General features: G+C 46.7%; 5 non-coding genes across 5 annotated transcripts; 3 read left to right on the plus strand and 2 right to left on the minus strand.

Annotated features, from left to right (window-relative positions):
- Nucleotides 1–10,240: 10,240 nt before the first annotated feature.
- Nucleotides 10,241–10,313, minus strand: TRNAV-AAC (transfer RNA valine (anticodon AAC)). The gene has a single exon. It is a non-coding gene; the product is annotated as a tRNA-Val (tRNA).
- Nucleotides 10,314–11,578: 1,265 nt separating this feature from the next.
- TRNAE-CUC (transfer RNA glutamic acid (anticodon CUC)) lies at nt 11,579–11,650 on the plus strand. Its single transcript has one exon. It is a non-coding gene; the product is annotated as a tRNA-Glu (tRNA).
- An 8,716-nt stretch (nt 11,651–20,366) lies between these two features.
- TRNAE-CUC (transfer RNA glutamic acid (anticodon CUC)) lies at nt 20,367–20,438 on the plus strand. The gene has a single exon. It is a non-coding gene; the product is annotated as a tRNA-Glu (tRNA).
- Nucleotides 20,439–27,946: 7,508 nt separating this feature from the next.
- TRNAV-AAC (transfer RNA valine (anticodon AAC)) lies at nt 27,947–28,019 on the minus strand. The gene has a single exon. It is a non-coding gene; the product is annotated as a tRNA-Val (tRNA).
- A 1,056-nt stretch (nt 28,020–29,075) lies between these two features.
- On the plus strand, nt 29,076–29,147 carry TRNAE-CUC (transfer RNA glutamic acid (anticodon CUC)). The gene has a single exon. It is a non-coding gene; the product is annotated as a tRNA-Glu (tRNA).
- Nucleotides 29,148–72,089: the final 42,942 nt, after the last annotated feature.

Consider the following 72,089-nt stretch of genomic DNA (forward strand, 5'->3'; position numbering starts at 1 on the left):
CACCGCCGCGGCCCGGGTTCGATTCCCGGTCAGGGAAGCGTGACTTTTTGGTGTTTTTTTTAACATATAATTTTATGTTGAATTACACTGCTTACTTTATGATGAGCCCAATATTCGAGGCATGCATTAATGGTTCACATTTAACGGTCTTAGTGACATAGTTGTTTTTATTAATCTTTTTGATTTCTGTTGACGCCCCCTCCCCCCACTGAATGGGTTATTGGAAGCCCTGGGCACTCGCTTACATAAGTTCTAAGGTGTTAATCTAAAGCATGGGTACTCACAAACTTTCTCTCGGGGCCAAATTTACAGTGTGGTTTCTGGCTGAGGGCCGCACCGGTGGGGGCGGGGCCAGTGGGGGAGGGGGCGGGGCTAGAGCAAACAAAATATGACCATGAGGTTGAACACAGGCCCCTGCAGCGGACGCCTTCATCCACTGAGCCACCAGACCCGGTATGCACACATATCTATCTATCTATCTATCTATCTATCTATCTATCTATCTATCTATCTATCTATCTATCTATCTATCTATCTATCTATCTATCTATCTATCTATCTATCTCTCTCTGTTTCCCTCCCTCTCTCTCGCTCCGTCTCCCTCCCTCTCTCTATCTCTCTCTCCCTCCCTCCATCACTCTGTTTGTCTCCCTTTCTCTCTGTCTCCCTCCCTCTCTGTCTCCCTCACTCTGTCTCACTCATTCTGTGTCTCCCTCTCGCTCCCTTTGTCTCACTCACTGTTCGTCTCCCTTTCTCTCTGTCTCCCTCCCTCTCTGTCTCCCTCTCATTCCATTTCCCTACCTCTCTCTCTCTCCCTCTCGCTCCCTCTGTCTCACTCACTGTTTGTCTCCCTTTCGCTCTGTCCCCTCCCTCTCTCTCTCCGTCTCCCTCCCTCCCTCTGTCTCCCTCCCTCCCTATCCCTCCCTCTGTCTCCGTCTCCCTCCCTCTGTCTCCGTCTCCCTCCCTCTGTCTCTGTCTCCCTCTGTCTCCCTCTGTCTCCCTCCCTCTGTCTCCCTCCCTCCCTCTGTCTCCCTCCCTCCCTTTGTCCCCCCTCTGTCTCCCTGCCTCTCTCTCCCTCTCATTCCGTTTCCCTACCTCTCTCTCTCCCTCTCGCTCCCTCTGTCTCACTCACTGTTTGTCTCCCTTTCGCTCTGTCCCCTCCCTCTCTCTCTCCGTCTCCCTCCCTCCCTCTGTCTCCCTCCCTCCCTATCCCTCCCTCTGTCTCCGTCTCCCTCCCTCTGTCCTCGTCTCCCTCCCTCTGTCTCTGTCTCCCTCTGTCTCCCTCCCTCTGTCTCCCTCCCTCCCTCTGTCTCCCTCCCTCCCTTTGTCCTCCCTCTGTCTCCCTGCCTCTCTCTCCCTCACTCTCTCTGTCTCCCTCTCTCCCTCCCTTCCTCTCCATCTCCCTCCCTCTCTCTCCCTCCCTCTGTCTCACTCACTGTTTGTCTCCCTTTCTTTCTGTCCCCCTCCCTCTCTCCCTCTCCCTCCCTCTCTCTATTGCTCTCCCTCCCTCTGTCTCCCTCCCCCTGTCTCCCTCCCTCTGTCTCCCTCCCTCCTCTGTTCTCCCTCTGTCTCCCTCCCTCTGTCTCCCTCTCTCTCTCTCCCTCTATCTGTCTTCCCCCCTTTCCCTGTCTTCCTACTCTCCCTGTCTTCCTCCTCTCCCTGTCTTCCTCCTCTCCCTCCCTCTTCCTCCCTCTGTCGCACTCTGTCTTCCTCCCGCTGTCACCTCACCCCCTGCTCTCACTCCCTGCTGCCCTCCATCACCTCACCCTGCTGTCCCCTGTCACCTCACCCGCGCTGAGACTGCTTCCAGGGAACGCACACGGCCGCCTCACCCAAGTACTTCACAGGTCTTTTAAAGACCATTCACTTGTTAATGAGACTTTGTTGTATTTCATCTCTTCTTAGCGCCCCTGCATCTCCTCTCAATCAGAGGGGAGATGCAGGGGCGCTAAGAAGAGGTGAAATACAACAAAGCCTCATTAACAAGTAAATGGCCTTTAAAAGAATCGCCCGGCCTCACAGCTCCGTGCTGCTGTAAACGGCGGTGTTCGCTGACAAGCACAGGGCACAGGCACTATGTCTGCAAGGCCCGCGGGCCGCCAGGGAAGGCTTGCCGGGCCGCTGGAGGCCCGCGGGCCGTATTATGAGTACCCGTGATCTAAAGCAATACTCAAACTTCAGCAATACATCAAGTATATATAGAAATTAAAAATATAACAAATCAAAAGAGAGGGGCCCCGTACCACAAAAGGGGTGGAGCACCAGCAGACAAAGGTCAAATAAACAATTCCCCTTTTGGAACAGCAGAGTTCATCAACATATTCACACCTTTGTACAATCAGTCACCAGGACAAGACACCAAAAATCATCCCCAGAGCAAACTATATGTGAAAAATTCAATTTGTTTTTATTATTAAAAATAATTAGTCATATATGATCACACAGAAATTCATAATATACACAATAAAAACGGTTAACAATTATTTAAAAACAATACAAAGTGTAATACCTTTACATGAACAACAGTACACATACATTAGTGCCTAACAAAGGGAGACTCGGTTAGAAACACTTTTTGTTCTCTTATCAACAGGAGTAAGGAGACATATGATCATGATCTGCTATTTTCCTAGTTGATTGTATCAACATTCAAGTAATTCGGAACTTAGGAGTCACAACAATCTATACTCTCCCTCCTACGATTGCGTCGACGCGTTTCGGTGGAAATCTGAAGATAAGCGACCACCTTCTTCAGGACAAGTAATAATATTCTCCCACGTCGTCAGAAAACAGTCTAAATTGAATAACAAAGTATACATATTAAGACACTTCTTCTTGCAGTGGTAAATTAGACACAGAACAGTAAATTCGAGACTTAAATTGTATCCAAGTAATCGATCCTATAAACATCCACTACTAAATTTCTTGGGTATATGTAGATGACATATTGTCAAACACAGGGATGAATAAAGACAATAATGGCATAGTGTTATTCTCCTGGTGATCATCCATACAAATATTCATGCACACAATACACAAGAGTAGTTATACACTCGTCCTGGTTGTAGAAGAGTCACATCGAACTTCATTCATGTACCTTATACACACGAGATGTTTAAACGAAGTCTTATGAAGGGATCCTATCCTCCTCCTTGTACCTCATCCAGATTACTCAAAGGAGTCGAATAACGGTCAGTAAGCCCAATAGTCTAAAAAATAATAATTTCGGGCATTAGAGTTGCCTCAAGGCTAGAATGAATTCTCTAATCTGATTTTTACGACACCACAAAAGGTTACCTGATATCGTCTTGTGTGACAGTATTCCTTTGATGCCAGTCTAGGTATTTGATAGATAATTAATCTAAAAAAAACAGAGATTCTACTTCATATTGTTCTGTAGTAAAATTCTTTAATTCTTAATGTTTCTCAAGAGGACTCAAACTCAATCATATATAGGAATTACCTTAGAGGATTTGATGAATCGAAAACCTCATAATAATTTGAATATAGACGAAGTGGGTGGGAGATTCTGTTCTTCCCTCACAGTTTAAAACACGGTGGATACACTCCTATAGCCTGAGGACAAAACAAATATTTTGTATGTATTTTACAACCAACTAATCGTATTTGGTCAGACATAATGTTCAAGACCATAAAGAAGCCCAACAGCACAAAATACATTGGTTAAACTTGTATGATCTAAAAACAAGTATGATCTAAAGACAAAATTATTTACATATTTGCCGACCCCTCATTACGGGTCAGCCTCAATATTAGAGACCAATTTCTCCGCAAAAAGTATAGCAATCTTGTACTCTTGCGAAATTAGTCAAGTGCGTTAGGTCACCTATGTGGAACCCTGTGAGAAATCACAGTCAGTCACATTGCTGTCTAAACCCTAACGAAACCAGAACTTGGAACTCTAAATTCAGAGCCCAAGACACATTTATTTTTTTTAAAAAGTACTATAATAAAGTGCCTCTGTCCACTCAACAAGTTGCAGAGCAAACGTGATTAGAAACGAACGAACAATCCCCGTCTGCCTCACCGTGAAAAAGCGCGTACGCGTCATAAAATATTGTCCGGGTCCCACTAGCTCGACTTCATGGGACCGAAAGACTCATCTTTTATACTTGGTATACGCAAGTTGATTAAGATCAGCTGTAGTTAGGATTGCCAAATGAAGCCTAGACCGCTCCAAAGTACGGCGGCCATGATGGATGCCCATGAGCATTCGAGTATTAAGCACCATATAGTTATGAGTAAAGACAGCCAGCACGGCGGCCATCTTGAACTGCCGGTCCGTTCAGATTAATATGCATCCTAGTTAAATAACAATGTAAATAGATACCGGTCAGCATGTATTGCTATAGGAATTTGTTTATCATTTAAAGGCACGTACTGGGACAAGAAAAAACTCGACCCGGAAAGAACATTTTTTGTTTATTAATTGAACATTAAATTGTCCCCCGTGCATCAAAACAGCCTATTCCATATAGAAATGTACTAAACACGCAGATGTGGAAGCGAAGCGATAACTTCTCACACAGTACTCAAACTTCAGCAATACATCAAGTATATATAGAAATGAAGAAATATTTTTGCTAACCCACAAACATAAATCGAAATTCTAATGAGACGGTTGGCGTTTTTCAACGGGTGCTTTTACTTTTCAGAGATAAACCCATAAAGTGGGCTCTCCCATCTCTCTTCATCTTTTAAGCTCCTAAGGCAGCCTCTGTAATTCCCTCAGAACAGACAGTGCTTCTGTGAGACCAACACCCGCCACATCCCTCTGAGCTCTACTTGAGCTGCTCAAACTTCATTTTTGGCCTCCGATTTAAAATCCCTCCACAATTTTGATTTACTATGTGTATGTAATTTATGAATCTACTAATATTTTTTAAATTTTCTGCAGTCACTGACCCACTGAGTAGGCATTGCAACCCCCTCCCCCCCCCTGGGGGTCGCGGACCACTGGTTAGCAATCTCTGACAAGTCTTATTTGTTGACTTTATGAAGTTGCGGTGTATTTTAGGAATCTAATATATTCATGTTATTGTTAGGCCCGGGCAGAATTATAACTCCGCCAGCAGAAGTGGCAGAATTGAGTAACTCCGTGTTATAGTTGTGACGCGGAACTCCTGCCAAATTCTGCCAATCGGCACTTGGCGGAATTATTCTGCTGTTTGAGCCTTGTGATGTTCACCGGAACATCGCAAGGCTTGGCAATGCACGCTTGCAAGCGCGAGTGAGATTTGCCAACCCCTTGCGTGATGTCTGGTTTCCATGGAGCCTTCCAGTGCCATCTTCTACAACTGGCAGTCAGGACTCCTTCTCGAGTCGATTTTCTACTCAAGAAGAAGCTAAATCAACTTGAAAATACTTTTTTGATTGGATTTTCTACTCAAACGGACGTTTTAGGTAGTTTTTCCTTTACTTTGTTATTGAACAGGAAAAGCCACAGGGACTCCAACATCCCCTTCCTGTCCATCAGGCTCCTCCCAGTGCTTTGTCCATCTCCTGGTCAGTATTCCTCTGGATTTCGAGGTGAAAGCATCACTCTCTTTGTTTGCAATTCCTGCTGCATATATCATTGGATTTTAAGGACTTTGGGCCTGATTTAGATCTCGGAGGACAGGTTACTCCGTCACAGCGGTGATGGATATCTCACCCTCTAAAATATAAATCCTGTACATCCTATTGTATTTCTAAATCCGGTCCTTTGTTTTTGTGACATCACAACAAGTAAGTTAATAAACTTCTGGATAAGGGTGTTTTTTTGATAGAGGGCATGCACCAGTATATATTGTACCTTTCAGGAATTTTTCTAATTTGATTGTGGTTGTGGTGGTTGGTCTGGAGTTGCAGAAGGGGCCTATTTTTTTGCATTCAAATTTTCAGCTTTTATGAGGGAAAAGGGTTGCACAATTAAGTACCTTTGTTCCATGTGTGTGAAATTTGCACTATTCATTCATTTGGCCATGTGGCTTAGTCTATCCATGGGCCATTCAGCCAGTACTCGTGGGCATTGAGTGACGAAGCAACTGTTTCTGTGGTATTTGTTGTTTTGCTACATCTATGATTTAGGAATGGTATTTGAATTAGGCCCGGGCGGAATTTTAATTCTGCTTGCGGAGTTGACAGAATTCGGGTAACTCGCTCTACCCAGTAATGTGGAGTTCCTGCTAAATATTGATACCCAGCGACTAGAGCGGCTGACTCCAAAGCGCGGGACTCACGGTTGGTTCCCTAATGCCAGCGGCAGCTCAGCTCAGCATCAGGTGACTCTAGGCTATAGGTCACTTAATCTCCCCTATGGCCCCCAGCACCTTGAAACCTTAAGGGGCAATATTTTTGCGCTTTGCAAATATGGATTATTAGAAATATGGATTATAGTTCTTGCTAAATACCGCTATCTGGGGTGTGGTGGAATTATAAACTCATTGGTGCTCTTGAGACTTGTATGGATGCGTGCTTGCATGCGCAAGCGAGATTTGCCGGCCACTAGCGAGAGAGATTTGCTGGGCGCTAACGTGACTTTCAGCTACCACAGTTACCTTCTGGCGCCATTTTTATGATTCAGATAAGCACGAGTGGCTGCTTCTGATGCAGATTCTCTACCCGAAAAGCAGCTAAGTCAACTAGAAAATAGCTTTTCGATTGAAAATTCTACTTGCATGAACCGTTCACTTTGTTTTTTAGTTTGCAAAGCATTTTTTTTATTTTCCTTTTTTTTCAACAGGAAGGAAGTTTTCCAAAAGCTCCAACGTCCTCTTCCTCTCCAGAAGGTTTCTACCAGTGCTTTGTCCATCTTCTGGTCACTTTTGGATTTCAAAGTGAAAGGTTCGCTTTCTTTGTCTGAAATTACTACTGCATATACATACTATTGGATTTCAAGGACTTTGTTTTTGTGACATCACAAGAAAAGGCAGAGGATAAATATAACAAGAAATTGGCCTACATGGGTTGGGCGATGCCGTTCGGGTCTCATTTGTCTGAAAAAACAAAAAATAGAATTTGGAAGCATGGCGCAAAAGGTGCACAGGTTTTTTTCAGGTGGGGCAGGTAACCGCCCTCTGGGGGTTTTCTGGTTGGCGGTACATTGGAGGGGTGGTGAGTCACATACAGCAGATCCACCCCTTGCGGGGGTGGGAAGGTGCACAGGTGGTTTATGGTGTGCGCGGGATGCAATGAGCAACAGAAGGAACTTCAAGGGAGGATGATTGGAGGGCAAATGAAGGAGAGATTGGAGATATGGAATGAGGTCAGCGAGTGAAATGGCGAGGAGTGAGGCTTATGAGATGGTGAGTTGAAATGGCGTGGGAGAACGAATTTGTACCGGTTGTCAGGAGTGTGTCACGGCTGTGTGTACCGATGCATGTGGAGCCTGTGATGTCTCTGAGTGTATGTACGGCTGTTTGCACCACTGCCTTTAGAGGCTGTATTGAGTGTGAGCGTGCGCATGTCCGTTTGCACAAGTTCCTGTAGAGTCTCTGATGTCTGTCAGTGTGCGCAGGTTGTTTGTACCACTGTCTGTAGTGCCTCTAATGCCTCTGGGAGTGTGCGCGCAGCTGTTCATATAACTGCCTGTAGAGCCTGTAATGTTTGTCAATCTGTGCACGGCTGTTTGTACCACTGCCTGTAGAGCCAGTAATGTCTGTGTATGTTGATAGCCAGGGCTTTAAGTGGGCCGGGTCTCACCGGTGCTGAACACTGGCGGTTGTTTTAAAGTGGGCCTCGAAACGGGTCTCTATCTGGCTCTGTTTTCTGCCCTGACACAGGCGGTCCGGTTTTTCCGGACATTGATGTGCACAGCACACACTGCTCACTTCTCACTAGAGGAGAAGTTACTGCGTGACGTCATGCCAGGTGAGCGTTCTGGGGGAAGGGAAATCCTTTAAAGAGAGTCATCTTCTCTCTGGATTTCCCTTCTCTTGTTGAAACTCAGGAGCAGCAACATCGTCGTGGTGTCACCAGGGCTTTAGGTGGAAGCTTTTTCAATAATATATACAAGCCGTAGTTGCTGCTCATTTATCTTATGCAACTAACAACCATTGACAAAGCTAATAATACTGACTTGTGGGTATGATTTTACTTGTTGTATCACATATCTGGATGCAAAGACCAAAACAGCAAAATACAAGTTGGGCAGCACACTATGCGAAGCACAGATTTTTAGCTTAGGTGTTTTTAAGCCACACCCTTAATCACATTGGCCACGCCCCTTTAAGAGACCCCCTAGCTTTTTTCATCCCACTTAAAGCCCTGTTCATAGCTCTTTGTGCCCCTTGTCCTGTGTCAGTGTGCTGTAAACAGGTGCCCGCACGCGTATGTGTGCCAGAGAAGAGTCGTGTTCGTTCTGTTAATCTGTCGCGGTGCAGGAAGGTTGCACATTTGAGTCATGGCACCTTTAATGCCATCTGGGTCAGAAGTCACCTGGTCTGTGTTATCTCTGAGCGGATTCCCACACACTGTACTTTGATTTACTTCAATGACGTCACCATCGCGTCACATTTAAGTGTTTCAGCTTCTAGCTACATGGTAGCTGGTTTGTGAAACAGACTGGCTGGGCGCCAAGGACTCTTAAAGTAAGATTCCAGGCGCGGGCTTCAGTGGGGCTGGAGTGTGCAATGTTTTTTTGTGATATTGAAATCTCACTTGGTTCAAAGCTAAGAAGCGATTTTGAAATAACGTGCCCATAGAAACACTGTGCACATGATCAGGGAGGCTAGTGGTCATTCAATCGTGCAGAAGCCCAGATAGCTCAGTCGGTAGAGCATCAGACTTTTAATCTGAGGGTCTAGGGTTCAAGTCCCTGTTCGGGCGGGTAATATTTTTATCTGATATTCAGCAGATTTGAAATGGAGGTTTTTTTCAAATTTATTTTGCCTTTTACTCTTTTATTTCGATCGCTCTAACTTTTCCTCTGTTGTCATCCGGGTTTATTTTTTTCAAACCAGTAACGACTCTACCAGTTATAGAAGTTTCCACTTTGAATCAATCGATGTTTTCTGCCTACGCGGCCAACTGTGATTATGGTCTCACAGATTGAAAACGAACCCCAAAGCCCTCTGACCACAAGCAAACTTCTAATTTATTCCAAATCACACCTCCTGCCAGGGCTGCGAGGTGACCGAGTCGAGCTTCGCTACCAGTTTATGTTTTATTATCCTTACTACGCTTGTCTGCTCGCGTCTCGGTGAAACCCCTGATTTACTGTTTGCAACAATGTATCGAGTAGGTTTCCACAATGGAGGGGAGAATTGTTTTCCATATATTTAAAGGGATGTCAAATCTGACCCCACTTTTTATTTTCATAACTTTGAATTTTTTGCCACAACTTGTTATTTGTGAGACAGATGCTGATGAATGAATTGAGAGAAAAACTGTGGAATGTGTAATTTGCTGAAAGCGAACTTAGAGCCAAAAGGTAAAAGGTGATGCGCCCTCACGGGTCTTATATTTACCACCAAAAGTGTTTCTTAAAAAACACATGCAACGGGCCAATCTCACACTCTCTTAACTCATTCCGTGTCTGTGCTTCTCACCCTCACTCTCTTAACTCACTCCCAGGGCCTGAGTCTCTCACTCTCTCTTAACTCACTCCCAGTGCCTGCGTCTCTCGCACTCTCTTAACTCACACCCAGTGTCCGAGTCTCTCACTCTCTCACACTCTCTTAACTCACACCCAGTGTCCGAGTCTCTCACACTCTCTTAACTCACTCCTGGTGCCCGAGTCTCTCACTCTCTCACACTCTCTTAACTCACACCCAGTGTCCGAGTCTCTCACACTCTCTTAACTCACTCCTGGTGCCCGAGTCTCTCACTCTCTCACACTCTCTTAACTCACACCCAGTGTCCGAGTCTCTCACTCTCTCTTAACTCACTCCTGGTGCCCGAGTCTCTCACTCTCTCTTAACTCACTCCTGGTGCCTGAGTCTCCCTCTATGCTCAGTCTGGCCATTTCGTGCCTGTGTTTGTGTAAACATTTCTGTCTGCCTGTGTCAGTGCCTGCAGCAGGTGCAGTGCCTGTGAGTGATGGATGGCAGCGGCTGTGCTGCTGTCTGTCTGTAAAGGGACAGAAAGAGTCCGATGTCTGTCTTTGAAGCAGCTGAATGTATAAGGACATTGGAAAGGAAAGGGTGTTGAACATTGGCGCTGTTACGTTTTCAGCCCTAGATTGAATTCAAATAATAAAATAATTAACTGTTATTACTTTTTTAAAAGGGAAAAAAAGTGTTTCCGCCCGGTCTCGAACCGGGGACCTTTCGCGTGTTAGGCGAATGTGATAACCACTACACTACGGAAACTGAAGTGAAACTTCGTGGAGCACTGTCCCTTCAAATAGGCACAGCGCACTGAATAGACGTGCTGCTATGGAAGCTTTTCTAAAGATTTCTCACTGAATGCGTAGAACTCAAGGTTGCACAAGCATCTGTCCCTCACTGAATGCACTTCACCGTGGGCGGCACGAGTAAGAGATCGCTTACTCAATGCTCATTTCACTGATCACTGCACAGGTAAGCAGACTCTCACTGACTGCACGTCACTGAAAACATCAAAGCATGTGAGATCTCACTTGATGCTCATGCCGGAATCCTGCACAGCTAAAATATCCCTCAATGAATATGTGCGAGTGAAAGCTGCACAGCGTTGAGCTCTCTCACTGAATCCAGGTCACTGACCCTGAACGGCTGAGTGTTCTACATTCACATCTAATAGGAATCTCACTTAACACCAGTGACCGATGCACAGATAAGAGCTCCCCGTTCACACGTGTTCCTATCACTGAATGCAGATCACTGAACGCCGCACAGGGAGGTCTCTCTGCACAGCTAAGAGCTCTCACTGAATGCAGATCACTGAACGCTGTGCAGCTGAGGTCTCTGTTCACAGTTAAGAGCTCTCACAGCCGAGGTCTCTATTCATAGCTAAGAGCTTTCACTGAAGGTTGTTCACTGAACGCTGCGCAGCTGAGGTCTCTCTGCGCAGCTCAGAGCGCTCATTGAATGGAGATGCTTGGACTTTTCCCAGTCACCCAGGCCTCGGTCTCTTCTTCCAAGAGCCTCTTTGTTTTGTCTGTTTCCTTACGTTGTAGTCTGCAAAACAGTTTTTTTTCGCTGCTATATGAGACTTTCCTGTGTTTTGGGTTTTGTGTAAAAGCATTGGTGGGATGAATGTGAATATAAATAGCACCCACATCAGGCGCGTAACACCCATTGAACTCGCAGGGCTTCAGCCCCCCCCCACCCGTCGTGTGTGGCAGCCCGGGATGAGACACCTTCCCGGGCAAAAAAGCAGCCGCACCCGAGCACTTCACAGGTCTTTAAAAGACCATTTGTATGTTAATGAGGCCTCGCTGTTGTTTCACCCCTTCTAAGAGCCCCTGCAGCTCCACTCTGCCAATTGCTTAAAGTTCAGCCCCCCCCCCCCGAAATTTTTGCTCAGCCCCCCCCCGAAATTTGGCTCTAGTTGCGCCTCTGACCCACATCCAAAACGCACACACTCACAAACAGCGTCGCAAGTGCTACGTTGTTGCAGTCATAAGGCGCTGGAAATACCTATGCAGCCACGCTCCCTGGTGGTCTAGTGGTTAGGATTCGGCGCTCTCACCGCCGCGGCCCGGGTTCGATTCCCGGTCAGGGAAGTGTAGTTTTCATTCGTTATTTCACTTCTGTCCTATTGGTTGTGCTTTAGCGTTTTTTTTTACATATACTTTTATGTTGCATTACACTGCTTACTTTATGATGGGCCCAATATCCGAGGCATGCATTAATGGTTCACATTTTAACGATCTTAGTGACATAGTTGTTTTTATTAATATTTTTGATTTCTGTGGACGCCCCTCCCCCCACTGAATGGGTTATTGGAAGCCCTGGGCACTCACTTAAATAAGTTCTAAGGTGTTAATCTAAAGCAATACTCAAACTTCAGCAATACATCAAGTATATATAGAAATTAAGAAATATTTTTGTTAACCCACAAACATAAATCGAAATTCTAATGAGAAGGTTGGCGTTTTTCAACGGGTGCTTTTACTTTTCAGAGATAAACCCATAAAGTGGGCTCTCCCATCTCTCTTCATCTTTTAAGCTCCTAAGGCAGCCTCTGCAATTCCCTCAGAAGAGACAGTGCTTCTGTGAGGCCAACACCCGCCACATCACTCTGAGCGCTACTTGAGCTGCTCCAACTTCATTTTTGGCCTCGATTTAAAATCCCTCCACAATTTTGATTTACTATGTGTATGTAATTTATGAATCTACTAATATTTTTGAAATTTTCTGCAGTCACTGACCCACTGAGTAGGCATTGCAACCCCCTCCCCCCCCCGGGGGTCGCGGACCACTGGTTAGCAATCTCTGACAAGTCTTATTTGTTGACTTTATGAAGCTGCGGTGTATTTTAGGAATCTAATATATTCATGTTATTGTTAGGCCCGGGCAGAATTATAACCCCACCAGCAGAATTGGCGGAATTTAGTAACTCCGTGTTATAGTTGTGACGCGGAACTCCTGCCAAATTCTGCCAATCGGCACTTGGCGGAATTATTCTGCTGTTGGAGCCTTGTGATGTTCACCGGAACAACGCAAGGCTCGGCAATGCACGCTTGCGAGCGCGAGTGAGATTTGCCAACCCCTTGCGTGATTTCCAGTTTCCACGGAGCCTTCCAGTGCCATCTTCTAAAATTGGCAGTAAGGACTCCCTCTCAAGTCGATTTTCTACTCAAGAAGAAGCTAAATTAACTCGAAAAGACTTTTTGAATGGATTTTCTACTCAAACGGACGTTTTAGTTATTTTTTCCTTTACTTTGTTTTTCAACAGGAAAAGCCACAGCGACTCCAACATCTCCTTCCTGTCCAGAAGGCTCCTCCCAGTGCTTTGTCCATCTCCTGGTCACTTTCCTTTGGGTTTCGAGGTGAAAGGATCACTATCTTTGTTTGCATTTCCTGCTGCATAAATAATTGGATTTTAAGGCCTGATTGGGCCTGATTTAGATCTCGGCGGACGGGTTACTCCGTCACAGCGGTGATGGATATCCCACCCCCTAAAATATAAATCCTGTACATCCTATTGTATTTCTAAATCCGGTCCTTTGTTTTTGTGACATCACAACAAGTAAGTTAATAAACTTCTGGATAAGGGTGTTTTTTTGATAGAGGGCATGCACCAGTATATATTGTACCTTTCAGGAATTTTTCAAATTTGATTGTGGTTGTGATGGTTGGTCTGGAGTTGCAGAAGGGGCCTATTTTTTTGCATTACATTTTTCAGCTTTTATGAGGGAAAAGGGTTGCCCAGTTAAGTACCTTTGTTCCATGTGTGTGAAATGTGCACTATTCATTTATTTGGCCACGTGGCTTAGTCTATCCATGGGCCATTCAGCCAGTACTAGTGGGCATTGAGTGATGAAGCAACTGTTTCTGTGGTATTTGTTGTTTTGCTACATCTATGATTTAGGGATGGTATTTGAATTAGGCCCGGGCGGAATTTTAATTCTGCTTGCGGAGTTGACAGAATTCGGGTAACTCGCTCTACCCAGTAATGTGGAGTTCCTGCTAAATATTGATACCCAGCGACTAGAGCGGCTGACTCCAAAGCGCGGGACTCACGGTTGGTTCCCTAATGCCAGCGGCAGCTCAGCTCAGCATCATGTGACTCTAGGCTATAGGTCACTTAATCTCCCCTATGGCCCCCGGCACCTTGAAACCTTAAGGGGCAATATTTTTGCGCTTTGCAAATATGGATTATTAGAAATATGGATTATAGTTCCTGCTAAATACCGCTATCTGGGGTGTGGTGGAATTATAAACTCATTGGTGCGCCTAAGACTTGTATGGATGCGTGCTTGCATGCGCAAGCGAGATTTGCCGGCCACTAGCGAGAGAGATTTGCTTGGCGCTAACGTGACTTTCAGCTACCACAGTTACCTTCTGGCGCCATTTTTATGATGCAGGTAAGCAAGAGTGGCTGCTTCTGATGCAGATTCTCTACCCGAAAAGCAGCTAAGTCAACTAGAAAATAGCTTTTCGATTGAAAATTCTACTTGCATGAACTGTTCACTTTGTTTTTTAGTTTGCAAAGCTTTTTTTTTATTTTACTTTTTTTTCAACAGGAGGGAAGTTTTCCAAAACTCCAACTTCCTCTTCCTCTCCAGAAGGTTTCTCCCAGTGCTTTGTCCATCTCCTGGTCACTTTTGGATTTCAAAGTGAAAGGTTCACTTTCTTTGTGTGAAATTACTACTGCATATACATACTATTGGATTTCAAGGACTTTGTTTTTGTGACATCACAAGAAAAGGCAGAGGATAGATCTAACAAGAAATTGGTCTACATGGGTTGGGCGATGCCGTTCGGGTCTCATTTGTCTGAAAAACCAAAAAATAGAATTTGGAAGCATGACGCAAAAGGTGCACAGGTTTTTTTCAGGTGGGGCAGGTAACCGCCCTCTGGGGGTTTCCTGGTTGGCGGTACATTGGAGGGGTGGTGAGTCACATACAGCAGATCCACCCCTTGCGGGGGTGGGAAGGTGCACAGGTGGTTTATGGTGTGCGCGGGATGCAATGAGCAACAGAAGGAACTTCAAGGGAGGATGATTGGAGGGCAAATGAAGGAGAGATTGGAGATATGGAATGAGGTCAGCGAGTGAAATGGCTAGGAGTGAGGCTTATGAGATGGTGAGTTGAAATGGTGCGGAAGAATGAATTCGTACCGGTTGTCAGGAGTGTGTCACGGCTGTGTGTACCGATGCATGTGGAGCCTGTGATGTCTCTGAGTGTATGCATGGCTGTTTGCACCACTGCCTTTAGAGCCTGTATTGATTGTCAGCGTGCGCATGTCCGTTTGCACAAGTTCCTGTAGAGTCTCTGATGTCTGTCAGTGTGCGCAGGCTGTTTGTACCACTGTCTGTAGTGCCTCTAATGCCTCTGGGAGTGTGCGCGCAACTGTTCATATAACTGCCTGTAGAGTCGGTAATGTTTGTCAATCTGTGCACGGCTGTTTGTACCACTGCCTGTAGAGCCAGTAATGTCTGTGTATGTTGATAGCCAGGGCTTTAAGTGGGACGGGTTTCACCGGTGCTGGGCACCAGCAGTTTTTTTAGGTCGAGCCTAGAGCAGCGCATGCGCTGCATGCTCGACTTTAGTAAGGGGCTTTTCAAACTGCAACCTGCCGGCCACCAGCTTACGGTTCCGTGCACAAGCACGCGCGCCTCGCTCCACCTCTCCAATCATTGCTGCGCGCACATTCTTCGCGTGCTTAGCACGTCATCGCGGTCACTTTCGTTTTCACCTCGAGCGCGATGACGTGCTAAGCGCGCGATGGATGCGCGCGCAGCAATATCCCCTGAAAAGTAACATTTTAACAAGTGAATGTGCACTTGCGTGATAAACGTGTATCATGATCACGAGGAGTACTCCTAGATAGTGGCATCTTTTGCAGTTTGAAGCCTAAACTCTTGTGAATTTCTTGTAGTCATATATCTGGACTGAAACATGGTGATGATAGACCTTTGTTTGCACAAGTTTTTTTTTACGTGACTGTGTTTTTTAAATTTGTTTACATATTTACCATACCGATCTACATTTTTACCATACCGATCTTATGTGCGCATTTCTTAAAGAAAGGCAGGTGTATGTTAAGTGAGTCACACATTTGTACTGAATGTAATATCACTGGATTGCACGCTCAGGTCAGAACTCTGATAAATGTGCTCAAGGTTTCATCGTGGGCCATTGGGCATCGCTTCATACCACCCTAACCAGACAGCAGCAGACACGGCAGTTCCATCCCCGGCCAGCAGGTGTAGCTGTTCAATGACCAGCCAACAAGTGCCACTGTAAAAGCAACACTGCCTGCCAGCAGACGTCACTGTGAGAGCCAAAATTCCAGCTCCAGCCAGCTGGGTCACCATAAGAGGAGCACTCCTAGTCCCGAGCTGCAGGTATAGCAGTAAAAGCACCCGCTAGCTGTTGGGTGTCAGTGGCTGAGCAGCACTTCCAAACTTGCTCCAATGTTATTAGTATGAGAGAGAGACCCTTCTCTGGCCCCCAGGTGCCACTGCAGTGCAGCACTACTAGCCACTGCAAGCAGATGCTACTGGAAAGGCAGCACTTCCTGCTCAGGCCAGCAGGTGTCACTGTGTACAGGCCATACTCCCAGTCTTTGCCAGCCACTGCCTCAGGAGCCCTCCTGACAGCAGTAGCAGAGCTCCAAATTCCTTGCCACAAGTGAGTCGCTCGAAGGGCAGAGCTGCCATGGATTGTTAGTGGGTCTCGCATCCCTCTCCGGCAGGGACCACGGTAGAGCAGCACCACAAGCCAAGGCCAGCAAGTGTCATCGCAAGCGCGTCACTCCCAGCCCTAGCCAGTAGGTGTCAGCGCCTCAATTCGCCATCCCCTTATTAGTGAAGAAATTATAATTAGGAGTCAGAAAGCATGTGCAGGTCACACCTGTTTTAATGTTGCTTCTCTGGTATCCTTGGAGTATCACATGCAGTTTAAACATGCCTGCCTTATTCGTGAGGTATAAAACATGCAACAACATCCATAGCATTGGCATTGCCAATGGGTCTCGCTTTTGGGACCTTATAAGTATTTAGTTATGCAGCACAATATCCTTGGTGCAACAACATGAACTGTTGCATGGCTAAACACTTATAAGGTCCCAAAGGCGAGACCTATTGGCTATGCCAATGCTTGTTTAAAGTGGGCCTCGAAACGGGTCGCTATTGGGCTCAGTTTTGTGCCCGGGCACAGGCGGTCCGTTTTTTTCCCGACTGCAGTGACAGCAGGCACATTGATGTGCACTGCTCACTCCTCACTAGAGGAGAAGTGACGGCATGACGTCATGCCAGGTGAGCGTTCTGGGGGAAGGGAAATCCTTAAAAGAGAGTCATTTTCTCTCTGGATTTCCCTTCTCTTGTTGAAACTCAGGAGCAGCAACATCGTCGTGGTATCACCAGGGCTTTAGGTGGAAGCTTTTTCAATAATATATACAAGCCGTAGTTGCTGCTCATTTATCTTATGCAACTAACAACCATTGACAAAGCTAATAATACTGACTTGTTGTGGGTATGATTTTACTTGTTGTATCACATATCTGGATGCAATGACCAAAACAGCAAAATACCAGTTGGGCAGCACATTATGCTAAGCACAGATTTTTAGCTTAGGTGTTTTTAAGCCACGCCCTTAATCACATTGGCCACGCCCCTTTAAGAGACCCCCTAGTTTTTTCATCCCACTTAAAGCCCTGTTCATAGCTGTTTGTGCCCCTTGTCCTGTGTCAGTGTGCTGTAAACAGGTGCCCGCACGGGTATGTGTGCCAGAGAAGAGTCGTGATAGTTCTGTTAATCTGTCACGGTGCAGAAAGGTTGCACATTTGAGTCATGGCACCTTTAATGCCATCTGGGTCAGAAGTCACCTGGTCTGTGTTTTCTCAACTGATTCCCACACACTGTACTTTGACTTACTTCAAGACTTCACCATTGCGTCACATTTAAGTGTTTCAGCTTCTAGCTGCATGGTAGCTGGTTTGTGAAACAGACTGGCTGGGCGCCAAGGACTCTTAAAGTAAGATTCCAGGCGCGGGCTTCAGTGGAGCTGGAGTGTGCATGTTTATGTGTAATATTGAAATCTCACATGGCTCAAAGTTAAGAAGTGACTTTGAAATAACGTGCCCATAGGAACACTGTGCACATAATCAGGGAGACTGGTGGTCCAGGAGCATTTCAGAAGCCCGGATAGCTCAGTCGGTAGAGCATCAGACTTTTAATCTGAGGGTCTAGGGTTTAAGTCCCTATTCGGGCGGCATTTACCTTTTTTCTGTTATTCAGCAGATTTGAAATGGAGGTGTTTTTCAATTTTATTTTGCCTTTTACTCTTTTATTTCGATCGCTCTAACTTTTCCTCTGTTGTCATCCGGGTTTTTTAAAACCAGTAAAGACTCCACCTGTTATAGAAGTTTCCACTTTGAATCAATCGATATTTTCTGCCTACGCGGCCAACTGTGACGTCCAACTCTCTGCATTTGATACATTTATGGTCTCAGTGATTGAAAACGAACCCCAAAGCCCTCTGATCACAAACAAACTTCTAATTTATACCAAACCACACTTCCTGCCACTGCTGCAAGGTGACCGAGTCGAGCTTCGCTACCAGTTCATGTTTTATTATCCTTACTACGCTTGTCTGCTCGCGTCTCGGTGAAACCCGATTTACTGTTTGCAACAATGTATCGAGTAGGTTTCCACAAGGGAGGGGAGAATTGTTTTCCATATATTTAAAGGGATGTCAAATCTGACCCCACTTTTTATTTTCATAACTTTGAATTTTTTTACCACAACTTGTTATTTGTGAGACAGATGCTGATGAATGAATTGAGAGAAAAACTGTGGAATGTGTAATTTGCTGAAAGCGAATTTAGAGCCAAAAGGTAAAAGGTGATGCGCCGTCACGGGTCTTATATTTACCACCAAAAGTGTTTCTTAAAAAACACATGCAACGGGCCAATCTCACACTCTCTTAACTCACTCCCAGCACCCGAGTCTCTCACTCCCTCTTAACTCACTTCCAGTCAGTGCCCGTGTCTCTCACTCTCTCTTAACTCACTCCCAGTGCCCGAGTCTCTCACTCTCTCTTCGCTCCCAGTGCCCGAGTCTCTCACACTCTCTTAACTCACTCCCAGTGCCTGACTCTCACTCTCTCTTAACTCACTCCTGGTGTCCGAGTCTTTCACACTCTCTTAACTCACTCCTGGTGCCCGAGTCTCTCACTCTCTTACACTCTCTTAACTCACTCCTGGTGCCTGAGTCTCTCTCTCACTCTCTCACACTCTCTTAACTCACTCCTGGTGCCCGAGTCTCTCACTCTCTCACACTCTCTTAACTCACTCCTGGTGCCCGAGTCTCCCTCTATGCTCAGTCTGGCCATTTCGTGCCTGTGTTTGTGTAAACATTGCTGTCTGCCGGTGTCAGTGCCTGCAGCAGGTGCAGTGCCTGTGAGTGATGAATGGCAGCGGCTGTGCTGCTGTCTGTCTGTAAAGGGACAGAAAGAGTCCGATGTCTGTCTTTGAAGCAGCTGAATGTATAAGGACATTGGAAAGGAAAGGGTGTTGAACACTGGTGCTGTTACGTTTAATAAAATAATTAACTGTTGTGAGTTACTTTTTTGAAAGGGAAAAAAGTGTTTCCGCCTGGTCTCGAACCGGGGACCTTTCGCGTGTTAGGCGAACGTGATAACCACTACACTACGGAAACCTATGTAGGTGGAAACCTATGTAGGTTGTCCGGAAGCACCCTCACCTCCAATAAGCATATAGCACTAAACGCAACACTGGATAGACGCGGTGGTATGGAAGCTTTTCTAAAGTTCTCTCAGTGACTGCGTAGAACTCAAGATTACACAGATAAGATGTCTGTCACTGAATGCATAGTACTCAATGCTGCACAAGCATCGTGTCTCTCACTGAATGCATAGTACTCAAAGCTGCACAAGCATCGTGTCTCACTGAATGCACATCACCGTGGGCGGCACGGTTAAGAGATCGCTCACTCAATGCACATTTCACTGATCACTGCACAGTTAAGCAGACTCTCACTTACTGCACGTCACTGAAAACATCAAAGCATGTGAGCTCTCACTTGATGCTCATGCCTGAATCCTGCACAGCTAAAATATCCCTCAATGAATATGTGCGAGTGAAAGCTGCACAGCTATGAGCTCTCTCACTGAATCCAGATCACTGACCCTGCACAGCTGAGTGTTCTACATTCACATCTAATAGGAATCTCACTTAACACCAGTGACCGATGCACAGATAAGAGGTCTCCGTTCACACGTGTTCCTATCACTGTATGCAGCTCACTTAACGCCGCACGGCTGAGGTCCGTACTGCTCAAGGCTGAGAGCTTTCACTGAATGCAGATCACTGAACGCTGCGCAGGTGAGGTCTCTCTGCACAGCTAAGAGCTTTCACTGAATGCAGATCACTTAACGCTGCACAGGTGAGGTCTCTCTGCACAGCTAAGAGCTCTCACTGAATGCAGATCACTGAACGCTGCGCAGCTGAGGGCTCTCGGTACAGCTAAGAGCTCTCATTGAATGGAGACCTTTGGACTTTTCCCAGTCACCCAGGCCTCGGTCTCTTCTTCTAAGAGCGTCTTTGTTTTGTCTGTTTCCTTACGTTGTAGTCTGCAAAACAGTTTTTTTCGCTGCTATATGAGACTTTCCTCTGTTTTGGGTTTTGTGTAAAAGCATTGGTAGGATTGTGAATATAAATAGCACCCCCATCCCAAACTCACAAGTGGCGTCACAGGGACCGCATTGTTATAGTCATTACGCGCTGAGAAGTCCATTGCAGACACGCTCCCTGGTGGTCTAGTGGTTAGGATTTGGCGCTCTCACCGCCGCGGCCCGGGTTCGATTCCCGGTCAGGGAAATGTAGTTTTTATTCGTTATTTCACTTCTCTGCTATTGGTTGTGCTTTGGTGTTGTGTTTTCGACATATAATTTTATGTTGAATTACACTGCTTACTTTCTGATGGGTCCAGTATTCGAGGCATGCATTAATGATTCACATTTAACGATCTTAGTGACATAGTTGTTTTTATTAATATTTTTGATTTCTGTTGACGCCCCCTCCCCCCACTGAATGGGTTATTGGAAGCCCTGGGCACTCACTTGAATAAGTTCTAAGGTGTTAATCTAAAGCAATGCTCAAACTTCAGAAATACATCAAGTATATATAGAAATTAAGAAATATTTTTGCTAACCCACAAACATAAATCGAAATTCTAATAAGAAGGTTGGTGTTTTTCGACGGGTGCTTTTATTTTTCAGAGATAAACCCATAAAGTGGGCTCTCCCATCTCTCTTCATCTTTTAAGCTCCTAAGGCAGCCTCTGTAATTCCCTCAGAACAGACAGTGCTTCTGTGAGGCCAACACCCGCCACATCACTCTGCGCTACTTGAGCTGCTCCAACTTCATTTTTGGCCTCCGATTTAAAATCCCTCCACAATTTTGATTTACTATGTGTATGTAATTCATGAATATACTAATATTTATTAAATTTTCTGCAGTCACTGACCACTGAGTAGGCATTGCAGACCCCCGGGGGTCGCGGACCACTGGTTAGCAATCTCTGACTAGTCTTATTTGTTGACTTTATGAAGCTGCGTGTATTTTAGGAATCTAATATATTCATGTTATTGTTAGGCCCGGGCAGAATTATAACCCCACCAGCAGAATTGGCGGAATTGAGTAACTCCGTGTTATAGTTGTGACGCGGAACTCCTGCCAAATTCTGCCAATCGGCACTTGGCGGAATTATTCTGCTGTTTGAGCCTTGTGATGTTCACCGGAACAACGGAAGGCTCGGCGATGCACGCTTGCGAGCGCGAGTGAGATTTGCCAACCCCTTGCGTGATTTCCAGTTTCCACGGAGTCTTCCAGTGCCATCTTCTAAAACTGGCAGTAAGGACTCCCTCTCAAGTCGATTTTCTACTCAAGAAGAAGCTAAATCAACACGAAAATACTTTTTTGATTGGATTTTCTACTCAAACGGACGTTTTAGGTAGTTTTTCCTTTAATTTGTTTTTCAACAGGAAAAGCCACAGGGACTCCAACATCTCCTTCCTGTCCAGAAGGCTCCTCCCAGTGCTTTGTCCATCTCCTGGTCACTTTTCTTTGGATTTCGAGGTGAAAGGATCACTCTCTTTTTTTGCAATTCCTGCTGCATATATCACTGGATTTTAAGGACTTTGGGCCTGATTTAGATCTCGGCGGACGGGTTACTCCGTCACAGCAGTGATGGATATCCCACCCTCTAAAATATAAATCCTGTACATCCTATTGTATTTCTAAATCCGGTCCGTTGTTTTTGTGACATCACAACAAGTAAGTTAATAAACTTCTGGATAAGGGTGTTTTTTTGATAGAGAGCATGCACCAGTATATATTGTACCTTTCAGGAATTTTTCAAATTTGATTGTGGTTGTGGTGGTTGGTCTGGAATTGCAGAAGGGGCCTATTTTTTTGGATTCAAATTTTCAGCTTTTATGAGGGAATAGGGTTGCACAGTTAAGTACCTTTATTCCATGTGTGTGAAATGTGCACTTTTCATTTATTTTACCATGTGGCTTAGTCTATCCATGGGCCATTCAGCCTGTACCAGTGGGCATTGAGTGACGAAGCAACTGTTTCTGTGGTATTTGTTGTTTTGCAACATCTATGATTTAGGGATGGTATTTGAATTAGGCCCGGGCGGAATTTTAATTTTGCTTGCGGAGTTGACAGAATTCAGGTAACTCGCTCTACCCTATAATGTGGAGTTTCTGCTAAATACTGATATCCAGCGACTAGAGCGGCTGACTCCAGAGCGCGGGGCTCATGGTTGGTTCCCTGATGCCAGCGGCAGCTCAGCTCAGCATCATGTGACTCTAGGCAATAGGTCACTTAATCTCCCCTATGGCCCCCAGCACCTTGAAACCTTAAGGGGCAATATTTTTGCGCTTTGCAAATATGGATTATTAGAAATATGGATGATAGTTCCTGCTAAATATCGCTATCTGGGGTGTGGTGGAATTATAAACTCATTGGTGCGCCTAAGACTTGTATAGATGCGTGCTTGCATTTGCAGGCGAGATTTGCCGGCCACTAGCGAGAGAGATTTGCTGGGCGCTAACGTGACTTTCAGTTACCACAGTTACCTTCGGCGCCATTTTTATGATTCAGGTAAGCACGAGTGGCTGCATCTGATGCAGATTCTCTACCCGAAAAGCAGCTAAGTCAACTAGAAAATAGCTTTTCGATTGAAAATTCTACTTGCATGAACCGTTCACTTTGTTTTTAGTTTGCAAAGCATTTTATTTATTTTACTTTTTTCAACAGGAAGGAAGTTTTCCAAAACTCCAACTTCCTCTTCCTCTCCAGAAGGTTTCTCTAGAGGGCTTTGTCCATCTCCTGGTCACTTTTGGATTTCAAAGTGAAAGGTTCGCTTTCTTTGTCTGAAATTACTACTGCATATACATACTATTGGATTTCAAGGACTTTGTTTTTGTGACATCACAAGAAAAGGCAGAGGATAAATATAACAAGAAATTGGCCTACATGGGTTGGGCGATGCCGTTCCGGTCTCATTTGTCTGAAAAAACAAAAAATAGAATTTGGAAGCTTGGCGCAAAAGGTGCACAGGTTTTCTTCAGGTGGGGCAGGTAACCGCCCTCTGGGGGTTTTCTGGTTGGCGGTACATTGGAGGGGTGGTGAGTCACATACAGCAGATCCACCCCTGGGGGGGGGGTTGCACAGGTGGTTTATGGTGTGCGCCGGATGCAATGAGCAACAGAAGGAACTTCAAGGGAGGATGATTGGAGGGCAAATGAAGGAGAGATTGGAGATATGGAATGAGGTCAGCGAGTGAAATGGCTAGGAGTGAGGCTTATGAGATGGTGAGTTGAAATGGTGCGGAAGAATGAATTCGCACCGGTTGTCAGGAGTGTGTCACGGCTGTGTGTACCGATGCATGTGGAGCCTGTGATGTCTCTGAGTGTATGCATGGCTGTTTGCACCACTGCCTTTAGAGCCTGTAATGTCTGTCAGCGTGTGCATGTCCGTTTGCACAAGTTCCTGTAGAGTCTCTGATGTCTGTCAGTGTGCGCAGGCTGTTTGTACCACTGTCTGTAGTGCCTCTAATGCCTCTGGGAGTGTGCGCGCCTGTAGAGTCGGTAATGTTTGTCAATCTGTGCACGGCTGTTTGTACCACTGCCTGTAGAGCCAGTAATGTCTGTGTATGTTGATAGCCAGGGCTTTAAGTGGGACGGGTTTCACCGGTGCTGGGCACCAGCAGTTTTTTTAGGTCGAGCCTAGAGCAGCGCATGCGCTGCATGCTCGACTTTAGTAAGGGGCTTTTCAAACTGCAACCTGCCGGCCACCAGCTTACGGTTCCGTGCACAAGCACGCGCGCCTCGCTCCACCTCTCCAATCATTGCTGCGCGCACATTCTTCGCGTGCTTAGCACGTCATCGCGGTCACTTTCGTTTTCACCTCGAGCGCGATGACGTGCTAAGCGCGCGAGGGATGCGCGCGCAGCAATATCCCCTGAAAAGTAACATTTTAACAAGTGAATGTGCACTTGCGTGATAAACGTGTATCATGATCACGAGGAGTACTCCTAGATAGTGGCATCTTTTGCAGTTTGAAGCCTAAACTCTTGTGAATTTCTTGTAGTCATATATCTGGACTTAAACATGGTGATGATAGACCTTTGTTTGCACAAGTTTTTTTTTACGTGACTGTGTTTTTTAAATTTGTTTACATATTTACCATACCGATCTACATTTTTACCATACCGATCTTATGTGCGCATTTCTTAAAGAAAGGCAGGTGTATGTTAAGTGAGTCACACATTTGTACTGAATGTAATATCACTGGATTGCACGCTCAGGTCAGAACTCTGATAAATGTGCTCAAGGTTTCATCGTGGGCCAGTGGGCATCGCTTCATACCACCCTAACCAGACAGCAGCAGACACGGCAGTTCCATCCCCGGCCAGCAGGTGTAGCTGTTCAATGACCGGCCAACAAGTGCCACTGTAAAAGCAACACTGCCTGCCAGCAGACGTCACTGTGAGAGCCAAAATTCCAGCTCCAGCCAGCTGGGTCACCATAAGAGCAGCACTCCTAGTCCCGAGCTGCAGGTATAGCAGTAAAAGCACCCGCTAGCTGTTGGGTGTCAGTGGCTGAGCAGCACTTCCAGACTTGCTCCGATGTTATTAGTATGAGAGAGAGACCCTTCTCTGGCCCCCAGGTGCCACTGCAGTGCAGCACTACTAGCCACTGCAAGCAGATGCTACTGGAAAGGCAGCACTTCCTGCTCAGGCCAGCAGGTGTCACTGTGTACAGGCCATACTCCCAGTCTTTGCCAGCCACTGCCTCAGGAGCCCTCCTGACAGCAGTAGCAGAGCTCCAAATTCCTTGCCACAAGTGAGTCGCTCGAAGGGCAGAGCTGCCATGGATTGTTAGTGGGTCTCGCATCCCTCTCCAGTAGGGACCACGGTAGAGCAGCACCACAAGCCAAGGCCAGCAAGTGTCATCGCAAGCGCGTCACTCCCAGCCCTAGCCAGTAGGTGTCAGCGCCTCAATTCGCCATCCCCTTATTAGTGAAGAAATTATAATTAGGAGTCAGAAAGCATGTGCAGGTCACACCTGTTTTAATGTTGCTTCTCTGGTATCCTTGGAGTATCACATGCAGTTTAAACATGCCTGCCTTATTCGTGAGGTATAAAACATGCAACAACATCCATAGCATTGGCATTGCCAATGGGTCTCGCTTTTGGGACCTTATAAGTATTTAGTTATGCAGCACAATATCCTTGGTGCTACAACATGAACTGTTGCATGGCTAAACACTTATAAGGTCCCAAAGGCGAGACCTATTGGCTATGCCAATGCTTGTTTAAAGTGGGCCTCGAAACGGGTCGCTATTGGGCTCAGTTTTGTGCCCGGGCACAGGCGGTCCGTTTTTTCCCCGACTGCAGTGACAGCAGGCACATTGATGTGCACTGCTCACTCCTCACTAGAGGAGAAGTGACGGCATGACGTCATGCCAGGTGAGCGTTCTGGGGGAAGGGAAATCCTTAAAAGAGAGTCATTTTCTCTCTGGATTTCCCTTCTCTTGTTGAAACTCAGGAGCAGCAACATCGTCGTGGTGTCACCAGGGCTTTAGGTGGAAGCTTTTTCAATAATATATACAAGACGTAGTTGCTGCTCATTTATCTTATGCAACTAACAACCATTGGCAAAGCTAATAATACTGACTTGTTGTGGGTATGATTTTACTTGTTGTATCACATATCTGGATGCAATGACCAAAACAGCAAAATACCAGTTGGGCAGCACATTATGCTAAGCACAGATTTTTAGCTTAGGTGTTTTTAAGCCACGCCCTTAATCACATTGGCCACGCCCCTTTAAGAGACCCCTAGTTTTTTCATCCCACTTAAAGCCCTGTTCATAGCTCTTTGTGCCCCTTGTCCTGTGTCAGTGTGCTGTAAACAGGTGCCCGCACGGGTATGTGTGCCAGAGAAGAGTCGTGATAGTTCTGTTAATCTGTCACGGTGCAGAAAGGTTGCACATTTGAGTCATGGCACCTTTAATGCCATCTGGGTCAGAAGTCACCTGGTCTGTGTTTTCTCAACTGATTCCCACACACTGTAGTTTGACTTACTTCAAGACTTCACCATCGCGTCACATTTGAGTGTTTCAGCTTCTAGCTACATGGTAGCTGGTTTGTGAAACAGACTGGCTGGGCGCCAAGGACTCTTAAAGTAAGATTCCAGGCGCGGGCTGCAGTGGGGCTGGAGTGTGCAATGTTTTTTTGTGATATTGAAATCTCACTTGGCTCAAAGTTAAGAGGCGATTTTGAGATAACATGGCCATAGGAACACTGTGCACATAATCAGGGAGACTAGTGGTCAGGCAGTGTTTCAGAAGCCCGGATAGCTCAGTCGGTAGAGCATCAGACTTTTAATCTGAGGGTCTAGGGTTCAAGTCCCTATTCGGGCGGCAGAGGTATTTTTCTGTTATTCAGCAGATTTGAAACGGAGGTTTTTTTTCAAATTTATTTTGCCTTTTACTCTTTTATTTCCATCGCTCTAACTTTTCCTCTGTTGTCATCCGGGTTTTTAAAAAACCAGCAAAGACTCTACCTGTTACAGAAGTTTCCACTTTGAATCAATCGATGTTTTCTGCCTGCGCGGCCAACTGTGACGTCCAACTCTCTGCATTTGATACATTTAGGGTCTCAGTGACTGAAAACGAACTCCAAAGCCCTCTGACCACAAGCAAACTTCTAATTTATTCCAAACCACACTTCCTGCCTGTGCTGCAAGGTGACCGTGTCGAGCTTCGCTACCAGTTTATGTTTTATTATCCTTACTACGCTTGTCTGCTCGCGTCTCGGTGAAACCCCTGATTTACTGTTTGCAACAATGTATCGAGTAGGTTTCCACAAGGGAGGGGAGAATTGTTTTCCATATATTTAAAGGGATGTCAAATCTGACCCCACTTTTTATTTTCATAACTTTGAATTTTTTTACCACAACTTGTTATTTGTGAGACAGATGCTGATGAATGAATTGAGAGAAAAACTGTGGAATGTGTAATTTGCTGAAAGCGAATTTAGAGCCAAAAGGTAAAAGGTGATGCGCCGTCACGGGTCTTATATTTAGCACCAAAAGTGTTTCTTAAAAAACACATGCAACGGGCCAATCTCACACTCTCTTAACTCACTCCCAGCACCCGAGTCTCTCACTCCCTCTTAACTCACTTCCAGTCAGTGCCCGTGTCTCTCACTCTCTCTTAACTCACTCCCAGTGCCCGAGTCTCTCACTCTCTCTTCGCTCCCAGTGCCCGAGTCTCTCACACTCTCTTAACTCACTCCCAGTGCCTGACTCTCACTCTCTCTTAACTCACTCCTGGTGTCCGAGTCTCTCACACTCTCTTAACTCACTCCTGGTGCCCGAGTCTCTCACTCTCTTACACTCTCTTAACTCACTCCTGGTGCCTGAGTCTCTCTCTCACTCTCTCACACTCTCTTAACTCACTCCTGGTGCCCGAGTCTCTCACTCTCTCACACTCTCACACTCTCTTAACTCACTCCTGGTGCCCGAGTCTCCCTCTATGCTCAGTCTGGCCATTTCGTGCCTGTGTTTGTGTAAACATTGCTGTCTGCCGGTGTCAGTGCCTGCAGCAGGTGCAGTGCCTGTGAGTGATGAATGGCAGCGGCTGTCCTGCTGTCTGTCTGTAAAGGGACAGAAAGAGTCCGATGTCTGTCTTTGAAGCAGCTGAATGTATAAGGACATTGGAAAGGAAAGGGTGTTGAACACTGGTGCTGTTACGTTTAATAAAATAATTAACTGTTGTGAGTTACTTTTTTGAAAGGGAAAAAAGTGTTTCCGCCCGGTCTCGAACCGGGGACCTTTCGCGTGTTAGGCGAACGTGATAACCACTACACTACGGAAACCCATGTAGATCGTTCCGAAGAACCTTCACCTCCAATAAGCATCGAGCACTAAATGCAACACTGGATACACGCGGTGGTATGGAAGCTTTTCTAAAGTTCTCTCAGTGAATGCATAGAATTCAAGGTTGCACAGATAAGATGTCTGTCACTGAATGCATAGTACTCAAGTGCTGCACAAGGATCATGTCTCTCACTGAATGCACATCACTGTGGGCGGCACGAGCAAGGAATCGCTCAGTCAATGCACATTTCACTGATCACTGCACAGTTAAGCAGACTCTCACTGACTGCAGGTCACTGAAAACATCAAAGCATGTGAGATCTCACTTGATGCTCATGCCTGAACCCTGCACAGCTAAAATATCCCTCAATGAATATGCGCGAGTGAAAGCTGCACAGCTTTGAGCTCTCTCACTGAATCCAGGTCACTGACCCTGCACGGCTGAGTGTTCTACATTCACATCTAATAGGAATCTCACTTAACACCAGTGACCGATGCACAGATAAGAGGTCCCCGTTCACACGTGTTCCTATCACTGTATGCAGATCACTTAACGCCGCACGGCCGAGGTCCGTCCTGCTCACGGCTGAGAGCTCTCACTGAATGCAGATCACTGAACGCCGCACAGGTGAGGTCCGTCCTGCTCACGGCTGAGAGCTCTCACTGAATGCAGATCACTGAACGCCGCACAGGTGAGGTCTCTCTGCACAGCTAAGAGGTTTCACTGACTGCAGATCCATGAACGCTGCACAGGTGAGGTCTCTCTGCACAGCTAAGAGCTTTCACTGAATGGAGATCCTTGGACTTTTCCCAGTCACCCAGGCCTCGGTCTCTTCTTCTAAGAGCCTCTTTGTTTTGTCTATTTCCTTACGTTGTAGTCTGCAAAACAGTTTTTTTTCGCTGCTATATGAGACTTTCCTCTTTTTTGGGTTTTGTGTAAAAGCATTGGTAGGATTGTGAATATAAATAGCACCCCCATCCCAAACTCACAAGTGGCGTCACAGGGACCGCATTGTTATAGTCATTACGCTCTGAAAAGTCCCTAGCAGACACGCTCCCTGGTGGTCTAGTGGTTAGGATTCGGCGCTCTCACCGCCGCGGCCCGGGTTCGATTCCCGGTCAGGGAAGTGTAGTTTTTATTCGTTATTTCACTTCTCTGCTATTGGTTGTGCTTTGGTGTTGTGTTTTCGACATATAATTTTATGTTGAATTACACTGCTTACTTTATGATGGGTCCAGTATTCGAGGCATGCATTAATGATTCACATTTAACGATCTTAGTGACATAGTTGTTTTTATTAATATTTTTGATTTCTGTTGACGCCCCCTCCCCCCACTGAATGGGTTATTGGAAGCCCTGGGCACTCACTTGAATAAGTTCTAAGGTGTTAATCTAAAGCAATGCTCAAACTTCAGAAATACATCAAGTATATATAGAAATTAAGAAATATTTTTGCTAACCCACAAACATAAATCGAAATTCTAATAAGAAGGTTGGTGTTTTTCGACGGGTGCTTTTATTTTTCAGAGATAAACCCATAAAGTGGGCTCTCCCATCTCTCTTCATCTTTTAAGCTCCTAGGCAGCCTCTGTAATTCCCTCAGAACAGACAGTGCTTCTGTGAGGCCAACACCCGCCACATCACTCTGCGCTACTTGAGCTGCTCCAACTTCATTTTTGGCCTCCGATTTAAAATCCCTCCACAATTTTGATTTACTATGTGTATGTAATTTATGAATTTACTAATATTTATTAAATTTTCTGCAGTCACTGACCACTGAGTAGGCATTGCAGACCCCCGGGGGTCGCGGACCACTGGTTAGCAATCTCTGACTAGTCTTATTTGTTGACTTTATGAAGCTGCGTGTATTTTAGGAATCTAATATATTCATGTTATTGTTAGGCCCGGGCAGAATTATAACCCCACCAGCAGAATTGGCGGAATTTAGTAACTCCGTGTTATAGTTGTGACGCGGAACTCCTGCCAAATTCTGCCAATCGGCACTTGGCGGAATTATTCTGCTGTTTGAGCCTTGTGATGTTCACCGGAACAACGCAAGGCTCGGCAATGCACGCTTGCGAGCGCGAGTGAGATTTGCCAACTCCTTGCGTGATTTCCAGTTTCCACGGAGTCTTCCAGTGCCATCTTCTAAAACTGGCAGTAAGGACTCCCTCTCAAGTCGATTTTCTACTCAAGAAGAAGCTAAATCAACACGAAAATACTTTTTTGATTGGATTTTCTACTCAAACGGACGTTTTAGGTAGTTTTTCCTTTAATTTGTTTTTCAACAGGAAAAGCCACAGGGACTCCATCATCTCCTTCCTGTCCAGAAGGCTCCTCCCAGTGCTTTGTCCATCTCCTGGTCACTTTCCTTTGGATTTCGAGGTGAAAGGATCACTCTCTTTGTTTGCAATTCCTGCTGCATATATCACTGGATTTTAAGGACTTTGGGCCTGATTTAGATCTCGGAGGACGGGTTACTCCGTCACAGCGGTGATGGATATCCCATCCACCAAAATATAAATCCTATACATCCTATTGTATTTCTAAATCCTTTGTTTTTGTGACATCACAACAAGTAAGTTAATAAACTTCTGGATAAGGGTGTTTTTTTGATAGAGGGCATGCACCAGTATATATTGTATCTTTCAGGAATTTTTCAAATTTGATTGTGGTTGTCGTGGTTGGTCTGGAATTGCAGAAGGGGCCTATTTTTTTGCATTCAAATTTTCAGCTTTTATGAGGGAATAGGGTTGCACAGTTAAGTACCTTTATTCCATGTGTGTGAAATTTGCACTATTCATTTATTTGGCCATGTGGCTTAGTCTATCTATGGGCCATTCAGCCAGTACCAGTGGGCATTGAGTGACGAAGCAACTGTTTCTGTGGTATTTGTTGTTTTGCTACATCTATGATTTAGGGATGGTATTTGAATTAGGCCCGGGCAGAATTTTAATTCTGCTTGCAGAGTTGGCAGAATTCGGGTAACTCGCTCTACCCTATAATGTGGAGTTTCTGCTAAATACTGATATCCAGCGACTAGAGCGGCTGACTCCAGAGCGCGGGGCTCATGGTTGGTTCCCTGATGCCAGCGGCAGCTCAGCTCAGCATCATGTGACTCTAGGCAATAGGTCACTTAGTCTCCCCTATGGCCCCCAGCACCGTGACTCCTTTAAGGGGCAATATTTTTGCGCTTTTCAAATATGGATTATTAGAAATATGGATGATAGTTCCTGCTAAATATCGCTATCTGAGGTGTGGTGGAATTATAAACTCGTTGGTGCGCCTAAGACTTGTATAGATGCGTGCTTGCATGTGCAGGCGAGATTTGCCGGCCACTAGCGAGAGAGATTTGCTGGGCGCTAACGTGACTTTCAGTTACCACAGTTACCTTCTGGCGCCATTTTTATGATGCAGGTAAGCACGAGTGGCTGCATCTGATGCAGATTCTCTACCCGAAAAGCAGCTAAGTCAACTAGAAAATAGCTTTTCGATTGAAAATTCTACTTGCATGAACCGTTCACTTTGTTTTTTAGTTTGCAAAGCTTTTTTTTTATTTTACTTTTTTTTCAACAGGAAGGAAGTTTTGCAAAAGCTCCAACGTCCTCATCCTCTCCAGAAGGTTTCTACCAGTGCTTTGGCCATCTCCTGGTCACTTTTGGATTTCAAAGTGAAAGGTTCACTTTCTTTGTGTGAAATTACTACTGCATATACATACTATTGGATTTCAAGGACTTTGTTTGTGTGACATCACAAGTACGTTCAAAATCTTTGTATAAGGGTTTGATTTTTTTGATAGAGAGCATGTAACAGTATTTATTCATATTTGTATTCAAATTTTAAATGTGATTGTGATGGGTGGCCTGGGCTTGCAGTAGGGGCCTAGTTTGTTTTGCATTTAGTTTTTTATCTTTTATAAAGGAAAAATGTTACACAGTTCAGTACACTTTCGCCATGTTTGTTTAATGTGTACCATTCATTTATTTTACCATGTGGCCTAGCCTGCCAATGGGCCATCCATACAGTACTAGTCTTTGGGTACATGAAATAAGTATTTCTCTGGTATATGTTGTTTCAAAGCACCAATTAGGCCAAGGATGGCATTGTAATTCAATGAGAAATGTATTCTTTTAAAATGTAATTAACTTTTTTCTACAAAAAGTGTATATTGGTGGGATCATAGCTGATGCTTTGAGAGGGTGTTTGTGGGTGTAAAATGTTTTTACCTCACTTAATTTTCGTTTTTAGCATTGCTGAATTAATGGTAGAGTTTTCTTAATTTTTTGTTATACCTCCTTTGTCTGATCAGTGTGTGTGTTTCACATAGTCACACACACTATCCCTAGGTATTATCTAGGGATGGGAACTAGAGGCACAGGGCATAGGGACTAGCTAGTCTCCAATACAACATGTAAACACAAATAGGGCTGTCCCTAATAGGGATTCCTACAGGATTTTTAAAGATACGCGTCCACTGGGGGCATCTCACAAAAAGTGAAGGACTGGCCTCACACACCACCTGGTGTCATGCTTCATCATAGGACGTCCTCGCCCTCCAAAAACTTCATTTGATGGAGGGGGCATACACCTGGAGACAGGGATGCACTTTTATAACTCAGTGGTGGCCCGTGAATTAGTAAAAAAGTGATCTAAAAACCACTGCAGTTGTTAATAAACTAACTCGAGGGTGGTAGAGCCTACTGTGTCTGCCATTTTGTGTCATCAGTTTCCATAGACCTGCATGTGTTTTTTTTTGTCCATGCCTTTTAGCAGTGGCTGATTGGATGGCGGCCAATTACTTGCAGCTTAACGCCAGCAAAACAGAGATCTTACTGTTCCGGAAGGACCGTGAACTATGGTCCGAACAGTGCTGGCCCGAGCGTCTTAAACCTGCACCCTCTCCCAAGAAGGTTGTGAAGAACTTAGGGATATGGCTTGAACAGGGTCTGACGTTTGAAGCGCAATCTAAAACAGTGGCTGGGGTGTGTTTTGGGCTTTTACGGGGTTTAAGACCCGTGATAGGCTTCTTTCCCCCTAAAGTACGACAAACCATAGTCCAGGCCTTAATCCTGTCCAGGCTGGACTATGGAAATGTCCTATACTTGGGTGCTAATAAGGCCAGTATTAAGCGTCTGTAGAGGGTCCAGAATGCTGCTGCGCGGCTGCTGGTAGCACTCCCAAAGTCTAGCTCAGTGGCCTTTCTGCTCCCTAAGCTGCACTGGCTGCCTGTAGAAAAACACATTCAGTTTAAGGCTTTATGTGTGGCGCACAAAATCTTGTCCTGTCTGGCCCCTGTGGGCCTGTCCAACTTACTCAAGTTCATGCATGCAGCAGACGGACTCCCTGTAATTAGAAGATGAATACGAAAGACATCAGCTGAACTTGTGTCCTGATGTCTACAGCACTATAATCCAAACCTCTACCCTGAAGTCAGGTCCTTGCAATCAGAGTATAAAGAAAGAAAAACCTAAAAAACTAGACTAAGACGAATCTGGACCATCTACTTTTCTGGCAGTGCCTTCGGATTGGAATCGAGTGGCAATAATTGCAATCTGAAAAATCTGTCTTGTCTCCTGAATTTTAGGCTGTTATACAACACCTATGTCCTGAAGAAGACCCGATACGACTATGCACAACAACTGGTTACTATAGGGTCGAAACGTTGACGGTTCTACAGTCCCGTATCAATTGGAACTCCTTGTATATACTATAAAACAATTAGGACATGTGGCTTACAAGGTTTTTCCTTTCTCCATAATCAAGCTGAGGACGTTTTTTTGCGAATCTCTGCAAAAATTGCTTGTGTATTTTATTGATTATCACTTATATATATTGTAAATACTTGCATCTTCACTATTACACTTAGTCACCTTATTCACTTTGTCACTGCGTCGCTTTTTTGTTAATATTATTGTATATACAGCCTTCTTCATTCTCCGTTCATATTTCAATGAATTGATAAATGAGTTCATACTCAAATGAATCTCGAAAAATAAATTATTTGGTTTTTTGTGAATAACTCATTGTGTAATATTGATTAATTCTTTTTTTTGTTCTACTAATGCTGTGTTTTGTGAAGTTTGATTTCTCTCAAGTATAAATAATTGCTTCCCCCTTTTGGAACCATTGTTCATATTTTGTCGATAAAGCCCAGGTTCCTTGGGTTATAGGGTTACCCCTGTTTGTTTAATTGTGGTATAAACAGAATGGGGCGTTAAACACCTTCATCTGATAGTTGGGAAAGTACAGCCCCCAATCCTAGGTCAGACGCGTCAGTTTGGAGGATAAAGGACTTGTTGAAATCGTGGAACACTAGAACGAATGTATGGCGTTACAACGCATACATTTACAATACATGCCTTTACAACACAGTTTTTAAATCGCAACATCCTTTACAACGCATTCTTTTACATCTCATGCTATTACATCGCATTTTTAGAAACCACGTTTACAATGCATTCCATTACATCGCATTATACCATTACAACGCATACCATTACATCGCATTTAAGGTAAGTGTTGGACAGTATAGAGGTAATAATTACTATTCTAACTCCAGTGAGTGCAACAGTAGGGTAAGTGTTGGATAGTGTAGGGGTAAAAATTACTTTTTTAACTCCAGTGAGTGCAACAGTAGGGTAAGTGTTGGATAGTGTAGTGGTAAAAATTACTATTCTAACGCCAGTGAGTGCAACAGAAGGGTAAGTGTCAGATAGTGTATGAGTTGTAATGGTATGCGTTGTAATGGCTTGTGATGTAATGCCTGCATTGCAGTGACATGCGTTGTAATGACATGCGTTGTAGGGACATGTGATGTAAGGGCTGCATTGTAATGACATGCGATGTAAAGGATGTTGCGATGAAGTTTATTAGGGGAGTGGCTATGTCAGAATACCCAGGTATAAACCTGCGGTAATACCCGAGCAGTCTGAGAAAAGCCCTGACCTCTCTTTTGGTAGTTGGGAATGTTAAAGTTAATAATTTCTTGTAGAGCGCACGTTCACCGGGAGGTTTCATGGCGCTAGCTCTAACATGTGCCGGGACCAAGCAGGAGTTACACGTGGGCCTGTGTAAATAGCCAAGTTTTAAGCATTTTCCTAAAGTTTGGGAGGTTGTTGCAGGAACGGATTTCCAACGGAAGGGAATTCCATAGTCTGGGAGCCAGAGTCGCAAACCTGCGTCCGCCCTGGCGTTGAAGCTTAAAAGGCGGAGTGGCCAGGACTTGGAGGTTGGCGGAACGGAGGTTGCGGGAGGGGATGTACCTAGGAAGAAGGCATTTGATGAATTTGGGGCTGCGGCCATGGAGGGACTTAAAGATGATGCAGGCCGTCTTAAATGCAGTGCGTTGGGGGATGGGGAGCCAGTGGAGTTTTATTAGGAAGGGTCTGGCAGATTTGCTGATGGATCAATCTGGCTGAGGAAGAGTGGAAGGCCCAGGTATATAGAGTTGGCATAGTCCAGGTGTGACAGTACCAGGGCTATTACAATCTGAATCAAGGCAGAGTGGTTGAATATGCAACAGATCTTCCTGATCCTGCAGAGCTGGAAGAAGCAGGAGGACACAACCGTGCCTACCTTAGTCTTTAGAGATAGATCATTATTGATGATCACCCCTAGAATTTTTACAGAGGAGGATGGGATGGGGGAGCACCAGGTCCTGTAGGCCAGTAGTGTTGGGCCCCAGAGGAATTGGCTGTTCCCGTTCAGGACTAGCTCGGTCTTACCGGGGTTCAGCTTCAGATGGTTTTGGTCCATCCACTGTCGAATGTGAAGCATGGTACCCTGGAAATCCCGAATTGATTTAGGGGAGTTGTCTATTGTGAAGATCAACTGGAGATCATCCGCATAGTTAAAGGTGATAGTTTTACGTTCCTTCGAGGACTGAATCAAGGGTATCAGATACAAGTTGAACATCAAGGGGGACAGCGAGGATCCCTGAGGGACCCCACATGTTGTGGGTAGCTTAGGAGCAGTGAAAGGGGCTAAGCATACCGCTTGAGTGCGGTCGCTGAGGAAGGACCTGATCCAACTGTGGGCCGAGTCACGGATGCCGGCCTGTTTGACACGATCCATTAAGATGGCATGGTCGACTGTGTCAAACGCGGCCGAGAGGTCCAGAAGGACCAAGGCCTGAGGGATTCCTTTATCAGCATTTCCTCTTAGGGCATCCAATACTGCAAGAATTAATGTCTCAGTGGAGTGAGCAGGGCGGAACCCTGCTTGATGGGGGTCCAAGTAGTCAGACTGCTCGACAAATTTAGACAGACACGTTGCTACATGAGGTTCAAGGACCTTCGTCAAATAGGGGAGCAGAGAAATGGGCCTGTAGTTGGAGAGATTTGGGGGGTCAGCTCCTGTTTTCTTTTAGGAGGGGGACTAGGACTGCATCCTTGAAGGCTTTGGGGACTCTACCCTGAGATAAGGATTCATTTAGGAAGGTCAGGATAGGGAGAGAAAGGACCGAACAGGCGTCCTTTAAGATCTGCGGGGGACAGCAGTCCCTTGGTGAACCAGATTTCACCCTGGCCAGTGGAACCTGCAGAGACTGAGCATCTATGAGTGGAAAGTGGTCAAGGGTGCGGGAGTTGAATATCGTGGCTGGGGAGTCCTCCTTGGGACAGGAGATAGAGATACTGGCTGTGATATTGACAATTTTTTCCAAAAAGTGTTTGTTCAGGGAATCACACAGGTCTTGAGTGACAACGGGCTTGGGGAGGATTCTCTCAGCATTGGATGGCTCATTCACTATGACGAAGATGTCCTTTGATTTGTTATTCAACTTTGTGATTTTTGCTGAAAAGTAGGTGGCCTTGGCTGAGATAATGGCTTTTTTAATGGAGTGTCTATGATGGCCTTAATTTTTTCTTCTTGTGGTCTAGAACGGCTTTTCCCAGGATGTATCCCAGGTACTTTACTTTTTGATATGCCATTCTCAACATCTTGGCATTAATGTGGAAACCCGCTGTTTCGAGGGCACGAACAACCTGTCGAAAATGTATAAGTTGTTTCTCCCACGAGGGGCTGAATATTACAATGTCATCCAGGTAGGCGGAGGTGTACTCTTGATGTCCCTTGAGGACTGTATTCATGACCCTCTGGAATGTGGCAGGTGCCCCGTGTAACCCAAGTGGGATTACTGTAAATTCTTACAGACCATTTGGGGTGGCAAAGGCTGTATTTTCCTGATCTTCTTCCCGCAGGAGTACCTGCCAATAACCCTTGATAAGGTCTAATGTGGAAATGTATTGGGCCTCCCCAAGTTTCTCGATTAGCTCATCGATTCACGGAAGCGGATAGGCATCAAACTTGGAGACAGCATTTACGGCTCTACAGTCTATGTATAATCGTATTGAGCAGTCCGGTTTTGGGACCAGGACTATTGTAAAGCACCAATTGCTTTGTGATGGGCGTATGACACGCATTACCAGCATGTTCTCTTTTTCTTTGTCAATGGTGGGCCTTCGGGATACAGGTATTCGATAAGGGCGTTGCATTATCACTTCCCCGGGTTTAGTGATTATGGAATGCTCTACCAGGGATATATGAGAAGATACCGGAAAAGGGACGTAAAACATGCGTCAATTCCATTCTTTGGGGAGTTGTGAGTGCATCATTAACATCCAGGTGCTCTAGGGGAGAATAGGTGTTGGGGTGAGGGAGTTGTAGGAGGTTTGTAGATTTGGGAGAGGGTCCTATCCACTTCTTTAGTAGGTTTATGTGGTACCTTTTGGTCTTTTTGGGACTTATTTGTATGGAATAGGTGGTACGTCCTATTGTCTCTATTACCTTATGTTGACCCTTCCAGCTTGTTTTCCCTTCTGTGAAAGTCAGGGGAAGCGATTTTAAGACCCAATCACCAACTTGCAGTTCTCTCCACCTCTTCCCTTTATCGTAAACGTTTTTTTTGCTTCACTTGGGCTTTCTCCGGGTTGGAATAAGCTTAATCCCTCAACTTCCCTAATCTCAATTTCAGAACCTTCATATAACAAAGAGCTCTTGGGTTTCTACTGATTTCTCCTGCTCCCATACTTCCTTTGTCATTTCAAGAAGCGTCCTGGGTTGGCAGCCATACAGTAGTTTGAATGAAGAACAACTAAGGCTGCTCTGTTTCTGTCCTCGAATGACAAAGAGGGCAAGGGGCAGGAGTAGGTCCCATTCTTTTCCCTCACTGGCCAACATTTTTGTAAGGGTTAACTTTAGTGTTGCGTTATACCTCTCACAGAGACCGTCGGTTTGGGGATGGTATACTGAGGCTTTGATGTGAGTAATGTTTAACAATTTGCAGACTTGCTGCATGAGGCGTGAAACGGATGGTGTACCCTGATCTGTCAGGATTTCCTTGGGAAAGCCTACCCTGGAGAAGAAGTCCACCAGTTTCTCCGCTATGTTGGTTGTGGTTGGGGAGCTACGGGGAAAAGCGTGAAGATATCTTGTCGCACAGTCTACAATGAATAGTGCGTATTGGTTTCCTTTTATTGACTTAGGGAGGGCCAATCAGATCTATTCTCACCCTCTCTAATGGGATTCCTATTATGGGAAGAGGTAGTAGGGGTATGGCAGGGGGCTTGTAAGGGTTTTTCTTCTGGCACACCTCACATTCTTGACAGAACCTCGAAATGTGAGCAAGGATGCTGGGCCAGAAAAAAATGTTTCTAGATACTTTGCCTAGTCTTCTTGGCCCTGCTATGGACTGCAAGGAGGTGAGAATGGGCAATGAAAAGAACTTGATCTTGAAAGCTTTTGGGAAGGAGTAGCTGTGGAGGATCCCCTGGTTTCACTACGCAATAGAGAAGGTCATTCTGTATTTGGAAACATGGGTGTGCCGGAGAAGGATGGGTCTTTCCGGCTTGTTCCCACGCAAACCAGAGCGTGGGGCCATTGCTTTGGGCGAACCTGAAGCTGCGATCAGAGGACCATGGCGTTTAAGTTAGTAAGCTCAGGGACAGCCTAACATCTTTTATTGCATCTTTACACCACACTGCGAAGTTGGGGTTGTCAGTCCCTATGATGACCTCTTCTGGTAGCCTGTCCATTACGCCTAATCTAAGCACCATAAGAGCGCTATTGGGTAGTTCAAAGGGGACCTCAGCTATGGGATAGCTTTTTATGTCCCCATGTATGCACCGTATCGGTATGGTTAGGCCAGGTACCAGCAGTTTTTTTTTTTACTAGACGAGAATGGATGACAGATTGACGACACACTGAATCCAAAAGAGCAACTACTTGTTTCTTGTTGACAGAGAGACTTACATAAAAACTCGCCCCAAGTTCCTCTGAATACAGTTCAGCTTTTAGGAGATAACTAATGTCCATGGGTTCATCTGTCGCTTTCTTTTGCGTACAGAACCGAGCGATGTGTCCCCAGTTACTACATTCAAAACATTGGGGCCCACGCGATGGTACAATCTCGGTCTTGTGTTGGTAGGTTTTGGGAGGGGTCTCTAGTGTCGGTTTTGTTGGTTTCTTTTCACGTTTTGCGGGTGGTCTGGGTTTATGGGGTTTCTCTGCGTCCCAGGGAAAGACCGGGGTTGGGCCAGGGAAAATTTATTTGCCAGTTCAACAGCTTGTCCGACAGTAAAGTCAGTGTGATGTTGTAACCATTTTTGCGTTGGGTAGGGCAATGCTTCCAAGTATTGCTCTAAGTAGATGAGGTCCATTATGTCTTCTTTTGTGTTTTCGTGGGGTCTTAGCCACTTCTCTGCTGCTGCTTTTAACTTTAAAGACAGTGTCTTGGGATTATCTCCACGTGACCATCTTTCTTTACAGAACTTGACACAGTAGGCTTCTGTGTCCATACCTAAGTGATTGAGTATGAGTGTCTTGATTTCACCATAAGGGGCATTACCGTCCTCGTTTGCCACCTGGTAGGGGGCTTGCGATTCGCTGGTTAATAGGGGAGCAACAAAAAATGGCCACTTGGCTACTGGCCAGCCACAGGCCCGTGCTGCTCTCTCAAAGTTCAAGAGAAATGTGTTGTGGTCTTCCACAAGTATGTATTTTTGTACAGAGATGTTCGGGAACCAAGTAGAGGTATTAGGGTGTTGCAACTGGGTGGTCAACTGAACCTGGTCTTCAGCAACCTTGTGGATACATTCCACATGTTGGACCATAGTGTCCCTAAAGAGGTCTCTATCGGCCTGTCCCGATGCCATCTGTCTTTCTAGGGCCCATTCCAGCTTTTCCTGCCCTTTGATGAGTTGTTGTATTAAATTCCCCATTATTGTCTCCTAATGGAAGTCTATGCCCCCATTCTCCACCATTTGTGACCTGAGCAGGGCAGATAGATGGAAGGAGGCGCTTTTTTTTCGTTATTTCAGAATTTAATGATTGGAAAAAAACACATATAGGTTCCTCCTTTTTATAAAGAGAGTGTAGCTCTGGCATCTTCCCATCAATTCATCAGAACAGAAGCCCCACCTGGAGTCTTCTTCACTTCAGAAGCCTTGAAAAAAGCCACAAAACACGGAACCTGAATCAATAACCACGTTTGGGGTCTGATGTTGTTAGGGAAAGACTCCGAGAACAATGACAGTAAGGGAACACAATGTGCGCAATTAACACATACAGTACCACCCAATTGAAAAATGTTAGATGCTCAACTTCCTGTGGTTCACTGTCATCAAAACCACAATCAACAAAAGAGTACAGTTAGGAAGGAACATCAAAAAATAGAGTCCATGAAATCTTTCCTTCAGGTTTCAGTAACCTTTTATTTTTTTCTTATTTCAAATTTGCTGATTCTTCAACGAGTTGCTTCAATCGACAATACAAAATCGATTTGTAGATCACAGTTGCATTTTCTATAGATCAACAGCCTTTCTGCCTACGCGTTTCGTCCTTCCCTTAGGACTTCATCAGGGCTGTAATAATAAACAAATAAACATACAATTTACACCCGATTCTCACAATATACCAAAACCATGTGATGCAACAAACATTTAGTTTAAATGACCTGATTCTAATACAGACACTTCCTATACTAATGATATATAGCACCCCTCACCAAATGAAAAAGGCAACAGTGACTTCTATAAACTTAATAAATTAACAGTTTCCAATAAACTATAGTAATGATTGTTAAAATTCACACACCTTGTATTTTAGAGAGAAGAATTATTTTCTTTTTCTAAACATCGAATACTTTGTGTCATAAATTTGCGGCGCGCAACCAGATATCTATACTCAATGGGAAATGAAACATGTATTGAAAATTCTCTTCTCCATTTAGTTTAAAAGAATTCATCCATCTCCCTTTCTTACATGTTAGAAAATCACATTCCCTAAAGTTACTCATTGAACCAGTGTACCCTGATATATGAACTTATGTCTACATAAATACATACATAATTATTATGTTCTTATAATAAAGATCCCTCTTCTTGTTCTGAAAATGAAATGTTACTGGTCCCTAATTAACAGCGTGCCCCCAAATCTCTGTGATGGATGAGGAATAATACCTGTCTTAAACATTAATATCATTGATAGTTTCCAATTAAGGCTACTCAAGAACTCCTTACTTTTATATTAACAAAGGTCGCACTAACCTAAATTGATCTTTGAAATAGAAACGTCTCACACCTAATTCCTTGTTATGTCTCTAAAAAATAATAAGAAAACAAAAGGTCCCCATTGAATTAGTACCTAGCAGTATTTACTAAAATCAGGAGGTGAACAATGGGAAAGCTCAAACCTACCTTGAGTTCCATCAATTCTTATTTCTCATAATTTCTTCAATACTCCTCTTTTCACTATGTTCAAAAGATAATCACTGTGTAAAAAATCAAGATCCAAGAACCAGATAATTAATCACAATGCTGCCACCCAAAAAATATTATTTAACTAGACTGTTTTTAGCTAAAGTCATCCATTACCTCAACTACTGTCATTTGAGATTTCAAAACATATCTTAAAAATAATCAATTATTATTTCTCTGGAATGGAATTATCCCTAACTCGGTCTCGAACACCCAAACTTCCAAATTTTTCTCAAGGTGTAAGACAAATTATTTCCACACCTACCAATTACGCCAGTGATCAGACTTATCCACTAGTCAGTTCATGGTTGAAATATCCCATCAACATTTTATTCTCAAAAACATACTCAATCTGTTAACTGACAGTCAAGAGTTCGAAGCATACCTTGAAAATAATCAATTATTATTTTTCTGAAATCCTTCAGTCCTCCTCCTTTCACTAAGTTCAAAATCTTTCACTCTGCGACAACAAAAGCACAAAGTACCAAAGAAAGACTATTAGTCCCTCCACTTTTAATAAAGATAATGTTATATTTTACTGTTATGAGTTCAAGATATCCTCTAACAAAAACTACTAGCAGTCGACCTTCCCATAATCTTACTCACCTATCAATCTTATTTCACAGCGATCCTCTCTCCTTCCGTGGGCTCGATAAATCCCAAGCGGTAATCGTCTCTGGATGCTACTCCCTATTTAAACCTGTTTACTGACCAATCACATTAAAGCAATGACATTTGAGCCAATCACACTCTAGAAATACTATCCCACTGATTACCATACTACTGCTTCCATTCTGGTCAGCCATCGTAAACCAGCCTAATAGATACCTTTTACAAACTACATCATTAATATCAATCTACAACATTAAAAAACCTTTTAGGGAAAGAAGTGATGGGGTTTTATGCACCTGTCATAAAATGCCTAACGGAACCCGAGCTGAGGAGGAGGACGTTGAACTATTCCTCTCTGTTATCTCTCGTCTCCTCTATTTTCAGTCCCCTCTGGTGACAGCTCTCGAACATCGGTATGATACCTTTAAGGACCTGCCTGTGACGGAGGAGTCTTCCCCCCACCTGACATTGTCATGTGCCCCAATGGATGCGGAGTATCTGTGAGGAAACAACGTAAAGTGGGTGTGTTTTCCACAGTAGACGTTGGACGTACCAGACCTGTGTAACAACCAGCTGAAGGAGGAACCAAGGAGAAATGCCGAAAAGCATGAAGCAGCCCGCGCACCAGAGAACGCCGTGTTCCCCACTCAAGAGGAGACACACACAGAGGACACCGGAGCGGAACCCAAGAGGGAGTCGGACCCTCTCCTACACCGCAAGTTGGCCAGCCACGCTCCTGGAGGAGCATGGGTTTCACAGGTACGAGCCCGGTTCAGAGGATTCTGGAGAAGGGAGCCGAGAGCACATAGCTCTTCGTTAGATGGGACGGGAGGGGGGTGCCCAAAACAGGGTGACAAGTGCTAAAACGCCGTGCACACAAAGTATGCAAAAGTTGTGATGCGCCGCATGTTGCACAGCCACTGGTGATGGACAACGGGTGCAAATTCCCCATATTCCTTCTTCCCGCTAGCAGTAGTACAGACCGGACAGCACCTCATTGTGTTTTCTTTTTGTTCATTCCGTTATATTCGGAGGACCGCCTGCTGTCCCTGAACTGGAGGAAGCCAATCTAACAAACTGACACAGTAAGAAGAGGGCCAGATCCAGGAAGGAAGAACATTGGATAAACAGTTATATCCTCCAGAACTTTGTTAACAGTAAAATGCCCCTTAAAACCGTAATGATTGTCCATGTCATTTGCTCCCAGGCCACAGCACCTTATAAAGAACCAGTCACCATTGTGAGGGAAGGGGCTTTGCAGGCAGGGAGATTCGCTAACTACGGCGATTAAGTAGAGTCAGCTCCCCGCCTCCCCATTAAAGCCCATAGGCGCGCCCGTACCTCTGTTAGCCATGCTCCTCCAGGAACGAGGCTCGCTTATGTGTGGTTTCTCGGTCCTCCTGCGGTTCATTGGACTCTGCTCTCCTGGTTTCCGCTTCTGTGTTGCGTCCTTTGGCTACTGCAACAGTCTTGTTGCTCCGTTCCGTCCAGGTCTGAACTCTGAGTCCTCCGGCGTGCTGTCCGGTGCTGTTGTCTTGCTCTGGCATCTCCTTGTAGTCCTTGAGGCACACACCTCTGGGGGCTTCTTCCTGGCTTTTCGTTTTAGAATCCCACGTCTCCTATTGGATCAGGGAATACGCTATATGTGACACATTCGATTTGGGCGGAGTTTTTATCCCGGACATGGTTTCTCTTATAGGAGCCAGAGTACATCCCGTGGGCACAAACGGAGATGTCGAGAGATCTCCACTTTGAAAGAACAAGAAGGGCAGGGCATGGTCAGGTAGGGCATCTTCCTCAGGGTTGATGGAGCAAGGACTCGCTCAAAAGAGACTTGCTCGAAAGCAATCCTCTCATATAACTCCTAATGCCGTACTAATTTCGTTATTTGAACTAATATACACCACATTATTCACATTTATAGTATAGAAAAGAAGCTTGCCTATGTGTTTTACTAACAAGTAACCCGATATGGAACTTAAAATGGCTGCTAACGCAGGAATCTGTATTGCGCATGCGTCAACTGCATCTACGTAGTATGACTAAGTCATTGCATGGAGGGAAATTTCTGCACCTGCACAATCGCATCTAATATGGCCGCTTGAAAGCTCACATGCATAGCATCTGCTTGCCTGAAACTAAAGAAGGTATTTACTAAATACTAATGCGTGGGAAGTTAAAATTGAGTAAATGGGAATTAGAGTAGATATAGGTGGTATACAGTGAAATCGTTTTATTTTGATTTTAATATGCTTGTTTTCTTTGACCTCTTCATAAGTTCGTATTAGGGCCACCGAGCGGGAGTAAAGCCTGTACCATGTGTGACTTCCATGCAAGCGCAGTAATAACAAGCCCAAAAGCCATGAACGGATTCTTGAATCCCGTCCAAGGACGCCTTTGCAACATGTCCTGGGAACCTGCTGAACATCCTGAATATTGAATGGAACAAATGTTAGATGTATTCTTTTTATTGATAAAGATGTGAAATGCGGGTGGGAAAATAAAGCATGGGAAAATAATTAATGGGCGGGAACATTAAACAAAGAAATTAAAGAAAATTAATAAAACTTAGTATGGTGTGATGACCATCTCCCCTTGCACTGACCAATCAGAATTAGGGGTTTCATAAAGTTGAAACATTTGGAGGGTGGTACATGAGCATAGAAATGTATAATTGAGGTAGTGTAGTTAGTCACAATGTTTTTCGCGCACAGAGACCACACGAGACACTGGGATGCTGTCCGAGAGCTGAACGAATGCAGAAGAAGGCGTCACATCTAGAAGAGGTCACCTATCCTGTCCTGAGGTTTTGTCACCTGAGCGGTCCCAGGGGGCCCTTCCAATTCCTTGGCTAAGGGGTTGGTTTCCACACCATTCTAGGTAAATATATTTCTGTGTAGTATGTCATTGTACTGATCTTTCTATCCGTTCTTTTCAGGTCACTGTCGTTGTGAGCTTTATTTCTGGATAGGTGACTAGGGATTAGACTGTTTGATTTCTTTCCTTGGAAATGCTGAGCTCATACTGTAATTTTGCTCACTTGATTTAACTAGATAAACATTTCAAATGTTGCCGAGTCTTTGGTTATTTCAATGGTCAGATCATAAATTTATGTCTTTATCACCATCACCGCCACTAAATGATCCATTGACAAATTTGATTCCAGCGGAGTTTCATAGTCTAAATGAATGTGTGTTTATGGGCCCAGGTTAGTATTTGGTGTACGAGTGTCACAGGTTGTTAACCCGCTGGATCAGTTTGCTGGTAGCAGAGCTATGGCTTTTAGGGTTTGTTTTGAGTGATAAATATTTGAGTATTGATTTTTATGTTTTAACAAAATTGTTTGAAATTTGTTTTATGTTGTCTGGAGAATTCTGGGGAAGTGAATAACAGGTGGTAAATGGAAACCATATTGCAGTGAGGTTACTCGTCTGTTGGAATAGCACTGAGAAGCTATGCAGGGCTGGCAGTGTTAAATTAGGGACTATTTCTCTTTCGTATAACATTGAGAGTGAGTGATAGCAAAAGAGTTCGCTGGTGAAACTTTAGTCTTATATCACCTAGAAAGGGTAATACCGAAGGAATAACAGGTTCGTCTGAGCTTTAGTGAAGGGTAAGCGGAAAAGTTTTACTTGTAGTGTATGAAGGGTAAACGGAAGGTTTTACTTGCAGAAAAAGGAGTAAGTTTATTTGTGGTTTAGTTGAACAGACAGAGTAGCAAATGTTTTTATGTTGTTATTAATGAAAATGTTGACGCAAAATTGTAAGAAAATAAGTTTTCGTTTTACCTTGTGAAGGGAGGGTCAGTTGCCGGAGTAGCACTGACGTCACATAGGACCGTGCTGGGATTGGTTGAAACAGCGGGTGTGTGACTGATGCGAATTTGTACAGGAGGGGTCAGTAGTAGGGAGTGATACTGACATCACAAAAGGCCGCGCTACTATTGGCTAGATGAATAGCGTGAACCAGAGTTTGATTGGCCAGAAGAAATAAGCCGCGGTAGGATTGGTCAAACCTCTAATGTGAGCAAGAATCTTATTGGTTTTCAAAATAGAAGCCGTAATAGTACTGGATTGTGGAATTTGTATGTGGAAATAAGATCCAACATTAATAGCGAATCGCCCAGATAGGAGTTATTTGGGATTCGCTAGAGACGAGTATTTAAAAAGATTACCCAAAATGTATGGAGAAAAGAGAAAAAAGTTGTTTATGCAGAAAATTAAAAATTACTTGAAGAAAGATAAACCCATTAAGAATAGAGAGGGAATTATTATCCCACCACCGAAGACACCTGCCTACTTTATGATGATGGAGAGAGGTGTTATACCTGTGTATGGTTAGAAAATTGGATAGAATACACAAAGAATGATGGAGTATTAGTTTTTCCACAAAATGGTACGTTCAATGGGAGAATTCTTCATGAATTGAGATTACGGATGAATGAATTAGAGCCCAGACCCAGACTAACAAAGTATGCGGCATTAGAAGAATGGGAGACTGAGGCGTTTGAGCGGGACAGATCTAGAAGTAGTAGGGGTTATAGAGGAGTTTTTCTCAGACAGATGCGTGACTCTCGAGAAAATCAGATGAAGCAGTGGAGACAAGCAATGATTGCAGAAGGACTGAATCCTGTGTTAATGACTGAGGAACAGTCAGGAAGTAAATGTACAGAAAAGACCAAACATTTGCCAAGGACAGGGAGTGGGGAATCAGAAGATGAGTTTATGGGTGACATTTTAATGAAAAATCCACCACCCTATCAGGAAGGACCCAATAGAGTTACTCCAAGTGCTCCGGTTCTGGGAACACCTCTGGTTCCACAGGTTATGCACGAACCAATAATGGAGAGGGTACGCCAAGAAAAAGAAAGAGAAGCAATAAATAAGAATAGAGATGATTTGATACAGAAAATAACCCAGTTGAATACACATCCTGAAGCACTGGCAATACCAGTGACCTTAGGTGCTGTTGTCCCATTGTATGGGGATGAATACTCGAACCTAGAAAAGAAAATATAATTATTGAAGATCAGGCCAGTGAGTGTGATTTCATTAATGGATCTGCCAATGAGGGGACAGATAAACGAAACACCAAAAAGAGTTACACCAAGCTGTTCAAAAGAAATACGATTAGAAACATCCACAGGAACTAAGAGTGCCACAATGGCTAACACTGTTTTTGTTCCATTCCTAGAATAGGGATTCTTTCCTTTATGTAACGCGCTTGATGCATTGTTGTTACGATTTGATCTAACTTTATTTTTATTATCAGTTCTGTTATTTGACATATATTTTGAACTAACTGAATAAAGAAATTTTACTGACCTCTTCATGAAAATAAAATCCTTAAAACTAATTAAAACTCTCATTATGGACTGAACTTAGAAATAGATTTGTGATTACAATTTTGTAGGCAAAGGTCTGTCACGGAGTAACACCACCAAGCAGGGATCGACCCTGTTTGAGTAAAATAGAGATGTTAAAACATTTTATTTAAATTGATTCCCGAAATGGTTTATCATTACAATTTCTAAGTACCACAATCCATCATTTTTTGCCCACCATGCCACCTCAGTTTGAACCTTGCCATATTGAAGTCAGTCTTGACCCCATTCCTCATGGGAACAGTCCAGCCTGAACTGCCAGACCAGGTCCTCTCTGCACCGGAACACAAGAGCCTAGGGCCAGTTTTTATCCATGTATAGCTTGGTTCCAGTGGCACAGTGACCCTGAGGCCCATTTCTGGTCATACCCGGTACACTTAGGAGGGCAAATGCAGCAAGGGCGAAACGGGTCCTGGATTGCTTGTGTTCCGGTTCAGGGAGGACCTACCTTGGCAGTTTGGGTCGGACTGTTTGTTCCCTTTGGAGCAAGGTCAAGACTGATTTGCATATAGCTCCGTCCAAACTGAGGTGGCGTGGTGTGCAAAATAACGATGAATTGGGATGAGGCCCTGAGTAATTACCAGTGGCAGAGATTAACTCAAGCATTCCATCCAAAACTGTGTTGTGAGTGACTGCTCGCCTGTGAGGGGCTCAGGGCGCTGGGGGAGGGGGGCTGCAGGTCCTGATGGGAGCTGAGGTTAAGTCGAAGACCCAGGTCTTGAGATCATTCCTGTATTGGGAAAGCAACTGGGATAGCCTGAGGTAGAGGGGCAGAGTGTTCCAGGCTTTGGCAACGAGGTAGTACATTGATCTTCCTCCAATCCTGTTCTTGTGGATCCAAGGGACAGTGGCAAGGGCCAGTTTGGCGTAGCAGAGGTGTCTGGTGTGTATGTGGAATGAGAGGCGGGGGTTGAGGTATTCTAGTCCATCATCGTGGAGGGTCTTGAAGGCGTGTGTGAGGAGATTCAACATGACTCTCTTTTGCTGACGGGTGCCAGTGGAGTTCTCGCAGGTGTTCCGTGATGTGGCTGTGACAGGGAATGCTCAAGACCAGTCTGACAGCGGTGTGCTGAATGTTCTGTAACTTCCCGAGGAATTTCTGGGTGACGCCTGCGTGGAGTGCCTGGCTGTACTCGAGTTTGCTGCTGATGAGTGCATGGGTGACCGTCTTTTTGGCCTCAGTGGGGATCCATATGAAGGTCTTTTGAAGCATGTGAAGAGTGTGGCAGCATGATGAGGAGACAGCATTGATCTGGTAGTTCATTGGGAGGCAAGAGTCTGGTATGATGTTGAGGTTTCATGCGTGGTCTGTGTGTTGGGGGGGTTCTAACACAGCAGGCCACCACGAGTCTTCAAAGCAGAGGTGTTGGGCCCCCGAATGAGGACCTCACTATTTTCCTAGTTGAGCTTGAGGCAGCTGTCTCTCATCCAGGCAGTGACGGCCTTCATCCCATCCGGGAAGTTGTTTCTGGTGATTGCAGCTTGTTGGTGAGGGAGTGGATCAGGTGGTTGTCGTTGGCATAGGAGACAATGTTGAGTCCGTGGTTCCTGACTATGGCTGTGAGCGGGGCCATGTAGACGTTGAAGAGGGTGGGGCTCAGGGAGGAGCCCGGGGGGACTCCGCAGATGATCTTCGTGGGTTCTGAGAGGAACAGTGATAGTCTGACTCGCTGTGTTCTACCGGTGAGGAGCCCAGTGCTTTGTTGCGGATGCCAGCGTCGTGGAATCTTGTGCTTATTGTGTGGTGGGAGACAGTGTTGAAGGCAGCCGAGAGGTCCAGGAGGATGAGGGCTGTTGTTTCTCCTTGGTCAAGGAGGGAGCAGGTGTCATCCATGGCGGTGATGAGGGCGGTCTCGGTGCTGTGGTTGCTTCATAAGCCAGATTGAGTGGAGTCCAGAACATGTTTGGCTTCGATGAACTCAGGGAGTTGAGTGTTGATGGCCTTTGCTGGGAAGGGGAGCAGGGAGATGGGTCTGAAAATCTTGAGGTCTGTCAGGTGAGTGGAATGTTTCTTCAGCAAGGGGTTGAGCTCAGCGTGTTTCCAGTCGTCGGGGAAAGTGGCAGTCTTGATGGAGCAGTTGATAGCGTGGTGTAATTCGGGGGGAATGGATGTGGCAGCTCTGTGGAAGATGTGATGAGGGCAGGGTACCGAGAGTGCTCCAGAGTGAATGCTCTTCAAGGTCTTGAGAGTGTCGTCCGTGGTGAGTGGGGTCCAGTTGAGCAGGTGGAGTAACTGGAAAACAGGATCGCCCAGTACTTCAACCCAGAGGAATGTTCTTGCTCCTGCTCAATCCTCTTGGAAAAATGGGTGTCACTTCCCGAGATCCTAGCGGACACAGTTAAGACACTCAAAGGAAATGCCATCCTCGAGTAATACAGCCGATAGGGCGACCGCAGCAGCTACTACCTTGCTGTGAGACAAAGAGACGTAACTGAATCTGGCCCAAAGACACTAGCCAGACCGGATCGAAAAGGGGCACACAGGTGCGAGGATTCTGCTCATAGAACTAAAACGGCGCAAGGAACACAAAGCCCCAAAAGCGGGGGAAGCAAGTGCAGTGACGACCCCGCAATCGAATTGCAAAAACTTGCCCCGAGTAAAACTGGCATTTCCGAACCTCCACTATCAAGAAGAGCAAAAAAGAGGATGAAGAAACAACAGAAAAAAACAAAGTTAAGAGGGAGGCAATTACAGTTAAGTAAGACCGATGGTCCACAAGGGGACCCCAAAACCGGTCTTCCCAATCTTCACAACTAAAAACTGGGGCAAAAAGGCACCCGACGTTCCAGCTTCCTGGACAACAGCAAATACAGTCAGTCATATTAAGCAACCCCATTGCAACAGGTCAAAAGCCGCAAATAAGTACAGTCGCTCCCCAGGGAATAAATTGGCAGTGGAAACTAGCTCTACAGCTGCCGAAAAACCCTCACTGCTACCGGGGGCAATAGCACAGCCGCAGCAGGATAGCACAAAATCACCCCTGCTAAGCCACGTGCCCCAGCCCGGCACTAGGAACGTTCAAGGCCAGAGCACGAGACCCAAACCCGTGTCAAGCACAAGCAAACAAGGAAGCATATCCTTTGGATTAATCCTGACTGCGCATGACCTGGGAAGGGAAAAAATGGCCCAATCCACAGGCACACCAACTATTGTCCATGAAGTAGTCCTTACCCTGAGATTTCACAGCACAGGACAGTATGACATTCTGAACTGGTGCAACATTCTCCGCCTCTTTAAACACCTCGCCACCCTAGACCAGCTACAAACTGTTGAGATATGTTAAAAGGGAGGACTGTCGAAATTCAATTCGTAACTGAACATTATCTGCGCCATCTTGCCTCTTTCCTAGCACCGTACGTAAAAACACACGGCAGCCATTTTAGGCACCATGGCCTCTCTCCCTGCTCATTGCCGATTGCCAGCGCGTCCCTCTGGCGCTGCGAACATCCCCGCACGCGCTGACCACCCCGCTCTCTCATGCACGGGCCATAAAACCTCTCCTTCTGTGCGACTCTGCCTTGGAACCACATCCCGTGCCTGACCAACACCTCCCTTCATCCCTTACATGATCACACACCCTTTTGATAACTCCCTTCCTCTGTGCCCGATTGTCTGAGCCGATCCCAGGCCATCACCTAGCCCTGCGGATGCAGTTTATTGCTCCCACTGTAAGGAATCACCCCTCTTCAAAGGAGTTACAGTTGATCAAGGCACCCCACCCCATGAGACCCGACCAGTCGCACACATTCCGGGAATCGGCAGGATGTCCAGCTGTGTGATAGCCATCCCCTACTGTGGGTGGGGTGGGGACTTCTACTGTAGCTATGTGTGGGAACGGGCCTGAGGCGGGGACTCCGAGGATGTCCTTTCATGTATCAAAGCAATCTCAGGAATGTGCCATGTATAATAAACCTGTAATAAAGTAATAAAATTGTGTATAAGAGACCAGGTCTCAGAGACGCAGACGGAGCACCTCGAAACGATACCTTGCTGTCCGATCAGACGTGTTCTGCTCCGTCGGAATAAAACCTTTGTTTCCTGCCTTCCAGTCTCCAGCGCCTGCCTCTTTGTTTGATAATTATCGAATGGTATGAGAGGCGATTACCGCCGGGCAATATTTAAAGGTTATCGACTAAAACTGCCTACCTTTTTACAATTGGCGACCCAAACGTGGGGCCCACCGGCGACACGTGGATCCAGCGGGAGAGGTCCTGATGACAGAGTGAACGACTGCAACGATCGGGAAGAGCTCCCGCCCGATAGACCCTCGTCTGGCGGCCGATCATCCGAACTTCACTGGTTCCGAGCAGACCTCTCTCTCGAGTGATCTACGGTCCTGACTGGGAACCATCAGGAGTGCCGCGGCAATAACGGAGAGTAGAGGACGATCGGGCGCTGGAAGCGGAAGACGAGAAACTGTCCATGCGGTCCGGGTAAGGTCGTGTAACACGACGAATTGCGAGACGATTGTTTGATTGATTGAAAATACTAGTATTGCTTATTTGGTTATTCTTTGAGATATTCGCTGCCTGCAAACGGGGAAGAGTAGAAATACTCCCTCTTCCTTTGAAGATAGTGAAGGGTAGGTAACGTGGACCTTTGTCCCCCTTTGTAATCTGTCGTGCCTATTTTTCTCCCCACTGATTGATTGTCCGAACATTGATTGTTTGAAGAATAATTCTTTTTGAGATATTCTCTGTTTGCAAATAACGTAAAATAGAAATATTCTGTCTAGTCTTTGCAAGTAGTGAAGGATAGGTAGTGCGGACCTTTGTCCCCCTTTGTAATCTGTCATGCCTATCTTCTCCCCACTGATTGGTAGTTGGTTCAGCCCGGACCGCTTATTAGAGATGAACCATCCAGCTCCACTGGAAGGCACCCCTAATAAGGACATGTTCACTAAATATGGACTAGTCGCCGTAGCCTATAGCAAAATATGGCATAAATATACAAAGAAGGACCCCGAAAGTCAGTGGCCACTGATAGGATCCTTTGATGATCGTAAAATAGAAACGCTAGAAACAGCTCTTCGCAGTAATAAAACAACGCCCACCATGCTTGATAGTATCGGCATGTGGCGCAAAGAAGCAGCACAACGGAAAAAGAGAGAAGAAGTGAAAGCAGAAAAAGAGTTACGAAAAGCAGCTCACCTTGCCTAGAAAGTTAGAAGAAGAAATAAAAGAGAGAGAGGAAGCTAAACTAAAACAAGAGTCTGAAACATCAGGCCAGTGCCCTGTTAGGACCCCCTCTACGCTCTACCCTGAGTTACCTTCCAAACAACGAGCGAACGATGATTTGCTATTAGGCCCCCCAATTATCTACATGCCCCCTCCATACGCTCCCTCCCAACCCTTAATACAGCACCCACCATCCCCGAACGCAAGCAAGAGTAGTGCCAGGGCCTCGGTCCTCACGGCCTCCGCGCCGGCCGAACCCCTTGCACTGAACACAACGTTAGTGGTAACATTAGATGACCCTGAGACTAGAAAAAAGGATTCCGCCAGAATGAATCGGCTGACCAAAGGTGAACGAGCCGGAATCGATAAGGTAGTGAGAACATTAGTAGAACGGAAGGAAAGTGAGGAATATGTGACGGATATGTACAATTCATATGCCAATAGCCACAGACGACACTTTGTCGTGCGGTTTTGTTACCACACCCTAAATGCCTATGAGGATAGATACCAGGATAAGGGTCCTGAGAGCTTAGCGACTTTGTATAGAAAAGTTGACATTGGTGATGAGGGCGAGGGCGATGTGACGGACCTCTTCACGCGTACGCTTGAAGTCTTCTGCCACCTCAAAGAACAAAGACAGAAAGCCAAAACAGAAACCCCCGTAGCGACTGAACCCCAGGCAGAAAAAACTGATACCATGATGCCCATCAAGGAAGCCGCTCCCTACTGGGTCCCCCCACGAGGTCAGGGAACACACGATGACATCAACCACCAAGATGCGAAGGGGAGGGTTGTGTATAACTGGGTCTATCAGCCATGGGACCGACAAGACATCCTGACTTTCAGAAAGGCCTTACCCGATTTGAGAAAGAACCCGACTGCCTTTTACACTGAACTAGGCACAGCCTTAGGTTCAACAATAATGACCCTAGCGGACATCGATTTGTTCTTCGGGTTATGTCTGCCAGCTGATGTGTGGAAGCAAATCCGGAGAGTCGACCACTTTGAGCCGTTCGGATATACCTGTGAACAACTCGATGCCATAGATAAACAGCGAGACCCTGGACAGAAACCCTTAAAGGCCATATTAGAACTCCCAGACAAGATTGTCCAGAAATTAAAGACCCTGATCCCAGAAAAGAAGGTAGACTGGTCGATAGTAACGGCTTACCGCCAGAAACCCCAGGAAGACGTATCGGAATACTTCTCACGATTCGAGACAGTGTTTTCCGATTATAGTGGCCAGGACATGACCACTGCAACCGGACATCACCTTTTTGTCCAGAATTATGTTAAGGGTCTGTCGCAGGAAGTCTCTCAGAAACTACAGACTAGTGAGGGTAGTTGGGCGGCCTCCAAACCCGCGGCTATCCTTCAGATGGCCCAGTACTACGAACACCAAAAGAACGAGAACGATAGGGCGTCCGAGAGAAAGAAAAAGGACCTGAAGGAAAGAGTAATGATCGCACAGTTTGCAAGCGGTGACAATAGGAAGGGAACCTTCCAAGGGAAATTATCAACCAACTGCTCCTAGAAAACTACCCCCTAGAGACCATACACCCGCACCCTATGCTGGACGTAAGAACTTAGATGAGAATCAGTGTGCGTTCTGCAAGGGATTCGGACATTGGAAATCTCAGTGCCCGGCCCTTCTGGAAATGAACAAAAATAGAGAAGCAAGAGACGTAGCGAATGGCCCCAGAAATAGAGGACAGGGACGAGGGTACCCGAATGACACCAACAACGACAGGCCAGGTAGACCGAACACATTTGACCGTCCCCGACAGAACCAGTACCAACAGTCTGACTACGAGAACACCCATGACTTTGCATAGGACCGCCAGGGGCAAGGGAGGGATCCAGTCGAGCTCTGTGTTGACCAGCAAGGTCCTTACGTCACCGCTAAGGTCCTGGCACGAAGTCTCCATTTTTGGTAGATACTGGGGCGACACGTAGTGCGTTATCTAAACGACTGATTCCAAGGGCACCGTTGTCTGGCTCACATGTAACATCAATAGGTTTTGATGGAACGCCCTCCACTAATCCCTTGTCCACACCGTTCTCCTTTGATTTGGAAAATAACACCACTGACACGACATTTCTGCTCTCCTCCAACACCCCCGACGCCATTATGGGTCTTGACTTGCTAAAACATTTCCGAGCTACCATTAGGTGTTCCCCAGACGGAGTTCGAGTCATACTGTATGATAACCCAAATCTGTTTGGGCTTTGTCTTACACGACGTATGTTCTCCATGACCGATGCTGACTTGTCCCTACTCGACACTTTACCCTCGTACCTATGGGCCAAATCTGACTCAGACGTAGGACGCATGATGATCGACCCTGTACATATATCTGTTCGACAGGACGCAGTGCTCCCAAAACTTCCACAGTATCGGATATCGCCCGAGGGTGAGAAGGCATTGGTAAAGATTATCCAGTCCCTAGTCGATGCAGGAGTGGTAGAAGAAGTAGTTAGTAATGTTTGTAACAGCCCTATCCTACCCATTGTAAAGAAACAAGGCGAGGGAGATGATAAAGCGTACCGCTTCATCATTGACCTACGAGAGGTTAACAAAGTGGTTGTGCCTCAGTATCCCGTAGTCTCAGATATCACCACCATTCTGACCCTGATTCCGTCCACTGCCACCACCTTTTCTGTTATCGATCTCAAGAACGCATTCTTGTCCATCCCCATCCACCCAGACAGCCGCTACCTCTTTGGTTTCACCTTAAAAGCCCGTTTGCACAGATTTTGTAGAGCACCCCAAGGCTACACTGAAAGTCCCAGCATCTATAGCCAGGCCCTCAAGAGACAGCTGGACGCTGTCCAGCTACCGGATGGAGTGGTGTTAATACAGTACGTCGATGATATTCTTTTGGCGGCCGACACCACTCCGCTTGCAGTCACAGCCACCATCCAACTCCTCCACTTCCTCGCGGAGAACGGTCACAAGGTCTCCAGGAAGAAGTTGCAATTCTGGCAACCCCAACTGACATACCTAGGCCACCTCCTGTCCAAAGACGGGAGGAAGCTTACGCCTGACCGAATTCAGACCATTCTGGAAACCCCTGTTCCCAAAACTCAGAAGCAAGTTCGCTCTCTGGTGGGCCTCACCTCCTTCTGTCAACAGTGGTTGCTAAACTTCAGCCTTATCGTAAAACCTCTGCTTTCCCTGCTGGCTAAAGATGTCCCCTTCCCACTCCCCTGGACCCCCGAATGCCAATCCTCCTTCAAAGAATTGCGAGATGCCCTTTGCTCAGCACCAGTCCCAGGAACCCCAGACTACACTAAGCCTTTTTCCCTCTTCACCCACGAAAGGGAGGGATGCGCGTTGTCTGTTCTAACTCAATCCATAGGCCCCAAGCAACGCCCTTGTGCCTACTTCTCCGCCACTCTTGACCCCGTAGCCAGAGCTTTGCCTGCCTGCCTCCAAGCAGTAGCCGCCGCTGCTGTCTCTATCCGACAAAGTGAGGGGATCGTACTTTCGAACTCCCTCACAGTGTTAGTACCCCATGCGGTTGACACCCTCCTGAACCAGACTAAGACTCAACACCTGACTAGCGCACGACTGACTGGTTACGAACTGACTCTGCTTGCACCCCACATCACACTGAAACGATGTACCACTCTGAACCCAGCCACTCTGTTACCTCTCCCTGACACTGATCCCAATGTGTCCCCTATACATGACTGTGTGTCCCTCACGGTCGAACAGACTAGGAGTAGGGTTGACCTCTGAGACACTGCCTTCCCAGTCCCTGACGGAGAGCTATGGGTAGACGGCTCTTGCATCAAGCTCCCCGACGGCACCACCTCAGCTGCCTATGCAGTCACCATGGCCCGAACGGTAATTGAGACAGCCCGCATCACACAGCGATCCGCACAGGCGGCAGAACTGATTGCTCTCACACGAGCGTGCATTCTAGCAGCAGGGACGACCGCAAACATTTACACAGACAGCCAGTATGCCTTCGGGGTGGTTCATCATTTTGGGCTCTTGTGGAAGGAGAGGGGATTCCTGACTTCTCATGGCACACCCATCCTGCATGGAGATCTAGTCTCCGCTCTGACTGATGCAGTCCTCCTCCCCAAACGGCTAGCTGTGATCAAATGCCAGGCACACAAACGGGTGACGGACATTATTGGACAGGGAAATGCGCTGGCTGACATCACCGCCCGAACCACAGCCGAGAATAGGACGACGACACGCATGTACGTGACTAGGTCACAAGCTGAAAAATGGAAGGATGCTAGGGAAACCATTAGGGACATCCAATTGGCCAGCTCACCACACGAATTGACTGAATGGGCACGGGTGGGATTGAAAGACGATGAAGGCTGCTGGCAAACTAAAGACACAAACAAATGGTTGCTACCCGACTCATACCTGATTCCCATGCTGACCATGGTACACTCCCCCGCACACATAGGATCTGCCCCCATGATCGAACTCATCTCCAAAGTTTGGCACAATGACAGGATCCCAGACTCAGCTAAACGCCTGGTTCAACAATGTCTAATATGTCTGCAACACAACCCTGGGAAAGGAACTGTTGTACCCCGGGGAGGGTTTGGGGTCCCTGGCCATCCCTTTGAAGTCCTTCAAATGGGCTACATCCAATTAGAAAGGTGCCAAGGCCTGAAATACGTGCTTGTTGTTGTGTGCGCATTTAGCAAGTGGGTGGAGGCCTATCCAACCCGCGACAACACTGCCATGACTACCGCAAAGGTACTACTGAAGGAATTCTTCCCTCGTTACGGCCTTTGTCGAATTTTGTGGAGCGACAACGGCCCCCACTTCGTAGCCGAAGTTATCCAACTCATCTTGAAGGGATTGGGTGTAAAGCAAAAGTTTCGAGCGGTCTTCCACCCCCAATCTGCAGGCTTGGTTGAGCGACACAATGCCACACTGAAGCTCAAACTAGCAAAAATAGTAGCCACCACGGGACTGAAATGGCCAGACGCTCTCCCACTGGCATTGCTATCAATGCGTTCCACCCCTACCAAACACCACTTAACCCCCTACGAGGTCGTCTTCGGGCGACCCATGAACCTCTGGACTGCACCGAAACCGACATCCATTCACGACGTCCCGGACGTCCTCATGTCTGACTATTTGTATAATTTGACTAAAACGCTGTCTGTTATCCATCAACAGGTGCTGCAGGCCATCCCCGATGCTTCCAGGGGCCCCGGACACGACATCCAACCCGGTGATTTCGTCCTAGTGCGAAATTTCCAGCGCGAAAAGAGTCTGGAGCCCCGGTGGACGGGCCCCTGGCAAGTCTTGATCACCACCCGAACAGCTCTTCGAGTGGAGGGGAAGCGTAACTGGCTGCATGCACATCACTGCAAGAAGATACCCTTGACTCTGACGACAACTGAAAACGTCACCACCCAAGAGGAGCTCCTGGACAAAGACCGACCATCCCTGAGCTGTTACCCTGATACAGAGACACTTGAATTGGCAAAATTTCCCGATCCCACTGTGCCATCCAAAGAAGGGTATAACCTGCGTCGAAAGGAGGGAATTTCAGCTAAGCAGACCACTGACTAAGTTAAATCTCAGAGCGGTAGCCTGAACACAACAAAGGCCTCCAGAAGAGAAGCTAAACAAAGTCTGTGGTTCTGCCCGCTACCGAGTCCTTTGAAGATGATGGAAGCGCCCGATACGAAGATGATGGAAGCAACCGGACGTCCGAAGATCCACTACAAAGACCCAAAGACTGACAAAATGCACAGCTCAAAGACTATTGCACTTTTCATCGCCCTTCTCTTTTGCCTCCTCCTCATGGCCACCTTCTGGATTGTGGAAGAGAGCGCACCCGCTCATAAGACATTGCTAACCACTGCTCAACCTACCACCATGAAAGAACACCATCTGATCTCACTTTCACCTCAACTCCGAGAAAGGTGTAAGGAGTTCTGGAATAACTCTTTTGTGCAGCTGCTACACCAACACAATCTTGCCGCTAATGCCACGAATTGCTGGATCTGTGGATTGCTACCACATGCCACTGGACACTCTATCCCTTTCATCCCTTCGCCTTTCTCTGTCCATGGTTCCTGCCTCGCTTGGTTGATCCTCTTACAAGAGAGTTACAAGGATAATGCCACTTCCAGCAAAACTGCGTCACACTTCTATCATGGTTTCTGGCTGAACAAAACAGGAAGAACTTCTGCTCCCTTTTGCCCTCTGACATCAAACGCCTCTTTTCCCATGGACATCCCTGCCAAAGAATGAGTTGAAATGCAGGTGTTCAACAATCCAGCCAGACCCACCTTCTCTTACCTCCGGAAACGAACAGCCGCCACCCTGACAGTGGCCCTGTCTGTCGTCAACGTCTCAGGTCTTGTATGCATCGAAGGCCTGGGAACGCAGTTGGTGGGCCGCAGTTCCTGCCACATCATCCGAACATTAGACTCAGTTGATCCACCCTCTTTTGTTACCTCCCCAAACATGTACTTCGTCTGTGGTACTAAGGCCTACACCTGGCTTCCAAAAGGCTGGGGGGGCACCTGTTATATCGCTTTTATCCTTCCTCCGACGTATGTGGCTCCAGCAAACCACCACCGGCAGAAGCGTGCAAGGGACATTGAGCGAGCTGACTCCAACGGAGCACAGTTCCTGGATGCAGTAAAGGGACTTGTTCCACTTTGGGGTCCGATGGCGAACAGCCGTGCCATCTGACACTTGACCCAGGCAGTTGAGACAACAATGAACATTACAGCTGGCATCCTCACCAACAACACCGCCGAGCTTCAGGCCGTCCGCCTGGTGGCTCTTCAGAACCGCCTCGTTCTAGATGTGGTTCTGGCTGACCGTGGAGGAGCATGCCGCATCATTGGATCCAGCTGTTGTACCTACGTACCGGATAACTCACCCTCAGTCTACAAAGCAATTGAACACCTCCACAGACTTTCCTCAGAGGTTCATCAGGAACAAGAAGGATGGTCGCTTGGGAGCTGGTTCTGGGACACTATGAAAAACTGGGGGTGGAGGTTGTTTACGTTTATCCTAATACCAATCGTGATACTATGCGGATGCTGCCTGGGTATTCAATGCTTGCCACCTCTGTGTTCACTTTTTGCAAACTGTATCTGCCCTAAGACTCTGGACTTTGAAGCCGAACGTATGAAAGCTCTGTATGAGGTAGAAATACGTAATATTATGGGGATAGATCCGAACTAACAAGCTGGCGAGATATGTTAAAAGGGAGGACTGTCGAAATTCAATTCGTAACTGAACATTATCTGCGCCATCTTGCCTCTTTCCCAGCACCGTACGTAAAAACACACGGCAGCCATTTTAGGCACCATGGCCTCTCTCCCTGCTCATTGCCGATTGCCAGCGCGTCCCTCTGGCGCTGCGAACATCCCCCCACGCGCTGACCACCCCTGCTCTCTCATGCACGGGCCATAAAACCTCTCCTTCTGCGCGACTCTGCCTTGGAACCACATCCCGTGCCTGACCAACACCTCCCTTCATCCCTTACATGATCACACACCCTTTTGATAACCCCCTTCCTCTGTGCCCGATTGTCTGAGCCGATCCCAGGCCATCACCTAGCCCTGCGGATGCAGTTTATTGCTCCCACTGTAAGGAATCACCCCTCTTCAAAGGAGTTACAGTTCATCAAGGCCCCCACCCCATGAGACCCGACCAGTCGCTCACATTCCGGGAATCGGCAGGATGTCCAGCTGTGTGATAGCCATCTCCTACTGTGAGTGGGGTGGGGACTTCTGCTGTAGCTATGTGTGGGAACGGGCCTGAGGCGGGGACTCCGAGGATGTCCTTTCATGTATCAAAGCAATCTCAGGAATGTGCCATGTATAATAAACCTGTAATAAAGTAATAAAATTGTGTATAAGAGACCAGGTCTCAGAGACGCAGACGGAGCACCTCGAAACGATACCTTGCTGTCCGATCAGACGTGTTCTGCTCCGTCGGAATAAAACCTTTGTTTCCTGCCTTCCAGTCTCCAGCGCCTGCCTCTTTGTTTGATAATTATCGAATGGTATGAGAGGCGATTACCGCCGGGCAATATTTAAAGGTTATCGACTAAAACTGCCTACCTTTTTACAATTGGCGACCCAAACGTGGGGCCCACCGGCGACACGTGGATCCAGCGGGAGAGGTCTGGATGACAGAGTGAACGACTGCAACGATCGGGAAGAGCTCCCGCCCGATAGACCCTCGTCTGGCGGCCGATCATCCGAACTTCACTGGTTCCGAGCAGACCTCTCTCTCGAGTGATCTACGGTCCTGACTGGGAACCATCAGGAGTGCCGCGGCAATAACGGAGAGTAGAGGACGATCGGGCGCTGGAAGCGGAAGACGAGAAACTGTCCATGCGGTCCGGGTAAGGTCGTGTAACACGACGAATTGCGAGACGATTGTTTGATTAATTGAAAATACTAGTATTGCTTATTTGGTTATTCTTTGAGATATTCGCTGCCTGCAAACGGGGAAGAGTAGAAATACTCCCTCTTCCTTTGAAGATAGTGAAGGGTAGGTAACGTGGACCTTTGTCCCCCTTTGTAATCTGTCGTGCCTATTTTTCTCCCCACTGATTGATTGTCCGAACATTGATTGTTTGAAGAATAGTTCTTTTTGAGATATTCTCTGTTTGCAAATAACGTAAAATAGAAATATTCTGTCTAGTCTTTGCAAGTAGTGAAGGATAGGTAGTGCGGACCTTTGTCCCCCTTTGTAATCTGTCATGCCTATCTTCTCCCCACTGATTGGTAGTTGGTTCAGCCCGGACCGCTTATTAGAGATGAACCATCCAGCTCCACTGGAAGGCACCCCTAATAAGGACATGTTCACTAAATATGGACTAGTCGCCGTAGCCTATAGCAAAATATGGCATAAATATACAAAGAAGGACCCCGAAAGTCAGTGGCCACTGATAGGATCCTTTGATGATCGTAAAATAGAAACGCTAGAAACAGCTCTTCGCAGTAATAAAACAACGCCCACCATGCTTGATAGTATCGGCATGTGGCGCAAAGAAGCAGCACAACGGAAAAAGAGAGAAGAAGTGAAAGCAGAAAAAGAGTTACGAAAAGCAGCTCACCTTGCCTAGAAAGTTAGAAGAAGAAATAAAAGAGAGAGAGGAAGCTAAACTAAAACAAGAGTCTGAAACATCAGGCCAGTGCCCTGTTAGGACCCCCTCTACGCTCTACCCTGAGTTACCTTCCAAACAACGAGCGAACGATGATTTGCTATTAGGCCCCCCAATTATCTACATGCCCCCTCCATACGCTCCCTCCCAACCCTTAATACAGCACCCACCATCCCCGAACGCAAGCAAGAGTAGTGCCAGGGCCTCGGTCCTCACGGCCTCCGCGCCGGCCGAACCCCTTGCACTGAACACAACGTTAGTGGTAACATTAGATGACCCTGAGACTAGAAAAAAGGATTCCGCCAGAATGAATCGGCTGACCAAAGGTGAACGAGCCGGAATCGATAAGGTAGTGAGAACATTAGTAGAACGGAAGGAAAGTGAGGAATATGTGACGGATATGTACAATTCATATGCCAATAGCCACAGACGACACTTTGTCGTGCGGTTTTGTTACCACACCCTAAATGCCTATGAGGATAGATACCAGGATAAGGGTCCTGAGAGCTTAGCGACTTTGTATAGAAAAGTTGACATTGGTGATGAGGGCGAGGGCGATGTGACGGACCTCTTCACGCGTACGCTTGAAGTCTTCTGCCACCTCAAAGAACAAAGACAGAAAGCCAAAACAGAAACCCCCGTAGCGACTGAACCCCAGGCAGAAAAAACTGATACCATGATGCCCATCAAGGAAGCCGCTCCCTACTGGGTCCCCCCACGAGGTCAGGGAACACACGATGACATCAACCACCAAGATGCGAAGGGGAGGGTTGTGTATAACTGGGTCTATCAGCCATGGGACCGACAAGACATCCTGACTTTCAGAAAGGCCTTACCCGATTTGAGAAAGAACCCGACTGCCTTTTACACTGAACTAGGCACAGCCTTAGGTTCAACAATAATGACCCTAGCGGACATCGATTTGTTCTTCGGGTTATGTCTGCCAGCTGATGTGTGGAAGCAAATCCGGAGAGTCGACCACTTTGAGCCGTTCGGATATACCTGTGAACAACTCGATGCCATAGATAAACAGCGAGACCCTGGACAGAAACCCTTAAAGGCCATATTAGAACTCCCAGACAAGATTGTCCAGAAATTAAAGACCCTGATCCCAGAAAAGAAGGTAGACTGGTCGATAGTAACGGCTTACCGCCAGAAACCCCAGGAAGACGTATCGGAATACTTCTCACGATTCGAGACAGTGTTTTCCGATTATAGTGGCCAGGACATGACCACTGCAACCGGACATCACCTTTTTGTCCAGAATTATGTTAAGGGTCTGTCGCAGGAAGTCTCTCAGAAACTACAGACTAGTGAGGGTAGTTGGGCGGCCTCCAAACCCGCGGCTATCCTTCAGATGGCCCAGTACTACGAACACCAAAAGAACGAGAACGATAGGGCGTCCGAGAGAAAGAAAAAGGACCTGAAGGAAAGAGTAATGATCGCACAGTTTGCAAGCGGTGACAATAGGAAGGGAACCTTCCAAGGGAAATTATCAACCAACTGCTCCTAGAAAACTACCCCCTAGAGACCATACACCCGCACCCTATGCTGGACGTAAGAACTTAGATGAGAATCAGTGTGCATTCTGCAAGGGATTCGGACATTGGAAATCTCAGTGCCCGGCCCTTCTGGAAATGAACAAAAATAGAGAAGCAAGAGACGTAGCGAATGGCCCCAGAAATAGAGGACAGGGACGAGGGTACCCGAATGACACCAACAACGACAGGCCAGGTAGACCGAACACATTTGACCGTCCCCGACAGAACCAGTACCAACAGTCTGACTACGAGAACACCCATGACTTTGCATAGGACCGCCAGGGGCAAGGGAGGGATCCAGTCGAGCTCTGTGTTGACCAGCAAGGTCCTTACGTCACCGCTAAGGTCCTGGCACGAAGTCTCCATTTTTGGTAGATACTGGGGCGACACGTAGTGCGTTATCTAAACGACTGATTCCAAGGGCACCGTTGTCTGGCTCACATGTAACATCAATAGGTTTTGATGGAACGCCCTCCACTAATCCCTTGTCCACACCGTTCTCCTTTGATTTGGAAAATAACACCACTGACACGACATTTCTGCTCTCCTCCAACACCCCCGACGCCATTATGGGTCTTGACTTGCTAAAACATTTCCGAGCTACCATTAGGTGTTCCCCAGACGGAGTTCGAGTCATACTGTATGATAACCCAAATCTGTTTGGGCTTTGTCTTACACGACGTATGTTCTCCATGACCGATGCTGACTTGTCCCTACTCGACACTTTACCCTCGTACCTATGGGCCAAATCTGACTCAGACGTAGGACGCATGATGATCGACCCTGTACATATATCTGTTCGACAGGACGCAGTGCTCCCAAAACTTCCACAGTATCGGATATCGCCCGAGGGTGAGAAGGCATTGGTAAAGATTATCCAGTCCCTAGTCGATGCAGGAGTGGTAGAAGAAGTAGTTAGTAATGTTTGTAACAGCCCTATCCTACCCATTGTAAAGAAACAAGGCGAGGGAGATGATAAAGCGTACCGCTTCATCATTGACCTACGAGAGGTTAACAAAGTGGTTGTGCCTCAGTATCCCGTAGTCTCAGATATCACCACCATTCTGACCCTGATTCCGTCCACTGCCACCACCTTTTCTGTTATCGATCTCAAGAACGCATTCTTGTCCATCCCCATCCACCCAGACAGCCGCTACCTCTTTGGTTTCACCTTAAAAGCCCGTTTGCACAGATTTTGTAGAGCACCCCAAGGCTACACTGAAAGTCCCAGCATCTATAGCCAGGCCCTCAAGAGACAGCTGGACGCTGTCCAGCTACCGGATGGAGTGGTGTTAATACAGTACGTCGATGATATTCTTTTGGCGGCCGACACCACTCCGCTTGCAGTCACAGCCACCATCCAACTCCTCCACTTCCTCGCGGAGAACGGTCACAAGGTCTCCAGGAAGAAGTTGCAATTCTGGCAACCCCAACTGACATACCTAGGCCACCTCCTGTCCAAAGACGGGAGGAAGCTTACGCCTGACCGAATTCAGACCATTCTGGAAACCCCTGTTCCCAAAACTCAGAAGCAAGTTCGCTCTCTGGTGGGCCTCACCTCCTTCTGTCAACAGTGGTTGCTAAACTTCAGCCTTATCGTAAAACCTCTGCTTTCCCTGCTGGCTAAAGATGTCCCCTTCCCACTCCCCTGGACCCCCGAATGCCAATCCTCCTTCAAAGAATTGCGAGATGCCCTTTGCTCAGCACCAGTCCCAGGAACCCCAGACTACACTAAGCCTTTTTCCCTCTTCACCCACGAAAGGGAGGGATGCGCGTTGTCTGTTCTAACTCAATCCATAGGCCCCAAGCAACGCCCTTGTGCCTACTTCTCCACCACTCTTGACCCCGTAGCCAGAGCTTTGCCTGCCTGCCTCCAAGCAGTAGCCGCCGCTGCTGTCTCTATCCGACAAAGTGAGGGGATCGTACTTTCGAACTCCCTCACAGTGTTAGTACCCCATGCGGTTGACACCCTCCTGAACCAGACTAAGACTCAACACCTGACTAGCGCACGACTGACTGGTTACGAACTGACTCTGCTTGCACCCCACATCACACTGAAACGATGTACCACTCTGAACCCAGCCACTCTGTTACCTCTCCCTGACACTGATCCCAATGTGTCCCCTATACATGACTGTGTGTCCCTCACGGTCGAACAGACTAGGAGTAGGGTTGACCTCTGAGACACTGCCTTCCCAGTCCCTGACGGAGAGCTATGGGTAGACGGCTCTTGCATCAAGCTCCCCGACGGCACCACCTCAGCTGCCTATGCAGTCACCATGGCCCGAACGGTAATTGAGACAGCCCGCATCACACAGCGATCCGCACAGGCGGCAGAACTGATTGCTCTCACACGAGCGTGCATTCTAGCAGCAGGGACGACCGCAAACATTTACACAGACAGCCAGTATGCCTTCGGGGTGGTTCATCATTTTGGGCTCTTGTGGAAGGAGAGGGGATTCCTGACTTCTCATGGCACACCCATCCTGCATGGAGATCTAGTCTCCGCTCTGACTGAAGCAGTCCTCCTCCCCAAACGGCTAGCTGTGATCAAATGCCAGGCACACAAACAGGTGACGGACATTATTGGACAGGGAAATGCGCTGGCTGACATCACCGCCCGAACCACAGCCGAGAATAGGACGACGACACGCATGTACGTGACTAGGTCACAAGCTGAAAAATGGAAGGATGCTAGGGAAACCATTAGGGACATCCAATTGGCCAGCTCACCACACGAATTGACTGAATGGGCACGGGTGGGATTGAAAGACGATGAAGGCTGCTGGCAAACTAAAGACACAAACAAATGGTTGCTACCCGACTCATACCTGATTCCCATGCTGACCATGGTACACTCCCCCGCACACATAGGATCTGCCCCCATGATCGAACTCATCTCCAAAGTTTGGCACAATGACAGGATCCCAGACTCAGCTAAACGCCTGGTTCAACAATGTCTAATATGTCTGCAACACAACCCTGGGAAAGGAACTGTTGTACCCCGGGGAGGGTTTGGGGTCCCTGGCCATCCCTTTGAAGTCCTTCAAATGGGCTACATCCAATTAGAAAGGTGCCAAGGCCTGAAATACGTGCTTGTTGTTGTGTGCGCATTTAGCAAGTGGGTGGAGGCCTATCCAACCCGCGACAACACTGCCATGACTACCGCAAAGGTACTACTGAAGGAATTCTTCCCTCGTTACGGCCTTTGTCGAATTTTGTGGAGCGACAACGGCCCCCACTTCGTAGCCGAAGTTATCCAACTCATCTTGAAGGGATTGGGTGTAAAGCAAAAGTTTCGAGCGGTCTTCCACCCCCAATCTGCAGGCTTGGTTGAGCGACACAATGCCACACTGAAGCTCAAACTAGCAAAAATAGTAGCCACCACGGGACTGAAATGGCCAGACGCTCTCCCACTGGCATTGCTATCAATGCGTTCCACCCCTACCAAACACCACTTAACCCCCTACGAGGTCGTCTTCGGGCGACCCATGAACCTCTGGACTGCACCGAAACCGACATCCATTCACGACGTCCCGGACGTCCTCATGTCTGACTATTTGTATAATTTGACTAAAACGCTGTCTGTTATCCATCAACAGGTGCTGCAGGCCATCCCCGATGCTTCCAGGGGCCCCGGACACGACATCCAACCCGGTGATTTCGTCCTAGTGCGAAATTTCCAGCGCGAAAAGAGTCTGGAGCCCCGGTGGACGGGCCCCTGGCAAGTCTTGATCACCACCCGAACAGCTCTTCGAGTGGAGGGGAAGCGTAACTGGCTGCATGCACATCACTGCAAGAAGATACCCTTGACTCTGACGACAACTGAAAACGTCACCACCCAAGAGGAGCTCCTGGACAAAGACCGACCATCCCTGAGCTGTTACCCTGATACAGAGACACTTGAATTGGCAAAATTTCCCGATCCCACTGTGCCATCCAAAGAAGGGTATAACCTGCGTCGAAAGGAGGGAATTTCAGCTAAGCAGACCACTGACTAAGTTAAATCTCAGAGCGGTAGCCTGAACACAACAAAGGCCTCCAGAAGAGAAGCTAAACAAAGTCTGTGGTTCTGCCCGCTACCGAGTCCTTTGAAGATGATGGAAGCGCCCGATACGAAGATGATGGAAGCAACCGGACGTCCGAAGATCCACTACAAAGACCCAAAGACTGACAAAATGCACAGCTCAAAGACTATTGCACTTTTCATCGCCCTTCTCTTTTGCCTCCTCCTCATGGCCACCTTCTGGATTGTGGAAGAGAGCGCACCCGCTCATAAGACATTGCTAACCACTGCTCAACCTACCACCATGAAAGAACACCATCTGATCTCACTTTCACCTCAACTCCGAGAAAGGTGTAAGGAGTTCTGGAATAACTCTTTTGTGCAGCTGCTACACCAACACAATCTTGCCGCTAATGCCACGAATTGCTGGATCTGTGGATTGCTACCACATGCCACTGGACACTCTATCCCTTTCATCCCTTCGCCTTTCTCTGTCCATGGTTCCTGCCTCGCTTGGTTGATCCTCTTACAAGAGAGTTACAAGGATAATGCCACTTCCAGCAAAACTGCGTCACACTTCTATCATGGTTTCTGGCTGAACAAAACAGGAAGAACTTCTGCTCCCTTTTGCCCTCTGACATCAAACGCCTCTTTTCCCATGGACATCCCTGCCAAAGAATGAGTTGAAATGCAGGTGTTCAACAATCCAGCCAGACCCACCTTCTCTTACCTCCGGAAACGAACAGCCGCCACCCTGACAGTGGCCCTGTCTGTCGTCAACGTCTCAGGTCTTGTATGCATCGAAGGCCTGGGAACGCAGTTGGTGGGCCGCAGTTCCTGCCACATCATCCGAACATTAGACTCAGTTGATCCACCCTCTTTTGTTACCTCCCCAAACATGTACTTCGTCTGTGGTACTAAGGCCTACACCTGGCTTCCAAAAGGCTGGGGGGGCACCTGTTATATCGCTTTTATCCTTCCTCCGACGTATGTGGCTCCAGCAAACCACCACCGGCAGAAGCGTGCAAGGGACATTGAGCGAGCTGACTCCAACGGAGCACAGTTCCTGGATGCAGTAAAGGGACTTGTTCCACTTTGGGGTCCGATGGCGAACAGCCGTGCCATCTGACACTTGACCCAGGCAGTTGAGACAACAATGAACATTACAGCTGGCATCCTCACCAACAACACCGCCGAGCTTCAGGCCGTCCGCCTGGTGGCTCTTCAGAACCGCCTCGTTCTAGATGTGGTTCTGGCTGACCGTGGAGGAGCATGCCGCATCATTGGATCCAGCTGTTGTACCTACGTACCGGATAACTCACCCTCAGTCTACAAAGCAATTGAACACCTCCACAGACTTTCCTCAGAGGTTCATCAGGAACAAGAAGGATGGTCGCTTGGGAGCTGGTTCTGGGACACTATGAAAAACTGGGGGTGGAGGTTGTTTACGTTTATCCTAATACCAATCGTGATACTATGCGGATGCTGCCTGGGTATTCAATGCTTGCCACCTCTGTGTTCACTTTTTGCAAACTGTATCTGCCCTAAGACTCTGGACTTTGAAGCCGAACGTATGAAAGCTCTGTATGAGGTAGAAATACGTAATATTATGGGGATAGATCCGAACTAACAAGCTGGCGAGATATGTTAAAAGGGAGGACTGTCGAAATTCAATTCGTAACTGAACATTATCTGCGCCATCTTGCCTCTTTCCCAGCACCGTACGTAAAAACACACGGCAGCCATTTTAGGCACCATGGCCTCTCTCCCTGCTCATTGCCGATTGCCAGCGCGTCCCTCTGGCGCTGCGAACATCCCCCCACGCGCTGACCACCCCTGCTCTCTCATGCACGGGCCATAAAACCTCTCCTTCTGCGCGACTCTGCCTTGGAACCACATCCCGTGCCTGACCAACACCTCCCTTCATCCCTTACATGATCACACACCCTTTTGATAACCCCCTTCCTCTGTGCCCGATTGTCTGAGCCGATCCCAGGCCATCACCTAGCCCTGCGGATGCAGTTTATTGCTCCCACTGTGAGGAATCACCCCTCTTCAAAGGAGTTACAGTTCATCAAGGCCCCCACCCCATGAGACCCGACCAGTCGCTCACATTCCGGGAATCGGCAGGATGTCCAGCTGTGTGATAGCCATCTCCTACTGTGAGTGGGGTGGGGACTTCTGCTGTAGCTATGTGTGGGAACGGGCCTGAGGCGGGGACTCCGAGGATGTCCTTTCATGTATCAAAGCAATCTCAGGAATGTGCCATGTATAATAAACCTGTAATAAAGTAATAAAATTGTGTATAAGAGACCAGGTCTCAGAGACGCAGACGGAGCACCTCGAAACGATACCTTGCTGTCCGATCAGACGTGTTCTGCTCCGTCGGAATAAAACCTTTGTTTCCTGCCTTCCAGTCTCCAGCGCCTGCCTCTTTGTTTGATAATTATTGAATGGTATGAGAGGCGATTACCGCCGGGCAATATTTAAAGGTTATCGACTGAAACTGCCTACCTTTTTACAGGCCTGAAGAAAAAGGAAACACTACAAGCTGTCTTGAACAATTCTGCACAACTCGCCGAGTGGGGCATTGATGTCCAGACTTTGTCCCACCCAAAATACCCACACATCTTAGCACCAGAGAAAGGGGGCAAGGGGCCTTGGTCGGTGCTGCACGGGATGAACAGCTCAGGATTCCTTGGGAAACATTGGAAGGGATCGAAGGATGGCATAGGCATCAGGATCTCATGTCAAAACAACCAAAGGGTTATCTGTGCAACCCCTTCCACCCTGGACCAAACCGGAACTTCAAGAAGTACGCAGAAGTATTCCTAATAGCAGCGAAACCTGGCCTGGCAGGTGCGCGGCCAGGGGAGGATTACCTTCTAAACAGCAATTAACCATAATCTCATGGAGCATCGCTGGGAGCAGCAAGATCAGTGATAATGAAAACTTGAAGCAGTTCCTGGAAACAGGAGACATACTCCATCTTCAAGAGATGTGGGCATTATCTAGCACTCCACTGGCAGGGTTCTACGAACACCATGTCCCAGCAATAAAAAGGAACCTCTTCGGCCACCCGTCTGGCGGCCTGTCAGTTTTCATAAAACATGCAAGAAGCTCCCTTGCTGCGACAGGAATCAACATGAACTGACCCGGGCTGCAAGCCCTACAGATCGAAGGCCTGAAGCGCAACTCACAGCCAATGCGCCTCCTGATAATAAACTGTTATATAAACCCAGCACAGACCACCATGAAAGACCAGATGGAGGCACTGACACGAAAACTATACGACCTCTTTAATATATTCAAATTTCACCAGGTTATTCTAGCTGGGGACTTTAACCTGAAGGACCTTGACAAAGCCGCACCCCCATCTCGGGGGTCGGGCAGGGCTGCACCCCTTCACCCTCTACTCAATAATCACAAGTTAACCACAACTCATGCAGTGAAAGAAGCATGCTCGAACTCTGTGCACCCACAACTGACCTACTGGGACATCTCAAGAATCGATTACATCATGGTCAGTGAAGCATTGGCGGCCAGTCTGAAAGATTTTAGGCGAGGACAGGGCAAAAGCGACCACAGGCCACTAATAGCAGTGTTTCAGCAGGAAGTACCGTCAGCTACCACACTCCAAGTCATCTGAGAGTCCAGAGGGGATGAAAATCATAGTCTCCTCAGGAGGATGAGATGGTCAGGCGAGGTAGGCACGAAGCTGCAAAACTGATTGAATCTAAAACAGGAAGGGAGCCTCGCAACAACGTTTTCACCAATAAAGGACTGGGAGATCACTGTAGAGGAGTTACAAGTGAAGCTGGTCACCCCAAGTCAAAACGCCCTCGGCCCAAAGTGCAACCAACAGCTGGAAGCATTTGACCAACCAAAGACATACGTGAAAGTAAACGCCTCTTGCACAAGGCCCTCGCAATAAAGAAAAGAGGGGGCAGACAAACAGATGGACCTTCGGTGGCATCACTGAGCAGCCTTAAGGAAGAAATGGTGGGAACACAAAAAAGCCCACATAGAGAGAGAATGGATCAACGTTTTCTGCCTGCTTAAAGAGAAGAACCCATCAGGTCTAAGGAGACATATAAACCAGCTGAGCAGTAGAGGAGCCCAAAGAGAAAATGGAGTAGCAGAACAAGACTGGCTGGTCCACGTGAAGCACATATACTCAATCGACCCCACAAACAAAGGCAGTACAGCAGAGTCCAGCCGCGAGGTGGATCAACTTCACCAATTAAGCATAAAGACTGGAGAAACGATCTCTAGCCCTCACAATCCCCCCGGGGGCCAGGGAGATCAGTCCGAGACGCACTGCACACCGCCAGAACAGACACACCCTCAATACCTGCACCGTTTTTTAAAAAGGCCCCCTATTTCTGGGCAACTATTCTCACTCCGCTCTATAACTACTCTTTTATGACAGCTAAAACTCCAGATTCCTGGAGGGGCTC

The sequence above is a fragment of the Triturus cristatus genome, chromosome 4_1, assembly GCF_964204655.1.
Source record: "Triturus cristatus chromosome 4_1, aTriCri1.1, whole genome shotgun sequence".
In the NCBI taxonomy this organism is placed as follows: domain Eukaryota; kingdom Metazoa; phylum Chordata; class Amphibia; order Caudata; family Salamandridae; genus Triturus; species Triturus cristatus.